Consider the following 62,516-nt stretch of genomic DNA (forward strand, 5'->3'; position numbering starts at 1 on the left):
TTATTTTCCTCTTTTCCTTTTTTTCTCCTTTTCTTTCTCCCCCCCCCTTAGTTTTTTTTCTTTTCTGTTCTTTCTTTTTTCTTTGTGTTGTTTTTCTTTCCTTTTTTCTTTACCCGATCGATCTTTTCTTTTCTTTTCCTTTTCTTTTCTTTTCTTGTTCTTTCTTTTTAATATTCTTTTTCTTCAGTTTCTTTTATTTTTCTTTCTCTTGAATTTCAAATAGCCGCATATTTCTTTTTTCAACAAGATAAGGCGAGGTTCTGTTGTTCAGGGAACACTCCACCTTGGCTATTTACGGGCCAGCTATAGCAGAGGCGGCGGGACGTATTTTCGTTTGGTGGGCAAAGCCAAAAAAAAGGGCATTTAGGCCTATATGTCAAAATTGGCGTTTTGGTGCAAACGGATATTTTTCACCATGATCATCTGCGTGAAGTAGTTGTGTGTTTTGTAATAATTAAGTTGAGCAAAGCCTTTTTGAAGTGATTTCTGGTTTAGGCATTATTTTTTCCCGCAAGCGAGCATATAGCGAGCGAGCGGTGTGGAAAGTTTTTAAATCTGAAGTTTTGAAACTCTTTTTGGTCAACTATGGCGCTAATTCCTAGCGAGATGTTGCGAGCTCGAATCACAAGCTCAATTTTTTGGACATTTCATTTGATGAGACACGAAAATTAAACATTCCACGCAGTTTTTGTTTTCATGAAAAAGCATATGGAAAACTAGCGGACAGAAGGTCCTCGCTGCACGCGCGCACCCTTATAACACGCAGAATTCCCTTGCATTATACCCTTTTTTCACAAACAAATGTGTATCAAGTACAAGCGTTGATTCAGATAGAATTTCCGCCCCCCTGAAATGAATGGTAACAACTTCTTCTATCAGATGACCATATTTTTTTTTACATTCAATTGGTGGGAAATATGGCACTTTATTACATTAAAATCACTAGAAACCATCCATAGTCAGGAATATGTATTGGGATAATGGGTTTGGGGGACATTTTTATAGTACTTACCCGGGTGGATTATATCCGTCGTCACATCGGTGGGTGGTGGTATCATGAATTTCCGCCTAGATTACAATAAAGAGCACATTGTAAGGCAAATATTCATGAAAGAACCATGGAGATTGGTTAATAAGGAAATAGGGCACTTTTATCATCAAATCAGAGGAGATTTTCTTTGTGATAGTGATGTCCGAAGAGCAAACCTACACTCGTGACGGGTCCATTATGTATACCAGGGGTGCATTCTAGCTTACCACTGCATAGCTAAGTCTGAAAATTAAGTTTTGCTTATTTCTTTCATTTTATAATGATGTTTAAATGTTCAAACAACGATAATTTATGAAAATTGACTCAAAATATTGCGAATCAACGCTGAAACATTATCTGTGTATACATTTTATCCCTCTGTAATGCTATTTCCCCCATAAAGCCGCAATGGAACATTCCGCACCACTAGTCATACGATGATCGCGAGGTCTGCAAACGTCGTCTGCTATTTTTTTACATGTCCGGTACACTGCATACAAGTTTTCGATATGTGTGTATCGAACTAAAGAATTGACGCGAGCGCGAAGCGCGAGCTGAAATTTTTGATATGCTGACCAGAAAAGGGATCTGATTGATCTGCATTTAGTGGCTGATATAGGATACGCATCTCACCAATCGATAATGCGAGCGCGAAGCTCGAGCTGAAAATTTGTGATATTCCATTTCAATTAATAGATCTATGTATAATAATATGAAAATTATGAAAAATGTATATGAAAACAATATTAATAAGCCTATAATGTTAAACCAGCTTATGACCCTGCATGCTTTGTGTCGTGATTTAATAAAAATTTCTCTTTCAACGATCTGTTAAACAGACAAAAGGAACAGATCTCCCTGGTTGAAAATGATAAAAATATTGGTGAATTAAGACTTGACGCAATATGCCTACATCAAAGAATAAAAGAAATGTGATATTGTACAGTTCTTATAAGAACCCGCGACGTCAACAGCGATATGCCATGTTAATCCCAGTTTAATATTTCTCGTTCAGGACGAATTATAAAATACTTAACTTCCCTTAATTGCTATGAAATTGTTATTTTAAATGAGTCGTATTACTTTTGTCATGTACCTATTTCTCACAATAAAACCAGAATTCAAATATTTAATGAATGAGCAGGTAATACCAAAGAAGACCTAAGATGGATTTTTTTAAATAACATGTTGAATTCATGATTAATATGATAAGATCGAGCCGCTCGTATGAATTTAAAAAGATAAAAGCCTTAAAAATCCGTTATCGTTGGACAGGTTTTCGCCAGATCGACCTCTATAATTTTTGCCATTATTACCCAATTTGAGGTATACCAACTTTGATCAAGTCACTATAGGCCTGAGCACTTTTTTTTAAGTTTAGGTAGTCAGTTTACTTGAATTTATATATCAAGTTAATTCAGTTGAGAAAAAATATAGGTCAAGTCCATTCCATAATTTTTTTTGTATTGAGTAGTTTTTATTGACAACTTCAATTCATATACAAAATAAAATATATATAACAAATAGAAGTTTGATGTCTTTACAAATTGATAAAGACCTTGACAACTTATAAATTTAATATAATTTTTTTCTTGAATGTTACAATAGCACACAATGTCAGACATCTTCTAATACATAATTATAAATAACATTGATAATAATAATATGCATTAAGAATAAACTTCTACAATAAATTCAACATATTGATTTTTTTCAGTGTCAAATAAAAACACAGAGAAGAGATTTTCCAAATACACAAAAATGAATCATTAATAAAACCTAACGAATTGAAGCCATCAGCATATTTTTTTTTAAACCCATCGCCTCGGCCTCTCACTCAAATAAAATCAATCTCAATAACAAACTCAGCCCTGGACCGTACCCCCCCCCCCCCCCGACCCTCCCTAAAACACCCCCATCCCCTATCCGGTGGAGAACTGGCTCTGGGCTCCAATAAATGGTCTAATATTTAAGTTTTCCCATTTAGAGAAATGGATTGTAAGAGTCCCCCTCTTTGTTGCTAAATTCTTTTCTTCTCTTTGATCCCCCTAATACTATTTTTTATTTCATTCAATGAAGGAGGTTTTTCAATTCTCGGTTTTTGTAAATAAGATATTTAACTAAAATCAAGACATGATTAATTAATTGATATTTACCGTTACTTTTCTCCTGCTTCCCGAAAAGAATTTCCTGCCAACTAAATTTATTTATTTTAAAATTTAAACTTCTGCACACAGATCCCAAAGTGATTTTGAAAATTCACAAGTATAAATCAAGAAAAATGATGATTTGAATCGATAGAGAAAAAAATCAAACAAGCATATCGCTGAAAATTTCATCAAAGTTGGATGTAAACTTGTTGTTGTTGATTTGGTTTTTAACGGCGCTTTCCTTCAAAAAAAAATATATGCGCCAAAAACTAAGAAAGATATGACATTTTGAAGTTTCCCTTGTTTTTCACAAAATAGTTATATGCTGAACTCAATGATATGCAAATGAGAGAGTCGATGATGTCCCTCACTCACTATTCTTTTGTTTTTATCGTTTTAATTATACAATACTTCAATTTTTTACAGATTTGGCAATTAATTATACACTTTTAATAATGGTAATTCTACATGTTCAGGGAGGAATTAAAATTTTATGTCATTGAGGAGAAAATTTGAATTTTTCATATTTCATAATTATAATGAAATACAAAAAGAAATAGTGAGTGGGTGACGTCATCAGTCTATCATTATTTTGTATGCCGACCATCAAGATGTGCATAACTGTTTTGTGAAATTAAACAAAACTTTAAAAAGTCCTAACTTTTCAGTATTTGACATCCAATTTTGATGAAATTTTCAGTGTTATGCTTGTTGGATATTAATTTCTCCTTTTATTCAAATCAACCTTTTTGTTGTGATAGACTTGTCCTTTAAGTAAATAATCATTGTACTTTTCTCTTTTTATTAATAGAAAGGGAAAGGGGATATTTTAGTACGAAAATACATTACTTGTCTGTCTATAATCTCTTTTCAGCTTAATCCTTTAAGCCAAATTACTATGAGCGGATCAGGGGAGACAAAGCGGTCGAGCATACCCCCTAATGCACAAAAATAAGAAGGAAAAAAAAGAGATAAGAGGATGATGCCGGGGTCTGAGATGATGAAAGGTGAATGAAACAAGTGGGGGATTGGTTGGAAAAAAAAAATATGAATAAAACTTTCAGGTCATATAAAACTGAAACTAAAAATCTGCTCAAGAGTATGCTGTACCGTGTTTACAAGTCAATATGAACAAAATTATTCTGCTCGGGATTCGAGTTTGCATTCTATTTTTTCAGCGAGTTATTCATCTTGTTCATGATTACAAAAATTGCAAATTACAAATATGATTCAGCTCACGCTACGAGCTCGCTTAGCGAGATACATACCTTCTTCATGAAATCCCAGAAACAATCATTGGAATGCCCCCTTTTCAGGCTATATTATAGGCATGGGTGTCGATCGGCATTCTTGGTTGGGGGGGATGATTGACACAAAAGTTCTTGTGGATGGGGATCTTTCAACATTACCCCCACTAAAATCACAAGTTAGGACATTTTGGAGTAATTGATATGCATGGTGTTCTTGAAAATTCCTTCATTGTTGTAGTGTACTGTACTTATATATTTTTTTTTTGAAAATTCAATTTGTGTTACAAGTAAGCCTATTCTAAACTCATACGAAAGAAAAAATGACACAAATTGTCTGGACCATGTGCATAGTGATCTGTTTATTGAGCATGATGTATACACAGGGGCGTCGATCCATTTTTCAGATGGGGGGGGGGGCAAAATCATGAATCAACGTTCCAAAGGCGCTCGATCATACAAAACGAACAAACTCACCCACACACCCCTACACCCCCCACCCTCACCAACAATGCGAGCGCGAAGCGCGAGCTGAAATTTTTTAGTATGACATGAAAACAGGAAAAATGTACCTGTGTAGGTTTGTTTGTAGTAACTCATGAGGAGCATAAATAGATGTATCTCACTAGAGAGCGAGCTAAAATTTCTTTATATTCTGACGTGAAAGCTTGATATTCTAAGCATTTTTGGTACCAATGATTAAGATGGGTATAATATACACAACAAAAAAAGTAAGTCCCCCCTAAATCAAATTGCTGTAACTTTTGAACCGAGTTATTTTGAGATATGATATTTCGTAGGTGGTTTTCTACACTCATTAAGCAACTCCCGGTGAAAATGAGATTGATCGGTTGAGTCATGCATGAGTAATTAAAGATTGAATTAAAAATGACAATTTTTGAAAGTCACAAGAGTCGTTTTTCAGATTGTGCAAATACAAAGTTGGGCAAAAGTTGTTTTAGGTGAATTTTATGGTGTTATGCTGTTTTACTATCCATCATTTAGCCACTCCACACACAATTTTGATATCGTATGTTCATGGTTGAGTGAGCACAATATCGCAGGGGCCGCGGAAGCGGGGTGGGGGCCCACTTTTTTCCAAAAGCATGTACAAAAGTGTAAAAATTACCATACGATTGTAATTTTTTGCATGGTCAGCCCCCACCCCCCACCTTTGGCTCAGCCCCTCCCCCACACTTTGAAAACCGTTCCGCGGCCCCTGTATTGTGACGTATCATCAAAGGGGTTTTTGGTAGTATCCTCTACAACTTGTTAGGTCATATTACAATTTGAAAATGTTGGTGGCTCCCCCGATTATAAGCCCCTCCCCAATTTTTTAATTCTGGACCCACCACTGATTTGTCCATAAATTAAACTGATCATGAGAAATTGTTAGGAACAGAATACATTTATGCAGTATAAAGAGTATTCATTCCTAAGTTTTCGAATGTGCTCGCTTAACCATGAAAATGTTAAAAGTTCGGAAAGTGTGTGGTGATAGAAATGATGGATGATAAAAACAACAGTAATTAAAGTCACATTTGAAACCGAATTTACCCCCAATATTCACCTTATTACCCTTTAAAATGAGTCTGTGACATTGAAAATACAAATTTTCCCACTTTTATGCGTGCTCACTCATCCGTAAATGAACAAATCGATTTCATTTTTGCACAGAATTCTGCCCATAGGTTGATAAACATTACTGCCAAGTGACATTGCTAAAGACAGCCTTGAAAAAAAGTTCCACCATATTGAATAAGGGGTTACTTATTTTTAAACATATGCACCCATAATGTACACAAGTCTATGAGAGAGGAAGTCAAACTTTTAACAAAAATGAATTAAGGGGTTTGTTTCATGGACGGTTTTTGTTACTTCTGCCAACAGTTATTTCATGAAACTTCGCACATGGCTTAAGAGTAACACTATTCAAAAGGTGCGCACACCAAAATAACAATTCGATACGGCACAGAGTGGGGCCAAGTCCTTGAACTTTCTTCTCATTTGCATAATTTTTTAATATTGTGTGCTTACTGATGCATTAAACATCGGGATTTTCATAGAAATCAAATCAAATGAACCATGCAAGGAGGTGTGTGACAGATATCCATAGTTACAAATTGCATTTTTTCCAATAACGTAAAAAAGAGCTCATCACATTCCACATGTTCATTTAAGCGTGAATGCTTAATTAAACGCCTTTGAATCATTGAAGCGTGTTAACTGGTCATGAACATAACGAAAAAGTTGATAAAAGATCAGTTTCAGTTACCAAAATGAAACAATACTTGCCTATGATATTTGAAAACCGTATTTTTTGTTTTCAATAAATGTTCATTGAACCGTGAAACGATTAATATTGTTGAAGATACTCTTCCCCAAAATAACTGTCATCATATTCTATCATTTTTATTGATGAAAATGTGTAAAAAAAATCAAATTATAGCAAATTTGGACTTGTGTTTATTCAACCGTGAAATTTAGCCAAAAAAATGTTTCGTCTTTTAGAAAGTACCTTTTACAAGCCTTCTGACTATTTTTCATGATGAGAATGTGGAATCAGTTCCAATAAAATGGAATCAAAGTCATGATTTTTGGCTTGTGACTTTTGAAAAGTGACATTTTTGCCTTCTGACGGTGCTCACTGAAGCATGACGTAAAATACATCCATAACATTTACTCAGAGGGTAGCTTATAAAATTACCTACACGCTCATGTAAAAATATATCAAAAACTCGTATTGGTTCGGAAATTATTGATGTTTGTTCAAGGGGGGACTTACTTTTTTTGTTGTGTATAGATGCGAGCGCAAAGCGCCAGCTGAAAATTTTGATATTTCGATCTGGAAAAAAAGACAGTTTAATGGACGCTTTTAATAAAGAACAAGATATATATCCAACAAAAAATTATTGCAAATCGAAGCGGGAGTTCTTTTGAGGTATAGAACTGAAAACGGGACACTCTATTCACCTATTTAATCATGAAAAGTATGGGGTTTTGGTACAGAAATGATGCGAGCGCGAAGCGCGAGCTGAAAAATTTTATATTCCAATCTGAAAAGCAGACATTTTGAGTACGATTTTAAATCAAAATCGAGTTGGAATCTCAATCTCGCTTGCTGCTGGTTTCAGTGTAGCATTACAATCTTATTTTTTAGTTGCACATGCGGAATTATTGGGAGGGGGCAAAACGATATGTTCCCCCAAAATATTTTCATTGGTGGGGTGATCGCCCCCCCCCCGGATCGACGCCTCTGTGTATACAACTTCTCTCTTAAATCTTACCCGACTGGCAATATCTTTTTTCTTAATGCATGATGATAACATGCAGATTCGGACCAATAATCTTATTAAGACTAGCACAAATGACAAACTGTGTGGCTTCTCGTGCGCCATCGGGCTTACCGTCATTCCATAGAGCTATTACTGTATGTAATAGCTGTATGGTCATTCCTTAGACGATTTATCTTGCCACCCTTTTACTCCCGTTTATTGTCCACCCTTTTGAATTACTCATTGATGTATTAAAATCAATTTATTCACCACTGGTGGGATGGAACACCCTATCCACAAAAGTTGTTTTTCGTTGGGGTCCTTTTATGTCATGTGTTAAAAATATCATATACAAAAACATTTCACTCTTTTTCATCTTGAACCTCCACCCATCTGTTTAATAGTCCTGAAAAAGAATGTTTTATTTAATAACAATATACACAAATTGCGAAGGAAACAAACTGATTGATGGCATAATCATCACTATAATCATCATGATCAAACTTTTCATTTTTTCATCATCATTATTATAATTTGTCTACCCTAAATTATTGGGGGGGATGATAATACAGGCCACCCCCCCCCCCACTTGAAATATTGGGGGGGATATATCCCCCCCATCCCCCCCGTGATCGACACCCATGAATTTATAGGTCCAATATCTTCAGCGCATTGCATTTACATTAATTGTTAAGTTATACGCATCCGAGTGTTAATGATTACAAATTGAGCTTAAATATCCCGTTTTAGGTCTAAATGACCCCCCCCCAAAAAAAAAGTTCTTCCAACTCGTATTACGATATACATTTTTTTGTTTTTAAGAATAAAGTTAAGATGCCTGGCCTGTACTTTTTTTTTAGTTAGGACTACACCCGCATTATAACAGCAAAAATCAGTTTTTATAGCAGTCACGATCTTGAAAAATTTGGATGAAAATATTTTCGGCCTCCATGTCCCTATTGGCGACAGCTGGATCCGCCATAAAGGCATGCCTAACTGACATTCATATTGCGGTGCGTGCACATTCGAAAATAAAACAGCGGGAATTAACATATTCCTAAAACGTCAATAGGCCTATTATCATGATTATAAGGGAGGGTAATGACCATTGAGACTTAGGCCTATTTTTATGCTGAGATTTTGTGTTTTTAGAGCACTTAATTTTGTTTCTCATGCCCCCCCCCTCCCCTTGGCAGTTGGGGGGTAAATACCTTTTTCTTCTTCCGCTTTTGGCGCAAGTGACTTCATCCCATTATATGCACTCTCTCGATCCAAAACAATATATACGTTTACAAAAACCTACTGCTTTCGACGTAATTTTCCTCTTACCCACGGCCAACGTTTCAATTTCTCACTCTTTCTCATTTTGACCCTCTTTCTCCCTCGCCTGTTAAGTTATACGCATCCGAGTGTTAATGATTACAAATTGAGCTTAAATATCCCGTTTTAGGTCTAAATGACCCCCCCCCAAAAAAAAAAAGTTCTTCCAACTCGTATTACGATATACATTTTTTTGTTTTTAAGAATAAAGTTAAGATGCCTGGCCTGTACTTTTTTTTTTAGTTAGGACTACACCCGCATTATAACAGCAAAAATCAGTTTTTATAGCAGTCACGATCTTGAAAAATTTGGATGAAAATATTTTCGGCCTCCATGTCCCTATTGGCGACAGCTGGATCCGCCATAAAGGCATGCCTAACTGACATTCATATTGCGGTGCGTGCACATTCGAAAATAAAACAGCGGGAATTAACATATTCCTAAAACGTCAATAGGCCTATTATCATGATTATAAGGGAGGGTAATGACCATTGAGACTTAGGCCTATTTTTATGCTGAGATTTTGTGTTTTTAGAGCACTTAATTTTGTTTCTCATGCCCCCCCCCCCTCCCCTTGGCAGTTGGGGGGTAAATACCTTTTTCTTCTTCCGCTTTTGGCGCAAGTGACTTCATCCCATTATATGCACTCTCTCGATCCAAAACAATATATACGTTTACAAAAACCTACTGCTTTCGACGTAATTTTCCTCTTACCCACGGCCAACGTTTCAATTTCTCACTCTTTCTCATTTTGACCCTCTTTCTCCCTCGCCTGTTAAGTTATACGCATCCGAGTGTTAATGATTACAAATTGAGCTTAAATATCCCGTTTTAGGTCTAAATGACCCCCCCCCCAAAAAAAAAAAAGTTCTTCCAACTCGTATTACGATATACATTTTTTTGTTTTTAAGAATAAAGTTAAGATGCCTGGCCTGTACTTTTTTTTTTAGTTAGGACTACACCCGCATTATAACAGCAAAAATCAGTTTTTATAGCAGTCACGATCTTGAAAAATTTGGATGAAAATATTTTCGGCCTCCATGTCCCTATTGGCGACAGCTGGATCCGCCATAAAGGCATGCCTAACTGACATTCATATTGCGGTGCGTGCACATTCGAAAATAAAACAGCGGGAATTAACATATTCCTAAAACGTCAATAGGCCTATTATCATGATTATAAGGGAGGGTAATGACCATTGAGACTTAGGCCTATTTTTATGCTGAGATTTTGTGTTTTTAGAGCACTTAATTTTGTTTCTCATGCCCCCCCCTCCCCTTGGCAGTTGGGGGGTAAATACCTTTTTCTTCTTCCGCTTTTGGCGCAAGTGACTTCATCCCATTATATGCACTCTCTCGATCCAAAACAATATATACGTTTACAAAAACCTACTGCTTTCGACGTAATTTTCCTCTTACCCACGGCCAACGTTTCAATTTCTCACTCTTTCTCATTTTGACCCTCTTTCTCCCTCGCCTTTCCTTTTTTTTTCTCATGTCGTTCATGAAACGGTAATTTTCGAGCTCAGTATAAAGTCATGGCCACGCCCATTGTCTTCGGAGATTCCAAATTTATTGGGGGAATCCCCTGTTTATTTTTAAAGTGCGCCATCTTTCTCGTGGTTGGAATGCGGAAATAACATTACATGGGCATTTGCTGCAGATTGCCTGTATTGTTTCCACCTTTTTGTATTGTTCTCATTGGCCGATACGTGTGCGCTTCGAGTTTCTTCCTTGGTTTCTTCCCATAATATCATGCGAACGTATAGCTGCTGAGTCTGAGCTGACATAGTATTCCAGTCATTGGCTTTCCACAGTGCAGATACTGACTGAGTAACTAAAATTAGAGTCAATACCAAAGAGCCCCAAGCTGTTGCGTGTTGCCTGTTGGTGAGAGTCTCTTCTTAGCAAACTTGGCTTACTGCAGAATACGGCCGCAGGTCTTGGACTTGGATTTTTTTGGAGTTTCTTTAATCGGAGTAAATTGAACTAATTTGATCACAACTATGCCGGAGGAGAAGATGATGACCAACGAATGGGCGATGTGGGCGAATGAGCATGCTTTCGTCAGTGCAGTTGGTAAGTAGAGTGTAACTTTTTTAGACCCAAATCTAGGCTATCTAGAATCTTCTTCCATTGAGTACAGTCCTCGATCTTTACAGAGTACCGGTATTACTATACAAATAATACAGTAGTTGTACTTTACTGAGGACGCAATCACAAAAACACATGACATTTGGTGCAGTTGAACAAAACTAAACTAAAGTACAAGTAAAGATTTAGCTGGTCACTTGTTCACTGCAAACACTGGCACCTGAACACACACTTAAAAAAAAAATCTTTAAAATATCACTTTTGTAACCAAAAATACTTATTTCCATACACAGTTGTGATTATTAGTCATAATCATGATATCGTTAGTTGGTCTTGGGCAGGGAATCATGTTTTATGTTGCATGCCAATGGCCCATTTCTCAACACCATCATAAACTTCTTGGCTAAATTGGAGATACATGTAGAGGTCGAGCGCTTTACTTGATTTGCTTGTACACTTTGCTTGTTACGCTTTGCCTTTTACAATTTGCCAGGCACTAAAATCTAGCTAGAGCACTTTACCAAGCAATCATCAAATTGGCCACAAATAAGCCTACTTATAAGTACTTGAGATATGAAAAAATGTATAGCAATGCCAAGGTAAAGAATTTCTAAAGAGCAGAGGTATAAAGGCCATTTTAATAACTCTTGATTCTGCCGACAATTGCTTGTGGTTGGTTGTCAGACTCGGCGTCAGATAAAAGCTACACACTGTCTGAATGGGTTTTATAATTTGATAAAAGTATACTGTTGATTTGACTATAAATTAATGGTCCTGCAGATTTTGTGGTGGCTGGGCAGTGGGCATAACAAAGTTTGCCCAATTTGTTAACCTGTAAACCAGTCATATAAATTGTCAAGGTTGGAACTCATATCTTATTAGTAGTACAATACATCACAAAATGGAATCTCAGCAACAGTTTGCTGTCTGTAGGATTCTTATTTTGACACTTGTTTTCCTTGTATAGTAAAGTCATTAACAGTTCCAGCTTTGGTATTTACTTCAGCTTTGTAAACATTCTTGCTTCTGTTGTCATCATTTCCATTTGACTTCTTCTCTTGTCTTTCTTTTCCTATTCAGATGTGTTCATTCTTCACATTCTCACATCTGATTCTTTTGTTCAACATTCTTATACATGTACAATCATCCCAACATTTTATTCATCTCCATCCACCATCTCTTATTGGTTATTGAATAGGACTCCTACACTTTTAATTGGCTCCTCCATTATTTTCATTTTCATTGGTTAAATATGATTTAACTTTTACGTAGGCAAAGTAGCCATCGTTATAAATCAGTGCATTACCATACTCCATTGAGTTCAGTGCTATTATGTTGTGTGGATTTCTTATCAAATCTGTAGTTCATTACATATTTGACAAGCTTGGACAAGCCAAGGCAAGCATTGGTAAATCTCATGCCCCTTTTCAACTGAAAAAAATATGAAAAGTATGATGGAGGTCGGAGGAGCTGCATGAAACACTGCTCATCAGTTGTTAATGATGGAACTAGCAGACATAAATCCTTTGCCATTGCAGTCATATATTTTATGCCATTGTGTTGCATATAGGCTCTTGATATCACATTTCTCTGATACAGTACCGGTATTCGAATTGCACACGAGCCAAATATTTTGGTACAGGCAAAAGCACATTATAGAACCGAACATTAATATTTTGTAATCTTATGACTCAATATTATCATGTGTGGCAGAGTGATGATTATAATCTGTTAAATATAAAGAGTATAATTGGAGTAACATGGCATCCAAAAACATTTCTCATGGTTTTTTTTTCCATTTCAGTAATGCTGATGGGTGGAATAGTTGGAGTGTTTGGATTTGATGGAGCAGCATTTGCCTACTACACTATGTATCCTTTCATCCTGATATGCGCATAAAGTTCTTCTTCTTTGTAATACACTGTAGCTGTGATGTAAAAAGTCAGAAATAGGTTATTACATTTAATTAGTTCACAGTTCCATGGTTTGCATCCTTGCTTATTTTCATCTAAACAACCTTTTAGATGCCAATCCTACACTTACAAAAAGGTATGTTTCAAAACATCATTTCTCCAGAGTCAGTTTTCTTCTGGGGGGATATAAACAAGACCACGGTTATAAATGCGTTTGATGTCATTTGTTACAGGCTTCCAGTTTGATGAAATTCCATGCGCAAAATGCCGCAAATAAAGTCGCATTGGTTCAATAGGGAGTTATCTCCCAACTTTTTGGTTCTGATAAAGGCCAACAATTGCATGTGATTATTGAATTAATACTTATTATTAATACTAAAACTTGTGCGGAGCGTGAGTTACTGTATGATGAGGAGACATTGCTGAGTCATTAGCACAAAGAAAACCATAACTGATGTATTACTATTTTCTTGTTACTTTAAATGTACTTTATTCTGTCTTTCATTTATCCTCACCATGATGGAAATTCTATGGCTATGCCACGTAGCCCCATGATATTACTAAAAGATTGGACATTGTTCGATATCAAAATAATAGTCGACCATAACAACACTTGGAACAAACATTTTGAAAATTTGCACCCAATTTGACCTAGCTTTCCTGCTCAACAGAAATTATGATGCGAAGCCAGCTGCAGATCGTAATTTGGCCTCAGCAAATATAAGCATAAACATCACTCCCAAGACCCTGTTTGTGAATGTGATTGTCCTGATGAAAAAAACGTTTGAAAACACCGATTCTGTTTTTGCAATGGAAGCATTAAAAGACCCTTAATCAGCAAATGGTTTTAATAGTTTTTTATGATAAAACAACATGAACACAAAGAAAAGAATTGTTTGTGGTTTTGCAAAAATCTATTCATGCTAAATCTTAAAGCTTTAATTAAGACTGTAACAAACTAAAGAACTTTTTTAATAAGATAAGTGGGAATAAATTGATTGAAATCACATTCACAAGGCAGTTTTCCAGTAGACATGATATGTTCCATAGCCTCAGTGTAGATAAATTCTATACTAAACTTTAATTCTAGTTTTGTAGAGAATTTGATTTGAAAGAGTAGCCTACTCCAGGTTGAAAGTACATCCATAGGTTAAAATTCACCAACTAAAACATTGAAAGTTTCATCAAAATCTGTTAACAATGAAGAAAGTAATTGAATGTAAAGTTAAGTAATATTTTGTGAAAACAATTATATTTACATCATCATGAATATTCATTAGGTTGGCTGATGATTGTCAACTTATTTTCACATCCCTACTTTCCCTTTTCGTACATTACATGAAATCATAATTTTATCATATTTTCATATTTGTGTATTATGCATGTATGTCTCCAATTTTGTAACAAAATAAATGCAGCAATGAATATTTCACACATTCAATACGGAATTCGAATGAATATAATTTCATATAATGTACATATAGGCCTACATGTAATACGAAAGAATAAGTGGGGATATGACACCATCAGCTTGCTCATTGCATATTCATTAAAACATGCAGAGAACTGTCTCAACCGATTAATGATAAAACTTGAAAATATCATGTTTTGTTATTCCTTGTCTGATTTTAACAAAATTTCCATTATTTTGTCTGTCTGATTTTACCTAAATCTGTTCCATTTAATTCCATAAATGTTATGATATTTCAGGCTTACACCCAGAATATGTATTTTTTTAGGGGAATCTTTTTTTTTATTCTCATAAATATGGGATCCAGTCAATCATTCCTTGAAATTAATGATATTTTGTTGTATTTTGGGGATGAAATTTCTGAATTTCCATCAAATGTGTTATAATCCGATATTGAAACCTTTTACAGTACATGTACAACTTCCTGGTAATTCTGTGATACTGAAACCTCTCACAGCAGAGAAGAAAAAAATAACATTTGGTAAAGATTCCACAAAGACAACTCATTTTGTTTTGTAAAAGTATAGCATTATTTCCTGGTTCTGTGATTACCAGAAATGCCTACTGGATACAGTGATACATTATACATGTATATACACCAATGCCCTGTCACTGCTGTCAGGAAATGATTGGGCTATTTTGATATTGGTCTGAGGAAATTAGAGCAGATAGAATTTACATTGTCCATTGGGTAAATGAATGTTTGCACGTATACATGATGGCAGAGATTCTGCACAATTATTATTAAAGCATGATTTTGTGTGTGTGTTTTCCAAATTATGAAATAAAAATAAAGAAAGATAAATTGATAAAAATGGGTATTCATTAATTGTGGCAAAATATTGATTTCGATGATAAATGGAGGTATCAAATTAGGAAATGAATGATGTACATATATCTGCAAAAAATGTCAAGTTTGTTTTGGGCTCCAGTAAATTGTACTATGTACACCTTTAATAATATCCTATTCCTGTGTCATTATAGGCCTTGAATTTTAATATTTTTAGGGAAGGTCTCTCCTCTACTTTTAAAACTACATGTAACTGCACATCCTACATGTATATTGAAGCATATAAAAAATAGAAAGTGGCAAATAATTTCCAAAGCCATCGAGGTCAGTGCAATGACATTTATGAGCATAATCTTTGATAGCTTGAGATTGATTTAAGCTTTATTACTGTAAAGATGCAATTCTTTAGGCAAATGCCTGTCGTCAGGCTCTGACAACCTCCCATTTCAGGCTTTATATTGTATTTTTTTAATATGAATTAAATGTGCCTTTAACCACTGTACAGCATGGGCTTGTAAACTCTAATCCACTCTAACAGACATTGTGATATATATATAACTTGTTTCAAATGTTAGGTGCAGGAAAATATTTCACACATTGGATGAATAAAACCATTCTAAAAAAGAAATATTTTTTCTAATGTTGTGAAAAAAATTGTAAAGTTTTTGCCTGCAGAATCTTCATTTGTAGGAGTGTGGTCACAATCGTTTGGTGATGTGTTTTTTTCTTCAAATTCTACTGATCCTTGACTAATTAACATCAGAGTTGCCAGTGTACTTGTTATCATTATTGAATACCCTAGAGGAATGAGGAGAAAGGGAAGTACAGTTGAAAGAAGGTAAATATGATTCTAGAAATAAAAATTCTTAATGTGATATTTTTACAAGATTTGTTCATTTCAGAGTCTCAGACAGGTCACAATAATGTACATTTCTTTTACAATAACCAAGAAGGAATATATTTGAAGATTACTCATAGTTTTCATTGAAAAAGAACAGAAAATCCATAACAGCTTGTTAAAGTGTTTTACTAATTAATATACATACAGGGTGTATACGTAGTTGTGAGTAAAATTTATCAACAAGTCTTCTCCAGTACCTTTCCTTCCCTTATCCTTTCTTCCCCACCTCCCTTCTCCCGTCTCCCTCCTGGCTTCCTCCTCCTGGCTTCCTCCTCCTTGCTCCCTCCTCTCGTCTCCCTCCTCTCGTCTCCCTCCTCCTTGCTCCCTCCTCCTTGCTCCCTCCTCCTTGCTCCATCCTCCTGGCTCCCTCCTTGCTACATCTCCACTTCCTTCCCATTCATTGTCCCCCCCCCCCTTTCCCCCATTTTCTTTCCTCCTGTGCATGTCCACATATTCTCTCCCCCCTCTCTCACCTATCTCTCCACCCCCTTGCCCCCTCACTCTCCCACTCCCTTACCCTCCCCTCTTTGCTCCCCTGGTCATCCCTTTCTGTCTTCTCTTCTTCCACTCCCTTCCCCTTCTCTCTCCACTCCTACCATTACCACTCTTCTCACTCTCTCTTATCTACTTTTGATCTTCTAGAAATGGCATGTAATTGTGTTTTGACTTGATGATACTCTGTACCTTGCACATGTAGAACTTTGTAGAAATAATCCAGATATAGTAACTAGTCAATTCAAGTTAAAGTGGAATTTCTGTGCAATGTGCTGGCAGAGTGACAGTGCATGCTTGATGAAGACTTGAAAAAGTTTATATCTTTTGAGGTTGTGTTTAACTCTACTTTCTATTCTGCATTATATTCCATAGATTTCAGACCATCTTTCATCCTGTTTTGCTAACCTTATCTCCAGTCACAACCAATTATTTCATCAGATTCATCCTATATCTCCTGTAAGTATAATGAAGATTCAGCTCAATATGAGTACTGAAAATTATTATTTTTTCTTAGAACTGCTTTTTAACTTGTAGAAATACATGAGATTCTTTTAGAACTGTACACAAGTTTGATGCATTCAATTTCAATCCATTATAAAATGTGATAGTTTAAACCTAGTGAAATTGAATACTTTTAGAAAGCCTGAAAGGTAATAAAGGGTTGACTCTGTATATACACATGATCTTATCTGGACATTGCTGTACAGTATTGTCATCTGGATATGGTGCTGCTAGTACATGATGTGGCTACATGAGTTTAACAGCTGGTTGGAATGAAATATTTAAAAAAAAATGTTTTTTTTTGGTGGGGCCAATAAGGCATCATTAGCAGAGGGTTTTAAGACTTTTGAAATTGCATATTTTCTACAACATGTATCCTCACAATTATAAAGTGTCCCTCTCTTCCAGAACAAAATAAATGAATCAATAATAGTTCAAAGGCATTAATTACATAGTCATTGTGTGGATACTAATAAGGTATTTTGTATATTTTTACAGGATGAGTGTTCCATGCATTTTCCAGTTCCCTACTCTCCTCGGAGGCATCTGTCTCTTTATTGCATCTCTCATCTACTTCAAGGCTGCTCTTGGTGGTGAGAGCTGGCAAGCAAGCAAGGCCAAAGTCCAGAGAGCTAAAACTCTTACTAACAGACCCCCAGAGAACCCTCCACCTCGCCCACCACCACAGGGAGCCCCCAATGAAGGCTTCACCGAGGTTCCTCTTGAACAGATCCCTGCACAGTAAAGGAGAGCAATGTCAAACTCGGCTACCTGTATTAAACCTCAAATTTGCTTTCTGATTCTTCTCATATGTCTCTCACCAAATGACTTGCACGTTAAAAGCTCTCGTCTTTAAGTATGATTTTTTTTTCTCCCTTTGCATTTAGTATGTAATATTTTATATATATTCCATTTTGTATTGGATGTACTGGGTGATATTTTTGTTCATTTATCATTATATAAGATTTACAAGTCTTAATTTATGTCAAATATTTCAATGAATTATTGTCGATTAATGAAATTATGTCATCATAAATTGCCCTGCTCTAAAAAAATCATTAAGTTTTACTTTTTAACTTCTTTTAATTAATTCTCTTTATACTATCTTAAAGAATTTATTAACAATGTTTATATTAATAGGATCCTAACCCTAATAGGACTGGGGGCCATCATGCTCCCCCTCAACAATTAGCGCGATCATTTCAGAACAGACAAGGATAGTGGCAAAATGTTGTGACTTTTTCTTTGAATCTCGCGCAACATACGAGTATAGCATTTGCAACACCTTACGACATTTTACGCGACAATGTCATGCCAAAAAATGGCCCATTTTTATACTTTGTAACAGGGATGCCACTTTTCCGTATTTATACGGAATTCCGGCTTTTTTCCTGCTATCTGTCTTATTTCCGTATTTCCGACTTTTCCTGTTTTCTGTGTATTAAAAAAAACGGAAAGTCCTCCTTTTTTCCCCCCCTATCTCTCCCGATTGCGATGCATGTCGATCGACCGAGTGGGAGATATTTCCCCGAGATAGTTGCTTTTATACAGTACATAATTTATAAACGCGCGCACTGCCTACTACGTTCATTGAGTTATGCTTTTATCAAGGCTTTCTGATTAGAATTATCGATATCCTGGCCAATCAATGCGAGCGACAAGTTCCGAACACATGCACATAGACAAGCGCAAAGTAGCGGCACGAATCGCGGTATTATAGCGACTGGTAAATACGTCTGTACAGATGATGACGTCATCCAAGATGGCAACTCACGATGACCAACGAAGGAATCGAGGATGACTAAGTTTTGATCATCATTTGAAAGGAATTAGCGGTAACTGCGGTCTAAGGTACGATGTTTCTGAATTTTATATATTTTCTCGTAAGTTTGGATGTAATTATTTTTTTATAATGTTACATTTTATGTACCAAAAACGATCCGAAAATCGGGTTTTCGCTGAATGTTAGATCTAACGTTACTGCTGCATGCTGATACGGAACCCAGGGAGCTCCGGCCCGGAAAGCGGGCCGGAGCTCCCTGGGTTAGCTGATAGGTTGTCTTTATGTACTGGCCAACAACTCTTCACTGACTTTAGTCTATGTATTGGTGAGTAGAGCCAACGCGGTTCAGCTGAACAACCAAAATACAGAGACTGAAGCTTTTGGTCTAGCGTTCTATGAGAAACACACAACTAACTACCGTCAGTTTTTCAAACCTAATTGACTTCAGTCATCGATCACAACAAGGTAAGAAGCCACTTGGTCCTCCCCCCTCCCCTAAATTTGAGGTGGGGGCGGACCCCCCCCCCTCCTAATTTTTTTTTTTTTTTTTTTTTTTTTTTTTTTTTACCTGTGACATGTGTCCATCCCAAAATTAAAGGTGGACCCCCCCTAAAAAAAAAAATTCTTGGACACTATCCCGGCCCGCGATAAGTTTCAGTATTTTTGGAGGACACCTAGTGGCATCCCTGTTGTAAAGTCTATGGGAGATGAAATTCATAAAAGGGTGATTATTCTTCATTCTTATTGGTCTTAACTAATTTAGGGCTAAATTTGTTTTTTAAATGGTCAGTAATACGTTTCATTGAAAAAAAGAAAGAAAAACATCAGATAAAAAAAACCAAAGAAATACATAAGGACAAATTTGGCTTTTGCAATTTTTCTTTGTGAAAATCTGTAAATCTACAAAGATAACATCTTGAAAAGGAGAGGAAATTCTTACATAATATTGGGTGTTGAATATGCAAATAATGTTTATCATGAATAAATTTGCATACAATAATTATTTTTGGAATTATACAAAAATTATTTTTAGAATTTTTGTGTACTGTCTTGTAATGTATGTTGAAAAGAATAGCAGCCGAGCTCAGTGGGGAAGGGGTGGGGTATCATGCCCCCCATGTTCTCAATACATCTCAAATAGCCCAGCGCTTTTAGGGTTAAACATGAATTTTAGGAAAGTCTTTTCAAACAGAAGAAAAGGTAAGAGGGTCGATAGGTACGCAGTAATGGGAAATAATGTACTTTTATTAAAATGTATAATTTTTACCACAAGGAAACAAAGATTGTGGAAAAAATTTGTAAAATGTACAAAGTAGATTTGATATTTTATAAAAGAAAATGATTGATAATCGTCTTATTGTTAATTCTCCTTATGTTGGAATATGCATAGTTTTGTGTGTATCCTCCTTAATTACTATAATAATAAAAAGACCATGTACTGATTATGCATCATCAACAGAACTGAGATTTTTCAAACAAAGAACCAAAGAGATACGTGTAATGTACATTCATGATACGAAGTTTACTATAAGTGCTTTCATTTTAAATATTTTTTTTATATTTTCAATATGAATTTGCTTTACATTCTGTTTTATTTGATGGCCGGTCCATTTGAGAGACAAATGCAATGATTCATTTCATCTTATGAAATATGAAATGCATGTACATTTTAATTGCTTTCATTATTTTAAAAAGTTCATTTGATATAATTGTGTTGCGAATAAACTTCACTGTTCTAACAATTGACAAAATGGTGTAATGATGATCAAGCATCTCTAGTGTCATATTGATCAGGTACAATTTATTTTTTTATATAAAAAAGATCACATACAGTATTAAGAGTATGTTTATTAAAAAGAATAAAGGAAATCACATAACATCATTGAATAAATTGCATAATAGTATATTAAAGAAGTAATAAGATTCATGCCATGGAAATAAACCTAATGGGTTTTTCAATATAATTCTGGGGAAAGGTGTGTAAAATAATGCAACAAAGTAAAATTGTTCACTAACAAGTAATGTGTGAAATTGTCAAAGACTTGGGAGAAACTAGGAAATTGGAAATTACATGCAATCATTATGCTATGTGACAGCAGACTCATTTACAAGAAAATAAACTTTCTAGGTAAATAGTAATAAATAGTTTATTAAGAAGAAGAAAAAACAATTTGTTTATTCACTTTTAATCTGAATAACATGTTTTTAGTTACTTCTGAATTATAATGTTAGGCTGTTAGCACAATGCGATGCGAGAGGAAAAATGTACATGAGACAAATTCAAAGTTTTCTCTTTCTAACATAAGAAGATAAAAAAAAATACCGGTATGTAAATATTCCATCTGTAAAGACTAATACAGCATAATTAAGATTGATGCAGGGAAAAAAAGTATGTTAGATTAATTTTGTGTAAATGGTCTTAAATTTCAATATGATTCAAATCTTTTTGAAAATGTTATGGTTATATATTTTTCATTGTCTTTAGAAGAAAATAATCAAGTTATAGTGTTCACACTGGACATGGTTTATTCAATTACGTAAGCCTACACTTAACTATTTTTACAGAATGAAAATGAAATACTTCATTTACATATGTTTTTAAATAATTGCACTCCCGTAATCTTGTACAAGTGGCATTATTCAGTCAGATGATATTAATTTACCAACTACTAGAGCCAGTTTTTTTTTAAGATTGATTGCCTATGATATAGAAATAAAAATTTTTACACCTGAATTTTATTTTGTGTGTTGTAGTATGAATTTATTAGTGGTTTAGGGTAAATGGAAAAAGATTTGGTATATGCGGAAGGTGGGGATTGAAAATAAAAGGAAAGAGGAAGAAAAAGAGATGAGATAGAGAAAACGTAGGACAGAGAGAGACAGGCAGACAGAGAGGGGAGAGATAAAGAGAAATTGAGAGATGGGCAATCACAGAGGAAGAGAGAGTATTGATTTCATGGAAACAAGCAGATCATTGTATGAGTTTAAAAGAAAGGGAATTCCTGGGGAATACCAGGCAAAATGAGACCATTAAGTCTCTTTTATACCTTAAAGGATGCAACAAGGATTTCAGTCCGTGGTGATACAGGGGTATCAAATTGATATTTTTGTAGCATTGTCGAAGTGAATATGGATTTAACTGGGTATTTACATGGAAATGTACAGAAAAGTGCAGTTTCTACAGTGGTAGACATGGTAGCACTAGGGATCTGCTTGAAAAGCTGCAGGGAGCCGACACAGATTTTACTGCGTCCTCACACGGACCTTCACGGTGGCTTACGGTCTCTACTGGTATATCTCTAAAGCATTGGCCAAGATTGAAGTTTCTTTCCTTTTTGCAACCTCTGAACATACATTTACATGGTCATGAACAAAGACTATTGTTCATGTACCCAAACAATGGAAAAAATTCGACCCCAGATAGAGCCGGCATTAACAAAGACCTCCCGGTTCTTACAAGGAGCCTCCCAGATGCATTCGGTAGCTAAAAGGATGTACAAGGTGGCTCTGAGGATGAATACGGATCCGGAATGAAAATTGAACATGTTCAATTTTTCTCCCGGATATGCTGGCACATCAAGGAAGGCGCCCGTTGAGTAGCCAGTATGAACAAGGTTATCCCGGACGGTAGACAGATGACCGCGCATTGACAATCTGGAATGATCCGTGTTGCATCCAAGGTGTAAAGGGGGCTTTATAGACTTTGGTGTCCTGTATACTAGTTCCATGCATTATGTTTTTGTCTCACCTGCATAGCAGAGTGAGACTATAGGCGCCGCTTTTCCGACGGCGGCGGCGACGGCGGCGTCAACACCAAATCTTAACCTGAGGTTAAGTTTTTGAAATGACAGCATAACTTAGAAAGTATATGGACCTAGTTCATGAAACTTGGCCATAAGGTTGATCAAGTATTACTGAACATCCTGCCTGAGTTTCATGTCACATGACCAAGGTCAAAGGTCATTTAGGGTCAATGAACTTAGACCATGTTGGGGGAATCAACATCAAAATCTTAACCTAAGGTTAAGTTTTTGAAATGTCATCATAACTTAGAAAATATATGGACCTAGTTCATGAAACTTATACATAAGGTTAATCAAGTATCACTGAACATCCTGCATGAGTTTCACATCACATGACCAAGGTCAAAGGTCATTTAGGGTCAATGAACTTTGGCCGAATTGGGGGTATCTGTTGAATTACCATCATAACTTTGAAAGTTTATGGATCTGATTCATGAAACTTGGACATAATAGTAATCAAGTATTACTGAACATCCTGTGCAAGTTTAAGGTCACATGATCAAGGTCAAAGGTCATTTAGGGTCAATGAACTTTGGCCAAATTGGGGTATTTGTTGAATTACAGCCATAAATTTGAAAGTGTGTTGGTCTAGTTCATAAAACTTGGACATAATAGTAATCAAGTATCACTGAACATCCTGTGCGAGTTTCAGGTCACATGATCAAGGTCAAAGGTCATGTAAGGTCAAAGAACTTTGGCCACGTTGGGGGTATTTGTTGAATTGCCATCATATCTCTATAAGTGTATTGGTCTAGTTCATAAAACGTGGAAATAAGAGTAACCAAGTATCACTGAACATCTTGTGCGAGTTATAGTAGTTTTCAAAATCAGCACTGCTGCTATATTGAATCGCGTGATGCAGGTGAGACGGCCAGAGGCATTCCACTTGTTTATGTTAATAGTGGATTTTATGAAACAATTCCCAGAAGCTTATCTAAGTAACATTTTCACCCATCAATCAACTTCCAATTTGTTTGAACTTACAAATCTGCTTGTTACATTATCTACTTTCAGAACTTGTCATTTGGATTGTATTCTCCTCTATTTCCAACCTACATGTAGATCTTCAAACAAACTTGAGTATTATTTCATCAAATATTATTAAGAACAGCAAACAACAAACAGTAAAAAACAATTCATTTTAGTAAAACACAATATTTATTCATCATTGTTAAGCATGCAGTAAAAATAATTATATTTGAATGATGCATAATACATTACATAAGTAGAGTCTCTATGCGTAGTTAAAATTAAACAATTTGTAAAAAATTGAAGAAAAAAATGAAGACTATGGTTCCCAGGCATTGGTCTGAATTTAAGGCTTGGCAAATTGTTTTATATTACTGATATTCTTTACATTCTTTGATCTGGGTTCTGTGACACAAAGGTTAGAGATTAATTGTATGCTTGATTTTCATGATTGATTATACATTGCAGTCAATGTAATCAATCGTAGGATAATGTTCTACGATCATTGCTTAGCTTTGTGTTACAGGCCCCAGGGCTCACTTTCATAAAACTTTAATATTAAAAGAAAATATGAAGGTTCCATGATAATTAAGCTCTCAGCCATTCAATTGGTGCCATTTTAGTAGCTTATATTAGCCGGTAACTTGCACAGATAATTAATAAGCTTTATGAAAATGGACTTGTTAATATCCCTGATGCAATATTATTATACAGATAATGACAATGCAAAATCAGATTTGAAATCAATAAAATTCATTATATAAAGAACTGATTAATTTACAGAAAAATCATTTGTAAACAAAATATGTAGAAGATGAATATTAAAATCAAATGAAAAAATATTCATAAAGAATAACACATATATTAGATAGCAGAGACAACTGCAGTGAATACAAGCTTTAGCATATGAAATTTAGCACAAAATATAAGAAAACACCTGATTAACAATAAAATAAATAACTTATATTGAAGTTAAATGTAAATTTGATGAAGCATGAATTGATACAAAGTTGTAAATTGGTTTCTTTTGGTTCATTAATGAAAAGACTGCAGCTAATGAAACAATTTTTTCAATCACATGGAAGCATATAATTAATTGGTGATCGCACACAATAATTAATAAAAAATCAAGTCTAATTCTAACTCTATAGCCCCACTGTTTGTGCCATGTCATCCAAGAGTTTTATCTTAAGCAAAATACATGATAGAGGGATGCAATCTCTCCTTCAAATTAGCATCTCTGTTTTTGCTTACAATGAACAAACACTTGGATAAAACACAAGAGAACAATGTATAGTTAATTTCCTTTCTCAATAATTCCATTTGCACATGAGTAGCTATTAAAGAGATTATCCAGGCTGAAAGTAATATGGTTTGAACAGATAAAGAAAAATCAGACAAACAAAACACTGAAAATTTGATCGAAATCAGACAAGGAATAACAAAGTTATAACATTTTAAATATTTGCATTATTCTGGTAAAACAATTGTAGGCATGCTTCATGAATAGTAAATGAGCAAACTGATGATATTATATCCCCACTTGTTCTTTTGTATATTACTACTAGTATATGAAACTAGGTTTACTCATTTTTTTTTCCTCCAAGAATTAAAAAAAAATGTATTGACAGCTGATTTAGTGCATTAGATATTCACTGCTTCCACTTATTTCATTATATGGGAGACATACCATTCACGCATGTATAAAATAATGAAACAATCATGATTTCATGTAATAACATGAAAAGTTTTCACAAAATATTGATAAACTTTAAAATTCAATAACTTTGTTATTTGCTATCAGATTTTGATGAAATTTTCAGTATTTTGCTCCGTGAATTTTACTCTATTTATTCAGATACAAATATTTTCAGCCCAGAGTACCCCTTTCAGTATAAATTTAAATCATATCTATCCCCTGCTGTAGCACCAAAACATATGAATGATGAACATTTTGAGATCCTTGGGTTACATGGAACTAAGCCATAATCACCTCAACAAGATCCATAGCTTGCTCCTAAACGACTGATTATTGAATGTCTGAGAAACTTTTAAGTGGTACAAATATTATTTTGATGTGGTTGGTATATTATGTACTATGTGGAAGGACAGTAATTGACATTTGCCTCTCTCTACCGGTATATGGGATTTGGAAATCAGGTGCAATGGAATGCTGCATTATTTTATTAAAGTTGTGGTGAAGTAGTATTGGTATGACACATAACCACATGCAAAAGAGATGCTTGACACATAGAAAGTCAGAACGTAATATGAAAGAAATCTTTGCATTGGCAATAAATGATATTTTCTATGAAATATAATGCAGATTGATTTACATATTTCACATAATAAAATGATATTTACTATATACACAATTTAAGAGTTGATACTTTACTTGTTAATATGCAAGCCCGATCCATCCACATTAAATCTCATATTTAGAAAAAATGAAAGACATTTTACAAAAAATACTAAAAATATGAGTCATCTACAAATATACATACATAATTCAATTCCCTACCTATGATACACATACAACATACTGTCATATAAAATATAAATTCTGAAGTGATTTATCTAAGACCACTAATAATACCCTTATACCACACACATTACTCATTTTGAATAAAAATAATTATACAAAATAATTGAATATAATTGAATTGTGACCAATATACTACACAATATCATAACATCTGGTCTTTGTGGTATAGTTGAATGTCTGAATATATATTTTTATAATGTGAAAATGATGGTAGTAATAACTTTTAGTCATACAATATTTTAATATGGCTTTAACATATTTTCCAATTCCTGCAAATTTAAAACTGAAAAAAAAAATAACAATAGGTTATTGAGACCTTGATTATCAAATACACAATAACTACATACTTTATCTTTTTCCCTTCGTTTTCCATAAGTATCTAAGCCTTTTTAAGTAGGCATAATGTACTTAACATTTTCATTGCTCCATTTAACAAAGACGGTCAATATTTTTACCAAGATATCATGACTGACTGAGAAGAACTTTTAAACAAGCCATTTATGCCAAATATTCAAGCAAACTATCCAAGAACTCAAAATTGTCAAAGGCAGCATTTATTGCCAAGTGGAGCTCTCGAGTTAATATCATTACTAAATGTGAACAGACAATCTATGAATGTGATAGTTTCTGACAAAGTCATTAAATTCAAGTTCAATCTTTTTTTTATTCAGGAGTTTTTCCCCTCATCTTTGACAAAATCTTAAAAAGAATTTTGGAAATAAAAAATTGGAAGGAGACCAATTAAAAAAATGTATAAAAACATATTTAATTGAATCTTTGAGGTATTTGCTTTCTGTATTTATTCAAAAACAATGTGCACATTTTCTCAAAAATTAACTTAACTGTTCTTTTTTCTTCATCAAATCATGGAACACTATTCACACACTAACAGCAAGCAAAAATGTGGTACTTCTACAGTGCGTATCAATAAAAAGTTCATGCTTTGAAAAAGTCCTGGGAATTGAAATATACACAACATGGTGATAATGTTTTCACATATATTCTTGGGTTTAAGTCTCATAAAATTCAATAAATTGAATTGAATCTCTCAAATGAAAGTAAAATTTTTGACAGAGTATTACACTTTAGTGACCATTTTTTCAAAGCTCGCAGAAATTGGCTTGTGCAGATAAGCTCATTTTCACGCTGTGTCAAAGAAAAAAGGCGATAACAAACTGACCGTCTGGTAAATTTCTCATACATTTCTATTGCATTTTTAGCCAATTGAAAAAAAAAACAGATAAATTCAAATATTTGGTAACCACTTTGCCAACCAAATTAACATTCTAACCCTAGGTAAGCACAACTTTTACCTTTTTATGTGCCACCTGGATCTGAGGACACAAATGAATGTAAACAAAAGTTTATTTCAGATATCTCCAGCATTTTTTCACTACGTTTATATCATTTAAAGTGGGTTTACATTTCATATTTAATTTGATACTTGTTCCTCCACACTTTTCCCAAGCTGACAATGATAAACAGAAGGAAAATCAAGCCTAAGCCATTTCATATGAATCACTGCTCCGTGTAAAGCAGATGTCATCACGATGGCCTCAGTGTGTGGGGAGGGAGGGGGGTGAAATTGCCCTCAATGAAGTGTTTTGGGCAAGGAAACACGCTAAAAAGGTAAATCAGTTTTCCTAAATAGAATTTCAGTTTTTTTTTGTGATTGACATATACTTTTATTCATATCTATTTAAAAGTTCTGCGCAAATCATTTTCCATAAACTTTTCAAGAAGTAGGCGGTGCTCACTCAAGCGGAAAGATTTTTCAATTTATATCGTCATTTGCTCTAAAGATATCTGTACCAATGTGTAAATGTGGAAAAGCTTCAGGATATTACTAATATATAAGTTTACAGGATTATTTCTAAGTGTAAACATTTTATTTAAACATACTGTATAAAGGCACATCAAAAATATGAAAGATACATCATTTGATCAAGGAAATGTAAATCGATCTAAGGCTTTAACATAAAGTAAACAATTTTGGAAAGCAAAAAACTTTCTAGAAATAAAACAAAAAATCAGAAGTAAATGAGAGCAAATCAGCTGAAGCCCAGTGTAGGTCTGTGTCTTGCAGGTTATGGACTCTTGCCCAAGTGGTAGAAGGAAATGTAAACTTGAACACAAATTCATTTGAATATTTCACAACCAGTGAATGATTGGAATGCTTTCATAGGCTACATGTATATGCCTGGTCAGCATAGAATCTTCTTTTTTCTGATAAATGGAAATCGGAAAAAGCAGTTAATAATGAAAGTCAGAGATAGTTAAGAAATCCCACCCTCTAAAGCTGTCACACAATTTTTTTATGCGCACATTTGACAGTTTGTTGTTCTCAGGAATAATGCTGCAAGTAAAAAAGAAAATGCTCAACAGATATTATACAGTATCCCCTCCACAACATCAAAATATATTTAGTTTATTTACATAAAAACTATACAATATGTCTACATCATGAGTACTAAAAATGCCTATAGAAAACAGCATGCACTACATGGATTATATGCATTTTTCATTATAATTAGCATATACTTAATCCTTCAATACTATTCATAATGTCAGCCTCTCTGATTTCTTCCATTAAATTCTTATCATTTAATTACTGTTATTTTCACCTTCCCCATATTACTTATAACTATAAGAACGATAATACAAATGATGAATACATAACTTGGCAAAGGTAATTAATCATCACATTGTAAGTCCAACAGAACTTGAAATTAACAAAATTGTAACATTCCAACTGAAAGACAGACCAATTATTGTGCTCTAAATAACATTGATATTAAAATTACACTAACATGGTCTTGTACAGCACTCCTAGCCCACTGTGACTTATCCTTTTTCACATAATCAGTGATATTTGCATAAATGCCTTGATGGCATACAAAACACAACAGGTGAAAAAACTTTCCTTGTGGAACTCCAATCTCTCTCTTACATGATTCACATCTGAGACCATACCTCTGCTAATCTTCAGTCGCTCTGCTTCTGGTCAACTTCCGTGGTTACATATCACCAATCCAATTCAAACTAGAAGCATGGTATTTGCCATAACAGTATGAATTAATCTCGACCAAGACTTCATCAATCTTCCAAAGTCATCACCTCAAGATGATTATTTTCCCTTAAGTTTCCTCAATACCCATGTTGGGGCGCTGATGCAGAGACAGATGACATGGTGGAAGCAATTGATGCCCTTCGAGGCTTTGGATGGATCTTTGCTGATTTCATGTAGGAGACAAGCTGGTCTGGAATCTCAGCCAGGACTTCCTTGGCAAGTTGAGCCTGGCTCATTACAATGTTGTCCGAGTTCTCAAAGTCACGGAAGGGAACAAACTGCAAAGATGTTAGGAGAAAATGAGACAGTGAACAAGAAAGAGAATGAGGTAGCAAAGAAAGAAATTATTCATGTTTTTTTTCATAGCTTGAACAATAATCTGTTTCACAGAGCAGATCATCTCAACATCACAAACAAGTATCATATGATAATTTTTTGTTTAAATTTTTGGCTTCATGATAGTGAACTATTTATTGTGTGAAAACATAATGTTGAAAAATGGATTCATGGTGAAAACAGGTGATTAAAGTCTACCATACATTTCTCTTAATATCATTTCATGGCTCTATTTCACAAAGAGGCTGTGATTGATTCGAACAATGGAAAACCACTATCACTACAAATCACCATCAGTATCGAACATGCTCCCTCCCTTTGTAAACAACATCAGCAGGGTTGTTACTTCTGTGGTTGGCACTGGTCAGACCCTTCAACCACTCAAAATTTCCATCCTGTTCTATCAACCTGCAATATCATACCTACCCGCCTGGCACTAAATCTCCCTCTGACAAAAAAATGACATGAAAATTACATTTTTAATAATGAAGCCCTGAAAACCAAATAGTTTTGGTCCCCCTGATTCACAGTGGCAAGGCATAGGTCACCAAATTTCCAGCACTGAAATTTCCCTGGTGACAACCTTGAACAAAAAGTCATGTTAACTGATCCAATCAATGATGCATGCAAGAACCCATCATCTAACTACAGCCCTATCCAATGACATGCATATTAACGATTATGAATTATGGTGCTATTTGCTTTCCAAAGTTAGGTAATCAATTAAACTTTTTATAATGAAAGTCCCTGGAATGGTCAGTGGGCTGATATTAGTGTTATTGACCCACCTGTACAATATCCCTTGCGGCTTGTCTTCCTTGGAATGATAATCTTACATCATCACCATCCAACTCCTCCATTTCTAGTAAAAGGCAAAACAATGAGGATAAATAAGAGGAATATATCAAATGAAATCTAGGAATAATCTTTTCCAAGGTGCACTTTTAACATTACCCTGGCTGCTTCAAGCACTCATTGGCCCGTATTCTGAAGTCAGGTTTAACTTAGACCATGTTCTAACTTTGTGCTAAAATAATGGGAAGCCAAACATTTCTAAAAATTGTTTACAGTGAATGCTTCTCATGTTTACTGTGCTCTTTACTAATTTTTTAATGGTGAAGACAACTGTCATACTTATCCTTCCAAGGCAGTTAATAATGTTTTGGGAGTCAAATGAGCTGATGCATTGAACCTCTACTGTTAGATATTTATGCAACAACTGGCTTTCCATAGTTAAACCACAACTTAAAACCAGAGTTTAATTTAAAACCGACTTCAGAATACAGGCCATTATGTTTAAGGAATAAATCCTGTCAGGTATCCATTCACCTCACCTGGGTTGACTGCATCATAATGTGGGTATATATGTCTTACTGGAGAAAAAAATCCATGGCTAGATTCAAACCCACAACCCTCTGAGTGAAAGACCACACAGAACCACTAGACCAAGATGTGCCCAAGTCCCTTAACCCTTACTTCTCTTTTTTCTTATCCATGAATATTCTATATTCATCTTGCACTTGTATATACATGTATCAAGCTAAGCCTACCTTTGAACCAAGCATGCTTTGAGCTCTGGCCAGTTTAACTTATGTATTACAAAAATCATGATATCATTTTTTACACTGTTTCAAAAATTCAGAAACAGTGAATTCACAAACACAGATGGATGAAATGAAGGAAATGAAATAAAATAAATGCACTTGAAACTTGTGACTCGATAATTCTATCTTGTAACCCACCAAAATTACTTGCGTTAACACAAACTTGATTTTCATATCACAGCAGGGTAGGAGAGGGAGTAAAAACTCCCTGATCAACAGAGGACAAAAAATATTATTGGTTAGTAAATACCTGATCATAGATATTCCAAAGTACAAGTAAAATAACATTAACTTGTTGCCCCTTTTTTTCAATTTTATTGACACAGCAAGCATCAAACACTTTCCGAAAAATGAATATATTTGTTTCAATCAGTTGGGACAATCAACTCAGTGTTAAAGTGAAAAGCACAGAGTGTAATAATCGCTTGATTAACCTGAGGATTATTTTACAAAATAAATGAAAGCTTTTCAAGAGAAGCTTAACCAATAAAAGCAAAAATTACATGATTTCAGATTACCCCTGCCCCCTAAAAGAGTACAGGACAATCAATAATAAAAACCAGATATAAAACAGCTGATGTAGAAACTCACTTGAAAAGTCCTCTTTTCCGACTCCAACAATGATAATAGACAAGGGTAGTGTAGCAGCCTATGGAATGATATTCAGAAAAGAAAATGGTATTAGAAATATGAGAAAAGACTTATGTCAGCGAGATTGAATTATTCATATTGTCGACGAAACTATTCAGATGTCATTAATAAACCATTACCAGTGTTTTGAGAGGTGATCATTTTTAGACGTCAAAACCTCAAATGACATTAAGAAACTAAAAAAAAATACCCCCTCCCCTGTATACACACAGACTGTTGAATGTTGCCGTCAAGTAATGATTTATACCGTAATACATTAATTTTATTATTTTTCCACTCATATTTCAGTGAATAAAAAAAATCAAATTCGAATTGAGGCATTAAACTGATATGAGTCTAAGATATTTGTTGTCAAAGATATCCTAATAGCCAATTACTAATACTTTAAACCTTCTGCAATACTCATTTGTCACAATCAAACAATTGAATAAAAATTCCTTAAAAGAGTAAAAATATAAGAAAATAAGGTGAGGTATAAGAGGTTAAAGAAGTGAGGAAAGAAAGAGGTTGTGATGACTATGAGGGAGGAAGCTGAGAAGAGGTTGAGTGAGTTGATCAAGAACCCAAACAAGGTGTATAAGACAGTAAAGGCAATAACAAATGATGGAAGAGATGTTGAAGGGGGAAGATGTGTGAGAGGAAGTGACAGAAAGTTGAATTTTAGTGAAAGATATAGAGGCAGAGCCTGGAAAGAGCATATGGAGAGAATGAGTGGGATCAGGGGGTGTTTCATCAACGTCTTTGTCCGACAAACTGTCAGATCTGATAACTTTTCATGGCTTTGATTGGCAGAGAAGCACTGTTATCATGGTAACTGTCGGATAAAATGGGACTTGTCAGATAAAACGTCCGACAAGCCCTTTCATGAAACGTCCCCAGAAGTCAGAGGCTGACGCGGTGGAAAGGCCAGTTGAGATAGTCAGTCCGGAAGAGGTGATGAAGGCAATGGGAGAAATGAAAACAGGAAAGGCTGTTGGACCCTCAGAAGTGAGTATGGAGAGGATTATTGCGAGTGGAGAGAGGGATTAGGAATGAGGAAGAGAGGTATACCAGAGGCAATGGTTAGGGCAGTGATATGTTTGTACATGTACAAAGGAGAATTAGAAGATTGTCTTACGTTGACAATAGCTTGTTTTGTTTTCTCCATATCTGTGATGATACCATCAGTAATGACGAGAAGAATGAAGTATTCTGAGCCATCTCTTTTAGCAGCAGCAAATCTATGAAATGGAAAAAAGAAGAAAATCATCTAGTGAGTAGTGAGTGAGGGACATTAACAACTCTCTATATGCATATCACTGAGTTATAAGCAAAACTTTAAAATGTCATAACTTTCTTATGTTACATCTGATTTTGATTAAATTTTCAGAGTTATGCTTCTTTGATATTTCTCTATTGATTTTAACCAACTTTTTTTTAGGGGGGTGGACATGACCTTTAAATATCCAATCAATTTTAATATTATGCATGAAAACTCACAACCCTGCCTCAGCCACGTCATCCAAAGTCTAACATTACCAAACAGGACCAATTTTCGCCAAATACTTAATTGTTACTATAGCAACACCTTTTTTTACATACACAAAATACATGTCTTGCACATCTTTATCTCAAAATCAATGTGTGTGTCAAAAACTGAGGAAGTAGAATGAACAGCAAGATTTTTACTTAATTTTTGGCATATTATGTCGTTGCCATGGCAAGGCAAAAATCTAACATGTGCGAAAAATGTGTCTTGCACACCTTCCTCCCAAGATTAATCTGCGTTCCAAATTTCATGATTAAAATTGAAATAGTTTGATGTGCAAGATTTGCAACGGACCTTCTGACTGACCGAATGCCCGCATAAAAGCAAATGTATTGATACGAAATGGGCTATGACAATTCCATTACATCACACAGGCATGTTTCCAACTGGTTGGCCCCAGTTGGTCTTCATAATATATTCAAATTTACAGGGTATGCAAAAATTTAAACTTTAAATGTAGCCTATACATAAAATTTAAATATATAAAAGCAAAGGTTTTTTTTTGACAACCTGAAAGTTTGTCAGAGGCTTGTCTGACATAGCAACACATAATAAATGCAAACTAGATTCTAGCACAAGATATTTTTAAGGTTTGCATGGTGGCATAAACAATCACTGAAGTGGATAGAGGTAGAATAGAAATGGAGAGGTGAGAAAGTGGAGGTTAGAAAGTAGAGTGTCTTTCGGAAATGAGTGTGGTCTTAAAGAGGCAGGGTGAGAGGCTTGAGTAGGAGGCTGGTTAAGTTGGAAGGATGAGAGAAGAATGAGTAGATGAGACAAGGCTGGCTTGAGTTGGCTTGTGGAGTTGTACGGCAGGAGCGGGAGAGAAGACTCATCGTTTCAGGCAGGTTAATTTGACCGTCTGATTAACAGGTTGACTGTCAGCAGATTGACATATATTATTTGTTGCTATGTCAGACAAGCCTCTAACAAGCTTTCAGGTTGTCAAAATCAACCTTTGTTTTAAATATATTCAAATTTGATGCATTCTTTTAAATTTTAAAGGTTTGCATAAATTTGAATATATCATGAAAACTGACTTGGGTTCACAGAAGTGCAATCAAAATTGGTTGGAAACATGCTTGTGTGATGTGATGGATCTACCATAGCCCATTCAGTATCAATACATTTGAATGAACGAAGAATGCTGTGTTTTGTATGATTTTCTTTTAATCTGAGGGTGGTTCCAAACTTTTGTCTGTACAGTACTTTTGCAACAGAAGTCATCAAAATTTGTGAATTTACAAAAATTATCTCAGTAATTTTCTGTTCATATGATAGAATCATGTCATGTGAAAAAATCACATCACTATGCATAATGATTTCCTCATTTACCTTGCAACATGATTGATGATTGGTGCAAAGTTGGTAGGACCATAGAGTTGAACCGTATGTAATGCTTTCTGGTACGCATCTATTACTCCCTCAATCCCAGCACAATATGGGTTGTCCTGACTGCCATTCTAAAACAAGAAATTAAAAAAGTGTACATTTTAACAATTAAAACATACAATGCTATGCTGCACTCAACACGGATGAGGTAATCAGGCAACTAGCAGGATTCATTCCTTGATATGCTTTTGTGTTGTATAATGGCTGCCATGCTAAAGACAGGGTAATAACATCAAATTCCATTGGAAGTGCATAAAGACATCATAATGTAATATGTGCTATACAAGAACTGTGTATTATTATAATTATGAAGAATATTGATCTTATCCAATAATACAATTCTCCACCAATGTGTCAAATGTGTATTGCTGGACTCCCCAGGGAGTGGAGAGTACTACCCTCTACAGTGACAAGCCAGCATCTGATTACTGGGCTAGAAATATATCTGTACTCAAAATAAGACATTCTCCAAAACAAATAAACCCATCTGCAGACCAAAATTTTGCATCATTTCCCAGAAGGTTCAACTTCGAACAACACTCAAGAGACAATTGCCTTAAACAATTCAAGTTATCAATACACATTTTTAGGCTATTAAAAAACCATAGATTTGTCTTATGCAAAATGAAAAACGAAATAAACCATAAATATGAGGTTCTACAAATTGAATTACTGGTAGTTGGAAAAAATAAAATCAAACACAATACATAAATTATTTTGACAAAGGAAAAAGTTGTGACAAGGTCAGAACTCTGGATGATTGCAAGAAAAAAAAAGAATAAAATGGTTAATGAAGGCCCTGCCACATACCCCCATTCAATTATGGATCCATCAATTATCATTTATATCACATAGTTCCGAACTGAGGAAAGTTCAATTTTGTACTTAGATGCAACTGAAGAACAATTTCTAAAAATCCAATCATCTGTTTTAAGATAGTATACAAATGATGCATGGGTTAGAGTGGGTCAGTAGGAACTGTGTGCACAAGGTAACTTTGGCATGGTTTAACCCACGAGGCGCAGCCGAGTGGGTTTAGACCATAATGCCAAAGTTACCGCGTGCACACAGTTCCACTGACCCACGAAAGAAACCCATGCATTATCTGTTTTATAGAATGGAAAAATTTTATTGAATAAACCACAAAAATTAATGATTTACCGGATGCATGATAATTTCATGCGTCCAGTAAATTCAATTTACTGGACGCATGAAAATATTTACTGGACGCATGATTTTTTTTACTGGACGCATGATTTTTTACCGGATGCATGAAAATTCCAAAATGTAATGCAGACCCTTTGATAACCCTGGAAAACATAAATATGTATGCCTAACTTGATAATATGTTGGCACAAAGGCATCATTATACCCAAAATGCCAGATACAGCTTTGCATTGACTAGATCTATGAGGCAGCCATAGCTGTGTGTGTATGCCCGGGCCGCTCCGGTGGCCAGTGCCTATACGGCTGCCTGGGCCCGCACTGGAGATTTGGCTGTGCACAGCCAGCCCAGGGCAGTGCCAGTAGATCTATAAACGTTAGATCGTATGTCTGGACTTCTCAACTAACGAGTATACAGGCAGTTTTTAATCCCTATGACAATTACGGTAACGTATTTTTACTTACAGATCATTTTGCATCCTTTATTTGATTCATTCTGCCTTGATCGAAAATTCAAAATTTTGACGTAAACAAGCGTAACAGTACATGCGCGATGACATCACAATGACCTTTTCGGACGATAGCTTGTTTACAGTGGATATCGTTTTGATTATCGGGATATCGTTCATGCAGCCCAGTAAAAATTCTTGCATTGCTCTCAACCAATCAGATTGCAGGGATTTTCCCATCCATTCTATAAAACAAATAAACCCATCTGCAGACCAAAATTTTGCATCATTTCCCAGAAGGTTCAACTTCGAACAACACTCAAGAGACAATTGCCTTAAACAATTCAAGTTATCAATACACATTTTTAGGCTATTAAAAAACCATAGATTTGTCTTATGCAAAATGAAAAACGAAATAAACCATAAATATGAGGTTCTACAAATTGAATTACTGGTAGTTGGAAAAAATAAAATCAAACACAATACATAAATTATTTTGACAAAGGAAAAAGTTGTGACAAGGTCAGAACTCTGGATGATTGCAAGAAAAAAAAAGAATAAAATGGTTAATGAAGGCCCTGCCACATACCCCCATTCAATTATGGATCCATCAATTATCATTTATATCACATAATTCCGAACTGAGGAAAGTTCAATTTTGTACTTAGATGCAACTGAAGAACAATTTCTAAAAATCCAATCATCTGTTTTAAGATAGTTTCTTTAGATGGCCAATGTGACAAGGCCTGTAAGAATAGATAAAATTAAAAATAAATGAGGCAGTTTCAATTCAAACAATCAAGAGGAAGGAACGGAAAAGTTGGGAATTCAACATGGCTTTAAAAAATGATAAAGGCGGCATAAAAGGCATTCCAAGGAGATGAACATAAAAAGAGAAGACAAATGAACCAGAAAAAAGTACAGCAGATGAACAAAATAGCAAGTACATGTAGTATCGCAGAAACTATGAATCAACTTACCAGGAAGAATTCATGGGATACAACACCAGCAGGAGGCAATCTAGCCCCAAAACCCAAGGCAGGGAAGAGTTTATCAGCATCATAATCTTGTATGACTGTCCCTACTGCTCGCAATGCTCTCAGGTAATGATTTGGTTGATAAGGGTTCATGTAATGCAAGGAGTTAGGTGTCCGAGGGTCCCCTACAAGAATCAATGATTGTGCAAACAAAATGCAGGTATAGTGAGGTGTTCAACTACAAACAAAATCTAAAACACCATGCGGAATCTCATGTAATGAACAAATGAGTTGGTTACTAATCAACTGTTAAATATGAACGACTGAGAAAATTATACATTTCACAAGATTGATTATCTAGACAAAGAAGACTCCAACTTCCTGATAATTCATAGATTTTTTATTCCATATTCAAATATTTTTTTCTCTCCAGATAGCATAATGAATTTAGGATGGACATATATGCAACTATTGCGCTATGATATTATTTTTCATGTTTCATATCTTTAACATCACTGGATTGGCTTGTAATATGATATTGGCTGTTATTTTGCTTTTCTCTAAGTATGTTATTTTTCTTTATGGACTGACTTAAGATGATGACGAGCAAGTTAACCTTCACTGCAATACACAACAATAGCTGTAACTTCACCAAGGGTGAAGACAAACCTGATCCTGTGAAAGATGCAAACTTAAAAAACATTGCATGGGACTACAGCTGAACAAAAGCAGCATGAATGGATGCATTTTGCACGTTATCTTACCATTAGAGGCGGTGAAGTCAATGGCAACAGTGAAGTTTAGCTGGCATCCTCCTTGAATGTAATCAAGGAAGGTGAATTGAGGCTCAATTTTGGCCGCTGTTAGGAAGATCAGACCTGAGTTCTTGTAGTTTTTCTTCTTCTTCTGCTTCTTAGGATGAATGAGCTGCAGTGGAAATATGACATAAATTAAAGTTATTCATAAACATCACTGTCACAGCAAGATCACCTAGGTCAATTTTCAACTACAGTAATGATAACATAGTGGCAGAAAGATATATTTTTTTTCGGGAGTATCTTTCAAAACGTACTACCTAAATTTGCAACATTGGATAAGCTTGAACACTGAGATGAATGGGGATTTCCAAAGCTCCTTTTTTAATTACTGGGGCTCTTTTTGAGAGTATTTCGGGGGCTAATTTGCCCCCAGCCCCTGTGTAATTTTGTCCCTGTAACTTAAGTGTCTGTCAAATTTGACTTCCAAAGGGATCGATGTTATCACCCCTTGTTGTAAGTAAGTGCTGACCAAGAATGAATGAATAATGACGACAATAATGATGACAATAATAACAACAGGAATTGATACATGCATAGTGCCATCTAATTATAATCTCTTCTGAGGTGCACTCTTATTATTCAACCCGTATCAGTTTGAGCTGAAATCTCCAGTGCTCAGCGCATTCAAGGAATTGATCCTTCTGGGTACCCATTCACCTCACCTGGGTGGAGTGCAGCACAATGTGGGTAAATTTCTTGCTTAAAGAAAACATACCATGGCTGGGATTCGACCCATGTCACTCTGATTGAAAGACTAGTATCAGAACCATGAGACCATGATGGTATATCTAACATGTCTGTGGGAGGAAAAAAAACCCACAACATAAAAATGAATATTTTTTTCAAAACACAGAAATTGAACTTACATGGTATACATTAGAATGGCCTGGTCCCCTTGATAGTTCTCTTACAGTGGTCTCAAAGACTCCAATGAGATCATGTCTGAAAAGGCAGAAATAAAGGGTAAAATATATGTAAAAACAATCTTGTGCAATTTATCTTCTCTTCTGAAAAATTTATGTTCTCAGATGCCACAAATATCAAATGAGGGATAATTTTTACCTGTTATTCCTTTAAATTTCAGCTCTCTTTGAATACATTTTTATTCATTGGCTTCTATTGAGATTCACAATCTTATTCATGTAACCAGTTGGCACATTAAATATAAATATACTAAAATTTCTGCAGAACTTATTCATTAATACATTACCAAACAAAGAATTGGTGCATATACATGTATGGCAGTAAAATGATAACAGATTATCTCCCTATCAATGCACTCTGCCTCAAGCCTTCATACTGTAGTTAGAATGTCAATTACAAATGTTTCTTCCCATAAACTTGACTTTTCATTTGCATAGGGTATATTCACCACTGGACAAAAAACATGTTTGATTACATGCATATATTGTACATCATAGACTGTCAGTATGTAGTATTTAGTAAACAAATAAATAACAAAGCCATTTATAAGCTAAAAATATGTGGCAGAGAGAGTGTCTAACTCAATTTGCACAAGACTGATGAAAAACATATTTAAAGGTCAAGTCCACCCCAACAAAAAGTTAAATTGAGTAAAAAGAGAAATATCCAACTAGTATAATGCTGAAAATTTCATCAAAATTGGATGTAAAATAAGAAATTTATGACATTTTAAAGTTTCGCTTAATTTCACAAAACATTAATATGCACATCCTGGTCGATATGCAAATGAGGGGACTGATGACATCACTCACTCATTATTTATTTTGTAGTTCATTATATGAAATATCAAAATCTTCTCCTAATTGTCATGAGAAATAAAGATTTATTCCTCCCTGAACATGTGGAACTACCATTGCTTTAGATTTTTTTGGTTTAGTCAAATTGGTCACTATTGTCAAATCTGTAAAAAATTAAATAGTGTATAATTAAAAAGATAAAAAACAAAAGAAATAGTGATGGACATCATCAACTCTCTTATTTGCATATCACTGAGTTGTGCATATAACTGTTTTGTGAAAAATAAGCGAAACTTTCAAATGTCATAACTTTATTTTATATCCGATTTCAATGAAATATTTGTTTTTTCTCTTTTGATTCAAATCAACGTTTTGTTTGGTGGACTTGTCCTTTAATAATATAATACACTGTGAACCAACTGATTGATTTCAAGAATTGATGAAAGTTATGATAGTGGCCTTACCCTCCATCTCTGTCCCAGTCATAGCATTCCACCTTGAGTGTTCTATCATAGTCACCGTTACAAAAAGATCTTAGCATGACACTGAATGGCTTCCATACCGGGTCTAACGTCTTCTTAATCACTTCAGTCTTGTGACAGACAGTGAATCTAATCAACAAAAGATTAAAAGCGAAATTGTGTCTAAAGATAATGATAAATAACAGAATAAGCTTTATCATTTTTCATCATTTCATTCACATCATCGTCATCATCATCATCATCGTCGTCGTCATTATCCTCATCATCAGCATCACTAACACCCTCCATCACACTACTACCATCCACCACCTCCACTACTACCAGTCTACCACCACCATCATCTTTATCATAAAAAACAACTGATCATCAGCATCAGTGCAAACTGTAAAACAATGTAGGGTATAGTTTACTTTAAGCCTGTAATAGCTTCCAAACCATCTCATGAACGTGATTCAATGTTATTAACTTAAAGATAAACTTACGTTCCATCCTCATTTGAGCGATAGAATAGAAGAAATGGATCAGACTTTCCAAACACATCTTTCTTGTCTAGATGTTCTCCTTTGAAATGAAGAGTCATCAGGTCCTTTAAAAAACCAATCAAATATATGTAGGCCATAATTTACAAATTCGAAAAACAATAACAAAATAAAAAACAAACACAGAGTCTTTGGGTGTTTAACAAAGGTAAATTCCAGTTGAGGTAACAATTTCAAAAGAGAGTTTGTAGAGAATCCATAAATATGTATATAAATACCCTATATGAATACAAAATATGTGCCAAAGGATTCTTGAAGAAATGTTGTAATTGCTGAATAATAAGCAAAATAAGCATGGCATTTCATTAAATTGTAACAAACAAAAAATATATTATAGCTATGTATGGACCAGAAGGTGTGTAACGCGACACCATGATGGAAACAGAAATATGTGTGAAACAATTGACTATGCATTGGTTATTTCAATCTAGAGGTATATACGAAATCCAGAAAATACAAACATATAAAGAGATAATGACATCAATATTCATACAAATAAACTTTTTTTTTGCTTTTATGTTTAAAATGAAAATAAACATTACAATCATAGGTAAAAAATATTATCAATACAATTCAAGATAATATCACATTTGTAACTTTTGGCAATGGTTTCAGGAAGTACTCAATGTTGAACTTATTTTTCTTCATTAAAGAAATAAATTTTGTTATTGCAAAAAAAAACATTTTAAAGGATGGTTGTTTTTCTAAGGAAGAAAAACACATACCAAATAATGAATTTTTGCCTACTTTGGTACCTCTTGGAAGTTATAGTTTGAAAAACTTCGAATAGTGGTTGACCCATTGATATTATTGTGGTAAGCAAAATTACTAATATAAGAAATTTTGTCTCAAACACACACACACATCAACTGCAAATGCAGATAGGTAGATAACCACATGAAAGGCAATCACACTACACATTAAGTGTTATCGTTAACCATGACAGACACAAGAAATTTGAGAACTTTCAATTTTGTGAACTTCAAAGCTCGATGGCCAAAAATCAAGAAATGAACACATATGTTACTCTTTGCATATTTGGAATATTTCAGCAGTAGAGTAATTCTGTGCAAAATATGTGAAAATGACATGGATTTCATTCGAACTGTGGAACACCCTTAACCCTAATAAGAATGGGTTAAAGTTAAAGTCTCGTGCAAAATTGCGACCCGAATATGCGTTTCCGGAATTACACAACATTTTGGAAGTGCACGCAGACCCAATAACGTGAATTTGTGTACAAATCCAATGCAATTAGTGTTTTTCGCCAAATTTCATGAATGTATTATTATTCTCCTTTAACTGACTAAGCTCAATTAATTTCATCTTATTTATGGTCAAAATAGAGTCCCCCAAAATTTTTCCATTGAAAAAAACAATGAAAAACAAAAAGTTGAAAAACAGAGAAATACATAAGAAATTTAGAATACAATAAGATACATAAGAAAATAATTGTGATGTATTGAATTTTTAAAGTATATTTGAATCCTATTAGAGTCTGTGAAAAAAAATACCATTCTAGGGGCCTTATTTAGTTAATTAGAGGAAACTTTTAATTTCATGCATTAATTAGCATGATTAATTACAAATGAGATTTTACAAAGAATTAGATCATTACAATTGTGTAGATTATGCCATGGGCAAGGTGTTTGCCAATTTTCGTCACAATCACGCGACTGACGGCTAAGATCAGATGGGGGATCAGCACCCCCCCCCCCCCTCTACTTAGGCATCGAAATAGCGAGTTCTTTTTAGGGTTAAGCCATTTGATGCCCGCTTAGATTTTGATTTGACTTGGATCATTAAAATAAGACTTGAGGTCTTAAAGTGAGTTTTTTTATTGGATTTAGAATACAATGTCAATGCTATATTAGAAATGACTTCCCCTTCCCTACCCCCACATTGCAAAACAAATCTACATGTACATGTCTATGAATATGTCAAAATAGACAACTTTTTTTCTTTAACAGAAAAATTCTTCTGTGTTTCATCTAATGTAAAGAATGAAATGGGAAGCAATATCAAATGTCTTCATGACAGAATTTATTCATAAATAATAGCTTATCAAGTTGTCTTTCATTGTTTGCTTTATAATAACAAGTTGGCATTTAGCATGGTTGCTTATTATGCAAACACACAATTGTGTACTTTTTATACTAAGTAAACAAAGACAATGTGTGTATCTTTGAATTGATCATAGGTAGAGCTCTACATTATGCTTAGAGATATAAAAGCCCACAGGATTGTGGTTGAAGTGGAAATAGGCATTACATGGATAAGTAGTGGTGTAATAGTACATTGTTAATGCCACAAGCATCTTTAAAGGGAAAGTTCACCCTGACGAAAAGTTTGTTGTAAAAAATAGCAGAAAAATAATAAAAAATATTGAAATGGGTGTGAAATGCTTTGTATCTTGATATACCGAAGGTACACTAAAAAACGATTTTAAATTTTCGAGAAAATGACATTTCATTGATTTTTTGCCATACGATATGTGTAGAAAAGCTGCTTGCATATGATGTCACAAATTAAATAATTAAAATTCTAATAAATTTTTTATTCTTTGATGGATATTTCTCAAACCTTCAACCATATCTTTCTATCATTTTTTTCTGCTATTTTAACAATAAACATTTTTGTCAGGGTGATCTTTCCCTTTAATGACATTTCATACAATGCTTGAAATTCACCACACAGGTTAATGTCCGCATTCGAACTATAAAATACAAGCATAAATTGAACAACAAAATCATTATGGGACTATATCTTTTAAAAACCTGGAAATATACTGGCGATATGAATAATGAATGCTATTTTTTTATTATTGCAAATGTATTATAGTTTTTTTTATTAATAAAATGAAACCCTTTCTCCATCTCATCAATATCATTACGTAAAATCTTGTTTAAGATTTCATCAATTTTAAAGCTGCAAATAATTTATAAATTACAAGTTTCTTACCCTACATTGACTCATCTCCTCTCCTCGAACAATGATCTTCCCACAATCTTTCCTTGGTCCTCTACCATAGCAAAATAAGGAAGAAATTCAACAAAAATATAACAAAGAATTGCTCAATAGAAACACTGTATCGTCAATTTCAGAGAAGAAGATCAGTCGATAAAGATAATGACTCATATTCTTCTCCAGAATTAATCTTTTTTCAGATATTTTTGTCGTTTAAATCAAAAGAGTGATTACCCCATTTTTTGTCGTTGCTAAATTCAAGGTCCCATATTGCCAACTTGTGTTTTGAATTGAACTCTGGTCTAAACTTTGTGCGTTGAATATGGATAGCCCACTAAGACGGAATCTCTAAACAGTACAGCTCATTGGACACTCAAATCATTCATTATTATCAGAAATCTAAACTAAACTTGTATTCTTCACAATTAATGCATTAGGAAACATAAGAAACAAACAATCATAAACAAACTTAATTTTCAGCTTCCCATAATATTTAACACAGATTTCAACCATGTTCTAAATTAAACAAGACTTCAGAATATGGGTCAAGGAGTTTTGATCAAAGTGAATCCTCATCAAGGCATCATCATATTTTTGTTTGTTATTTATTCTTTTTTTTTTTTGGGGGGGGGCTGTTAGCATTTATTCTGATTGCTACGGAACCTGGAAGTTATATAGAACATAACATTTTTTACAATTCTTGCCAGCACATCTGAATCAAATTTGAGGGGCCCACAAAGTATAAGCCCTTGCTCTTTAGAGGGCCCCTCCATTTTCACAAAATAAAAATCTACATTTTAGTGTATACTTCATTTGCCATTGATTGTATTTAATATAATGCTATTTAGTTATTTTAAGTTTAATGATGATACATATCTTTTTATTGCATTGACTTAATTTCTTTGATCGAACTGTATTTTTCTGATTTGTATTTTGTTGGAAATAAAATAAATGAAATGAAGATGAATAAAATGAAAATGAGTTTAACTTACTTGAGAGGTCTGGTAAGTCTTCCACCACTTCCCATTATCTCTCCCATAGTACACTCCATCTTTCCTAAAAAGTCCTGTCAGAATCAGGATTCATTCAGATTTTGTAAGTTATTCTAAAATTCAAGTCAAAATTGCCCTTTATAGAACATTAAAAAGACCTGGGGTGGTATTCTGAAAATTGTCTTAACTTTTCTTGTAACTCAGCAAGATAACAGCTCGCTAAAATTATCTTAAATCAGTATTCTGAAAATTGTCTTATCTCTGTAAAGACGTCCCCTATTTTATCTCTGACACGCCTAATATTTATCATCAACCAATCATTAAACTGTTTATGTATCGGTCAACCTTTAGAAGCGTCCCTTCTAAAAAATGATTAAGCGCATTGTTGACATGCAGCGTAATTTCCTTTGCGCCGACGCTTATGCTTGTACACTACTGTGCTAAAATACATGAGGCTTTTCTCAGAGTCATATTTTTTCTGAAAAGATTATCGAATGGCAATTTTCAATAGCTGGAAAGACTACCAATTCGTCGTTATAACAATAGCTCTATGGTTATAACGTTTTTGGAATGTCTCCTTTTGTAAAACATGATGTTCTTGCGGGATGCAGCAAGAAATAATTATTGTTGACCGAGAAATATCGCATTTAACATTAAGCTACAATAGCCCCCTACCTCTTGTAAAATTTCTTGTATTTTGCAAGGAAGTTAACAGAATGCAAAGATAAGAGAATTTTCAGAATACCTTTTATCTCTCGATATGTAATCCTGCGCACAGAGATAAATGCGCCGTTTTTAAATTTACGCATCATTGTATCTCTGACGTCATAAGTGCTTAGTGAAAGTTACGAGAAAATCTACAAGAGTTTTCAGAATACGGATTTCATTGTAACTCTTTAAGATACAAGAATATTTCTCTTAAGACAATTTACATAATACGGCCCCTGTACTTTTGTTTATAATGTTACAAAATAACGATGGCCAAATTAGCACTTTTTAATGACTGTGTGATAATGCTACAACAAACATGTCATTGGCGGTCATCCAAACAATCATATCATGATACAACAGTGTGAAACCCATTTTCATCAAACCTTCACCAATATTTTAATCAAATTATTTGCTTTTATCAAAGCAAAATTGTGAACTTCCCATTCAAGCAACAAACAAAAGTAAGTAGATAAAATAACATAATGATAATTCCTCGTGAATACTATGTGATAACAATTTTTTCTTTTTTAATCTAACTTTTCTCTGATAGAAGACTTGAATGGAGTACAATGATTTACTTTCTCATTTTACAGTGTTATAAAATTCTGTGTAACTGAATACTTACATGTTTCTTTAGATCATGGCTCTTAGAGTCAACATCGTACCTGCAAAGAAATTTACCAGAGAAATAGAAAATAAAAAAATGAGAAAGAGAGATATCAAAAATTACATGATGAATTATTTTTCAATGAGTTCTTTTATGCTATCTGGGCCAATTGCATAAAAGTTACTATTACAGTACATTGTAAAAACTTTTGCCTGGCTACTGAGCCCTATTAGAAGTATAATTACCATTGGATAGCAATTATAATATCTATTATGCAATGGGTTACTGATATGTAACAGATAGAGAGGGGGGGGGGGGTGAGAGGAAGAGAGGGGACCCATTTCCTGAAGGATCTAATATGATCCATGCCTACAGTTGAGGTTTCAGTCTTGATATCGACAGAGCATGGTATAGTATCTACATACAGAATAATTTCTTCCCCTGGAAAAGGACAGTTCATTTGTGAGCATAGGAATGCTTGGATGCATACAATGATGATCAATGAATACACACACACAAAGCATCAAAACATGGATTATTCTCTAAATGTATTATTCTCTCTTGGGACTTTAATATAGATAGCATGAAATGAGGAAGTACAGTGTATTTCTAAAGAAATATTAACATCAAATATTTTTTTTGCATAGGAAAAATACCCTTCTCTTTTGATTGCTCTCTTAAAAAATTAATTTTAACCACAGGACCAGATGCTTTAAAAATAGGTTTATTAACAAAGTTAAAGTGGCTTTCCATCGTTGAGCTCAGTCTTTAACTATACAATGCTCTATTATACATTAGCATCATTCTTTAGAACTATATGCCTACTCGCTTTCTTTGCATTTGTTTACTGCATACCTATGGCGAAATGATCTATTCTCATTTTTACAGGTATGTCAACATTATAATCCACTCAATCCACTCTTCACGTACATGTATACTCCATTAACATGAAGGAAAGCAACAATAAAATTTACTCACAATTCAAACTTCAGGTGTTGAACCTCTTCAAAGAAATAATCCATGGTGAACTTCTTGACAAAGTCAGGGTTTAGAGTATTCATGATCACTTCTGAACGGCCATACTAAGCAGTTAAAAACAGGTGAAAGTGATAACATTTAAGAGAGCTCAATATAAGGTGATACTGCATATCATTTCAAATTTGGATATTTGTTTTATCAAGATCAAACATTTAGAATAAGGTTTATAATTGGTTAGATATGTTCTCCTTGCTAAATTGTAAAATTGTGTAACATCTGAAGTATATAAGACATCAATCCTAAATGCATTTTGGGGTAAAAAATCTTGTAGTCCCTAAATTCCAACTGTGAGCACTGATGTGCAACTTGTAGTGTATTATTTTGGACCTCATCTGTGATATAACAATGAATTTGCTCTTTGAGTTATACACGCCTATAATATTATTAAAAAATACTAAAAACAAATAATTATGATAAAAATCCCAATGTGCGCCATATTTTGGAATGACCATGTATGATAAAAAAATTGGTTATCAAATGATACTTACCTCTCGATATTCGTTTGATCCAAGAGCTTTCATGAAGAGGACACATACTGTTGAAATACAAATGTCATAGATTGGTTAACATTTCATTATGCAAATGAAAAGAAAAGCATGGTGAATTATTGATATAATATGTACATAAATATGAAGAAAGGCAAATACACACACAAAAAGCAAGTACATGGTCAAGATTGAGGTTTTTCCCATCACAAGTTTTCAAAATGACAGGAAATGTTTAATTAAGAACACTTGCAAATGAATGACCAATTAGAGTGATTTGTTCATCAAATGAAGAATAATGTTGTACATGTACGTGGAGCATTGTGGCCCAGTGGATTAGTCTCCGGACTTTGAAACAGAGGGTCGTGGGTTCGAATCCCAGCCATGGCGTAATTTCCTTTGGCAAAAAATTTATCCACATTGGGCTGCACTCAACCCAGGTGAGGTGAATGGGTACCTGGCAGGAATTTATTCCTTGAAATGCGTGTGCGCTGTAATCTTAGTAATTACGGCTGCTAAGCTACAGCTGGGGTAATAATATCCAAGTCCTTTGGAAGCGCATAGAGACATTATTCATAATTGTGATATGCGCTACATGTATACAAGAACTTTGTATTATTATTATTATTATGTATATAGCTATAGCCTATATGAACTTGAGCCAAACATTAAACTTTTTGTTCAGGGTTCAGAAAAGATCTCATAACAATGATAGCTTGAGTGCTTTCTTTTTACAGCTTAGTGTTGGCTTGGTTTGTTTACTACTAAGCTATGCTTTCTACATTCATATTTCTATTGTTCTCAGAAATTATTTTTATAACCGAGACAGTGGAACAATAATGGAATTATAATGGAATAAGCATGAAATTTAAATGAGGTTAAATGGACATGGTTGATGGTTATTTTTTTTTCATTTTTCGAAAGGGTGACAAATGGGTGGGCAGTGATATAGATACACCTAAAACACTCGTTCTTCGCTGAGTACCAACTTTCAAACCATCAGGTGTTGCTGGTGAATTACGTGTTTTCATTGTAAATTGCAAGAATGGACAGAAATGGTATAAAGCCACTCAAGCTAGTGTAATATTTTTGTATAGATTCATTAATAATATGGATTATATCAGACTATTTATTCTACTATTCATTTCTTTAAAATGAATTGTGATACATGTATTTTCATGTACTGAATCTTTGAGAAAAATAAATCTGTATGTGAGATAGGAGTTCTGTACTCTCTCTCCCTCTACCATTCTACAACCTCCCATTTAAAAAATAGTACCAAAAAACATTATTTTAGGACAAAATATTTTGGCTTGAGATGCTTTGATTATATTATTCACCAATTTTGATGAATGTAAATGTAGTTTTTATAAAAAAATCTCTAATGCAACATATTTTACAATACAATTTTTCATTTCATTTGATGATGAATTAAAATTTTTGAAATAAACAGTATTTTCCAAATATATATCCCAGCATTAAATGGAATTCACCTTGCAATTAAAAATGCAACAAATGCAATGACATGTACATTCTAATATTGTGTTAAAATATTCAAGAAAAGAGGAACAAGTTTAAGAGATACACATGACAAAACTTTGCAATATTTGTCATCATGCTAAAAAAGAGACATGTAAGAGCAGGATGCAAATTAGTTTGAAATAATTACTTGACAAAATGAAAGAAAGCAAATGAAAGGCAATGTTAATATTTTAGCAAAAAGAAATAAAAAATAGATGATCAGAAATATATGTAATTGGAAAGTATGAAGAAATAGAGATGCACTTTCAGAAAAAACCTGAAAAAATAACCAGTGTCAGTTTAGATCACAAACCAATAATGGAGATTTCACTAACATTTTGTAATCATGGATAAGAAATTATCACGGAAAGGCACTGTAATTCATCAAATTATAATGTACAACTGCCTGTTTCAGATATTACTCTGATAATTGTCAATTAAAAGGGAAATATATTTCTTGATACCATTATTTGCTAATTCATTTTATATATTATTGAAAAAAATGTTAACTAACTCATTTATTTTTTATTTCATTGTTTTTCAGTAAATTTTTTAATACATCTTGTTGCTTTTCTTTTTGGGGGTGGGGGCAAAGAAGATTTTGAACCTTAACAGCTATTGATATAGTTTCTAATATGAAGCGATCCAATAATAACCCAAACAACTAACATGTAAATCCCATATGTCTTTTGGATAATCTTCATTCAATAAAACCATGCATTATCAGGCAGCAGAGAATACCAATAATTCACTTTTCATTCATCATTCACCCAAATACCTATTTTCATGACAATAGAATAAAAATTGTACACACCACATGAAAGATCAGGATCTACATAAACATGTGTAGAAAAAAGGTATAAGAAAGTTGACGAATTATGCTGGATAAGGATTCATGCTGCTTCATTTAAAAATAGTTTTGAATACAGGGCTATATACTTGCTGGATGATTGTTCCTTACTATTTAGGCATAGGCTTACTACTATGATAAATTCCTGTGAACAATGAGTGAATTATTCATTTCTCATGGGGCCTATATCTAAGTTACCAATATGTTCATGTTAAGCTGAATATAAAAATTGTGATGTAACTGCTGCTTTTTTTTTAATTCAACATTTATAATTTACTACTTAAGACTCATTTATTCATTGAAAATACTATTACCAGAAGGTGCCAGGAACAGTGAATGAAAACCTATGAAATGATAAAGTGTACAATTCCCCCAAATACTTTTTCTATGTCTCCTTGTCAAATGAACTAAATAGTAGACACATGATTGCATATTACAATCAAGATGTCAAGTATATTTACTCAAGAAAAAAGCAAACTATACAAAGTCCAGTTATGCCTAACAAAATCACAACCAAATGTACTGTTCTATTCATTATAATAACCAGTATATTACTCAAAGTAATTTCATGAGAATTCTTTCATTAAATGAGCACTATTTGTTTCGTTTGGAGTAAAAGTACCAACAAATTAATTATAATATTTAAATAAGAAGAAGGTTTGTTTAACATCAAAATCATATTTTTGGGCTTTTTGAAGGGGGGGGGGTTAAAATATTTCCATTCCATATTTTATTACGGGACAAATTTAGTAGAAATACATTAAACACACAAAGAGGACAATACTGATTTTCACTTGTCAATATTGGACCAATGATCTCATTCATTTCAATTTTCTAATTCATTTTCCCAAGACACCCCCTACGAAAAAAAAAAAAACTTGCAACTCATTAAAATTAACTTTCAAAATATGTACACATCACATAGAGATTAAAGCTATCAAATGCAAGCATTAATGCATGCAAAAGTTATTAATGATATAAATGTTAGTAAGTCCTTGCTAATTTCTTAAAAACCATGCCACTGAATCCAAACATATTTACAAAATAGTGTATAAAAAACGGTATAATCATCTGAAATTTATCAATCCATTTTAAAGTAATTTCCCAATGCTATTCATTTAAATTTTCATTCTGCTAGCATGTATTGTATGCCACCTTGAAATACCAACTGGTTATAGATTTATTGTAGATTCAGTAATAGTGCTCTTTTGACAAAAATATTGGTTTGCTGCAATTTTATAAAAATTTCACATGGCATACTCCATAATTACATGTACATGTGTATTTTCCTTACGTGGGTCACTTTTGGAAAAAATGTCCATATCCAGGATTTTTCTGAAAGACAACAACAAATATGAAAAAGAAAGGGAAAAATAAGATAGATGTATGAATAATGATGATGAATCCCAATAATCATTGCAGAAGTCTCTTGTGGTATCTGAAACACAGGAGTAGGACAGGTTAAAGAGAGATGGAAGATTATCATGATTGCTGATTCACTAGTTTCAATTCGGTTTCTTTCACTAAAAAAGTCACGAAACAGTTTGTCTGATATCATTCAAGAATGCAAAAAGCATTATTGGAAAACGATAATAGAAAGTAACATTTTTTTTATAACACTAAAGAAAATAATAAAATATCTCCAATATGGAAATCTAAATCAGTTGTTTTAAAAGGAAAATTAATTATGGTATTGTGGTTTAAGCAAAGGAATTACAGAGCAACTAAATGTTCTTGTCATTAAATGTGCAACCTGAGGGGAGAAAAATGTGAACATGATTTATTAATGATGATAGTGAATCAGCCATCATGTTAATGGTTTAAAGAGATTAATGCAATGTGAACTGTCAGACACGTTTATTAATCACAGCCTATTTCCAGACTTAAGAATCTATCAATCACTTCTTCAAAAAAAAATTGTTCAGGTATCATCATGTTCTTTGATATAGCAAATAACAATATTTCAACAAATTCCATTAAATTAAATTTCATGTATGATTCAACATTTTCAAATCAATATAAATTAAAGTCACATTTAGGTGACATAACGGAACATTAAGAATGAGCAAGACAAATCAAAGGAAGTGGAAATACATTCCTTAGTAAAAAAAATAGGCTGTGATGTTCCACAGAGAATGCTTCTTACCAGGATCAGATTGGGTGATTACATCAAGGTCAAGTATTTTCCTGTCACAAACAAATGAATCAAGGTTCTCACAAATCAACTATGTAATGTTTCTGTCACACCATAAAAGCCGACTCCAAATCAACCAATGGTATGTCATTGGATAAAGCATTGATTGATTTGGTGTCAGTTTCACAGGTATGACTGTTATCATAACTCTGTCACACTTTGTGAACAAGAACGACCCTGTTCTTATCTACATCCTTAAGCTGGTTTAATTGAAACCAGTTTAGTGGAAACTAGTTTAACATGTAATGGAAACACTTGAAGCGGTCTTGGAAGCGATCTAAAGGGGTCTTCCAATAGAGTTTGAAAAAACACCTCCCGATGAGGTTTTCAAGATCGCTTTGCTTAGGAAGCAATCTACGCACATGTTGGGCGCAATATTCGGGGTACACTGTGAGTAGAATGTCCACGCTGCGGTTTTCAAATTTTGCGCAAAACATTTTAGCATACTGAGAGCGTTCCAGTAGCAACAAGACCGCTTTACGTGAAGTGGTTCTGAAAACCACCTCAGGAGATGGTGATGAGGATGCTAGCAAAGTTATTTTCTAAACTGGTTTCATAAACTTGTTTAAAAAGCAGTTCAAGAAAGTATACAGAGAAGAGGGTTAAAGGGGCAAGAAGACAAACTATCCCATATTTTTGACTAGCTTGAGAAACTCGTTTAATCTTGTGTGCTTTTGAGCAATTAGCTATCTCAGCATGTGAAGAGTTCATACTGTTATATTCAATGGCACAACCTATCAAGTCCAGAATGCAATATAAGCATTTTTTTTCATCATTTTATATATTTTTCATTCATCTTTTTTTTCAGGGGGAGGGGGAAGGGGTAAGACTAAGAGGCTTGAAAATCATCATTGATAAGACTATTATAATAATTTACAACTTAGCTGAAAGGACCAAGGGTGATAATGTGTGTTACATACAGTACCACAATAAGAAAGTAAGAGTGTAAGGCTTTGTTCAAAATAATCATCTTTCTCTTGATTTATTTCAAAATGGTTAATACTTGTCTACCATCCTCATAACAAAAGTGGAGCCGATGTAGATCAGCGGAAAAACTGAAGGTATGAGACTGAAACTACTTCTCTCGTGAATGCATCGCAGAAATGAATGCATTGAAAACAATTTGTAATTTCTTGTTTGATTTTAATCAAACTATTACTGCAGATGGACTACGTGAAATTACATGCAAAGTATAGAACAGACCAAGTATACCCGTATACCCAGATGTTTTATATTCAGACTGGTCATTTGTCAGAAAAAGATGCCATTATCTAGGAATATTGCAAAGACGGTTGGTATGTCATAAATTATTTGAAAATATCAATAACGTTATAATGATGATATTCAGAGTACAATCATTCTAGTGCTATTTTATCTGTATCTTGAAATCCAGAGAGAGAATGTTTTCATCTTGAGTCTCAAAATACAAACCAAATAGTGTTCCATATTAATTATCATCCTTGTATACTTCTATACTAGTGTAAGGCAAAAACAAATCTTGTATTTACCTCGCAGAAACTGTCAACTCGACCTTTGTGGCAGGAATACTCTGTTCTGGGTCCATCATCATGAAATTAGCGTCTCCCACGTTAGCCATGTCCCGATTCGTGTGTCCCGTTGTTGATACACAGTCAAATTAAGATACTCTTGGCTTAGACTGCAGAGAGGGTAGAGTCCCGTTGTTGATACACAGTCAAATTAAGATACTCTTGGCTTAGACTGCAGAGAGGGTAGAATCAGCAGCTCAGTCCTACCTTCTTACTAAATATCTGTCATTAGAAAGAAAATGGAAACGAAAATGGAAACAATTCAATAAAAGTATGGTAGTGGATCGTATTACCGAACACTTTTCATAAATTCAGTCATATCAAACACATTATCCTCAAAATATTCACCAAATTTTCACCATAAATACACAAATACATACAGAATATAAATTTGTAAAAAAATTTGACAAATTGTTTTTCTTTTTTATGATATCAGTTTTCAATCAGACCCCTCTCTGCATGTGAAATATTTTGGTCACTTGAAAAAGGTATCATATTACCGAATGTGTGTTTTCTATGGAAAAAGTTGAGAAAACAACAAAATCACTGGTGAGCTGCTAATTTATTTTTAACCATATTTTATTGTATTGAGAATATAAAGACTTTGAAAATGTATTTTTGACCATTTTTTATCATCTTTCTATTCAAGTTTCCTTTAGAAGGATTATGCAAAATTTTGAGCCTCTGAAATTATTTTCTGATGCGTATGATCTATGATGCGCACGTTCGGTAATACAAGGCCAGTCGGTAATACAATCGCTCACTATACACATACGTACACTCAACTGACTTGAACATGGTAGATTTTCAGTTACAAACCTGAATCTGATAACTCAGAAAATTAATACTCTACCTTTGGCTTTGGTTTAAAAAGGCTTCATACAAAGATCAGTACAGGAGTAGCTACCAAGTTGAAATGCCAATCCACTGAACTAGCCTCACATCCAAATGCATCCTGATCCTGCATGCAACGTGCAATATTGTTGATTTCCATACATGACTCATTTGCTATTTATAACTCCGATAAATCTTCCATTCCAAATTTTCTGCCTGACTCCTGCCCTGGATTGATTGGAATCATGGGATATTTATTGAACGTTTCCCTCGGATGTAAGATCAGACATCTTAAATCATACTGCAATATCAAAATCTGAATGTCTTACCTCTAAAAACCACTCAGCTCAAGTTTCAAAACTGTCGTAAAAACGCCAACAACGCACAGAGACAGGGATCCTTTATTCTAAGTCCCATTCGTTCACTTCCACGTTGGGGTAGTCAGAGCAAAGCGACACCGCCGGGCCGAGTCGTCGACAAACTTCGACAAATTGTTAATATGACGACAGTCCTGGTTTCAAAACATATTTTACACCTTGTAGAAAACATTGACAGCTATCAATTTTGCAAATGGAACATATGCAGCGGTGGATCTACTACCAAATTGATTATCAATATTTGGCAGCCTTTCCTCACCTTTTTTGGCTTGGGTCATTCACGGTAAACATTAAATTACGACACGCTCCACGATTAAAAAAACATACATTAACAAGTATTTTATCAGTAAATAACATCCATTTAAAAATGCTTCAATGTTAACTTGATACATCACATTTAAATAGTTTGATTTTAATGTTTTAAAAAAAACTGCCTGACACTTTTGTGGGAAGGGGGTTAAAATAAACAACTATGATAATAAATTTACTTTCAAATATGTATAAATAACAAGCTTCTCATACACGTACACAAAAAAGGGTGTGGCTGGATTTCAATCACAGAGTTAACTCAACGAGTTAAATTTTTAACCCATCAAAACTAGTAGTTACTATTATTGGGTCAGGCCTAAGCTGTCAGACAGAAAAGGGCAGACGGTATTATGCATCAAAATACATTTTTCTAACATTTGAATCCCAATTCAAGGCGGTGCAGTTTTTTTATTTCAGTATATATAGGGGGGGGGGGGGGGGTCTATAAGCGGGGGTGCTTCAGATTTTCCCAGGGGATGCTGCGTATATTATATTCCATAGGCAGCACCCCCTGGAATTCAGGTACTATGGATAATGATCAACATTTTGTGTTGACCCCCCCCCCTTTCTTTTTTTTTTGCTTGTCAAATTACCAAAACGGCCTTCATTTTGGAGGGGAAACTTTTTTCTGGTCTTTCTATCATGCAACAATAAAAGGATTTGTGTAATATGGTTACACGACTCAGATGTCTCTTCCTTTTTCAGTTTTACTTCTTAATTCGATTTCTCATCTCTCTCTCTCTCTCTCTCTCTCATTCTCTCTCTCTTCTCTACTTCCGTGTTTCTTTCACCCATTTGAGACAGTGAAGAATGGTCTTCATGCATGGGGTCTCCAATGTACATCGTGCACTGGGGCGGATCCAGGGGGGGGGGGGGGCGAGGGGCCCGCCCTCCCCCTATTGGCGGAGCAAAAAAGGGGAGAAAAAAAGAAGGGGAAATATATAAGAGGAAGACGAGTAAATAAAATAAGATGAGGGGAAGACTTTAAAAATAATTTTTTTAATCTTTCATGTCACTAAATAAAAATTTTGCTCGCGCTCGCATTGCCTTTAAGCAGGCGCGTAGCCAGGGGGGGGGGGGCGGTGGGGGCGGTCGCCCCCCCCCAAACGTCCCCAAAAAGAAAAAAAAAGAAGGGAAAAAGAGAGGAGAAAAGGAAAAGGGAAGGGAGGAAAGGGAAGAAAGGTAGCTTTGTGTTTTTTTTTTCTTTTTATAATTTTTTTTCTCAAAAGAGAATTAAACTCCTTCACTCTTGCTCTAAATATGAATATTGCTTCCGCGCTGCGCGCGGTTAAATGACAATATTGAAGTTCTCCTTTGTTCCCCCACCCTTTCTCTAACCCTGTTTTTCCACCTCAGCTATATGTGTTTCTTGCCAGTTAAAGTTCAAATGTATACATTAGGGCATGGAATTAGAGTAAAGTTATACCGAAATATATGAAGTTATCTTTTTTTGATTGATCGCGCAACTTCTGGCCGGGTCGGTTCCGGGCGGGTAAAATCTTTATATCAATTTCTGCCGTCACCTCCATAAAGTCAACTTCTCCCGCTTTTCAGCTCATTACTAAACAACCATAATTTTGGGGCAAACAGTTTCCTGATTTAAAAAGAGGAAGGTATAACATTCGTGTCGTATATACTAAATAAAAAAGTACAATATTTTTTTATCAAATTCTATTAAACTTCATGTTATTTCCCTGCACATTCATCTCCTGTCATGTTTTGCGCCCTCAGTTTGAAATTTTGAATGACACCTAAGTTTCTTTATATTTCAAAATGAAGCGCTTCAGGATTAGTCAAAGAAATTAGGCATCCTTTTTTATATAATTTCAATAAATCACAGAAGTTTCAACTTTTTGAGCATTATTTTCTTTGTAATGAAGTTCAATAATCTTAGAAAATCAATTGAATTAGAGCCGATGGGGTATTAGAGATAGGCCTATCTGCATTTGATGAAACGTCCGCCCTTTGAAATTTCAGAGTTTCATTGCTCTGCGCGGGGAGGAATATCTTCCACCTGGTATATACACTTCTTCTCCTCTGTTTTGCGAGTTAAAGATATGCACTGTCGCTAAATTGTTTGTAATCAAATCTGATCTTTCCAAGGGAAGTATTCAATATATTTTTGAGAATACTCGTTTCTCGGGACCCTTTTCATGGTAAAAAAAATGATAAAACGCTTTAGCTTCCGCGCTTTGCGCGGGGTTATTATTATTTTAATTTCCTCCATTACCTTTTTTGTGCGTATACAATCACTTTTGAAAGCAAGGTTCATGAAAACAAGGTTCAAAATCACAATATAGTCAACTGAATTGGAGCTGATATAGGTACTAGAGACAAGAGAGACGGCTCCTTTTCATTTTAATTTATGAAACACCAAAAGCTCCGCGCTTCGCGCGGGAGGGGGAAACTCCCCCTCCCTGCACCCACCCCCTAGGGAGCGCGCTTCGCGCGCTCTGTAAGTGTTGGCACGCTTCGCGTGCATTTACCGCCCCCTCCAAAATGAAATCCTGGCTACGCGGTTGCCTTTAAGGTGAATTACATATCTTGCCCAGTATGGAGCTTAAAATATCATATTTTGAAGTCAATATACAAAACATATTTCAGCTCGGAAACTGAACTTTCATTATTTTTTTGATTTACAAATTGATTTAAAAAAAATGCTCTGTAATTTTTTTTTTTTTTATGGTCTGAATATTACCATATTCTGCTCGCACTGCGCGCTCGATCGCAAGATTTGATTTGTCAGGTACCTATTATTGTCCTATATTCCATAAATTTCTCAAAATATCCCTATTCAGGTCAGATTTTTAAAACGTATCACCTAGCGCTGCACGCCCTCATTTTGATTCGTGAGTTATGTATATTAATCATTTAACAAACTACCCATTTCATGACAGTTTATCAAAAATTTCGGCTCGCGATTTGCGCTCGCATTGATTGTTGAAAATATATATCATGCATCTTATTTATAATTACAAAAGTGCTTTAAACGCCCAGTTTTCAGGCCTCAATATTAGCAGATTTCTTGCTCTAATTAGGCTTATTCGCTTAAAAATAAGATATTTATTTTTTTCAGAATGGAGTATCGACAAGTTTCATCTCGCGCTAAGGAAGAGAAGTAAGAAGATAGTCATCATTTTCATATGATGACATTATGTTTTTAGAATGTCCCGGTCCTATGTCACTGAACTCAAAGTAATAATAGTAAAACATGTCAGCTCTTTTTAACTGTGATCCATATCCACCGCATAATTCTCCTACAAAGTGCTTGAAAAACAGAGCTTAAATTAACCCTTTTTCAGATCGATCGAAATATCAAATATTTTAAGCTCGCGCTTCGCGCTCGCTTTATTGATTTCCATGATGAAAAAGGTATTTAGAACGCCCAGATTCTAGGTCGAAATTTGAAACACGTGTGCGCATGTTTATTCAGATACGCAGCTTGTTCTCATTATCCAGTTTCAGATCACAGTCAAAAAATTTCTGCTCGCGCTTTGCGCTCGCATTATTTATGAAGGGAGATTTCCAATTATTCACCCTTTCCATGATTTACAAAACATGAATAGAGTGGCCCATATTTAGGTGTAAATCTCGAATTTTTCAGAGTTATGCTTGTTTGATTTTTCTCTATTGATTCAAGTCAACATTTTTCTGGGGTGGACTTGACCTTTAAAGGGGAAGTTCACCCTGACAACAAGTTTAGTGTAAAATAGCAGAAAAATAATAAAAAAATATTGTTGAAGTTTTCAGGAAATCCATCAAAAATTAAAAAAGTTATTCAAAGTTATATCTTTGATTTGTGACGTCATATGCGAGCAGCTTCCCATGTATGGTGAACTAAAAAAACATAAACGAAATATCATTTCTCAGAAAAATGAAAATGAGTTTAAAACAATATATCAACAGGCAAATGATTTCACACCAGTTCCTGAAAGCATAAACTTTTTAGCATCATGAACCATAAAAAAATGAAATTTATGCATTCTATATGACGTAACAAACGGGGCAGCTGCTCGAATATGACGTAGCAAATATAAAAAAATGAAACTCAACTAATTTTTTTAATCATGTTAATAATAATTTTATATTTAGTGAATTTGTTTCCAACATATGTACTTTTTTCAAAGCTTTCCAAAACTAAGATCACTTCATTATTATCATGATTATACCGTAATTGTTTTTGTAATTTCTTGAGTCTTGACTCTTTTGTAACATTTCTTTTTTGTTGATTTTATGTATATTTTTATGCTCTTTTGTAAAACATTTGTCAATTCAGCTTAACAAGCTGCGATCATATGTTTCAATAAATCTTGAATCTTGAATAATTGACAGATTTTTCTCAAACCTTTACCAATATTTATAATAATTTTTTTTATATTTTACAACAAACATTTCGTCAGCAAATAGTAATTCATTTATACATCTTTTCTCAGAGAAAGCATGAATATATTGGAAGAGAAAGAAAACGGAAAAAAGGAAATACAGAAATAAAGCAATAAAGAAAGACAAGTGGAAAGAGAGAAAGGAAGAAAGACGGGAAGGAAAGAGGGAACGAACGAAAATACTGCTGATAAACATCAGTGGCGAATTATAATTTAAATGTTTTCTCATATTCCTTTTTAAAATGCTCTTACCAAAACAATTTAGCAACAGTTTTCACGATTCAAATCTACTAGATTTGTACAATAAAAGTATAGGGCCTCAAACTTCATAAGAATACACTAGTCTATAGCCAAAAAGAAATAAAAAATGCACCTCGATAGGGGCAACTTTAAATACACTCCCACCGTTTGACATTGATCTGCACCAGTCGCTTACACGTGATGACAAAACATAGGGCCAAATTTGATCCTATTTTTCTTAGCATGCATGTGTGAAAGGGAGGGAGAAAGAAAGTTAGGGGGTGGAACAGCAAGCAGTTGGGCTCGATCTAATTGTCAATATTATTGAATAACTACTAACGATTTTGTGCCATCTCCATGACGATGACAGTCGAATCTGGATTGCTAGATTAAAACACACACACACTCAAATATAATAACCATTCCTCTTCATTATTATTTTTTTTTCTTTCATAAAGATTTGCCAATCTTAAGCGAAAAGAAAATCAACTGAATACTAGAGAACAATTACATTGTGAATTAAGTTTACATTGAGTCTTATGGTAAATTAAAGGGAAAGCCCCATTCTATTACCTCCCGAACATTTTTCACATTTTTTGAAATAACGTGAGAAAATAGGTTTGGCGGAGTGAATAAAGAAGCATGGGCGTCACTTAGTCTGCAGACACAGACCTTGGGTGTTCACAATTCGTATACATAATGCAGAGTCTGAAGTAGTGAGACAAACAGAGCCTTTCGCGTCTAGTCTTGACTCTAGACCTGTTGTTGGTTAAAGTGTCAAATATGATGAGTCTGTGATTGCAGACTAAGCGTCACTCCGAATTTGAGCTAAGGCGACACAATGCTTTGTCGCCTTTCCAGCTACTTTAAAAATTATACCTCATTATACTGTTACGATCCACCCCACTCCCCCTCTCTCTAATTGTGCTCTTTCACGCGGTTCAATTTCATTGGTGACCGTTTCATTTATTGTATATACCTATCAGCATTATGCAAGCATCAATATTTCATCAATAATTTTTATTATTTATGGGGAACTTACTACCATTTAGAGTTCTTTGCAAACTTCCAAGAAGAAAATGAAATGACAAGATTTGTTATACGGTACACTCCTAAAATTATGCAATTAAATTTAGATACAATATCAGAAGGCTAATAGATATAACTTTTTCAAAATACAAATGAATAGATTCTATTCATTCAAGAGTTTATCTTTTTAACAAGAAACTTTCCATGTTTAGATAGAAATTTCATAAGTGTCCTTTTGATATTTTTATAAATTTTTCAGGACCAAAAAAAAAGGCAAGACAAAAGGAAATAGAAAGGCCCTTTATTTTCTGAATATTATGTGAAAATCAATAACAAACATGGATTTTTGTAATGAAAAGGTCGACATTTTTGCTTGCTCGCTCGCAAGTTTCGAAAATTGATTTTACACGATACGCCATATCGAGCCCCCTCAAAGATTTTGGCTCATTACGCCACTGAGATATCTATTTGAATTTCAGTAGATTGAGTTAGACTGTACCATCGCCAGTTGGTATTTGAGACCATCTTTTTGTGTGACCGTTATATCTAAAATTAATAGTACTCTCATATCAAAATAATATACGATGATGATGATGATGATGATGGGTTCTTGTATAGCGCCGGTATCCGCCTCAGCTGGGCGCTCATGGCGCTTGCTCAAAAATAGGAAATATCTCACAAATTTCAATATACGACACAAAAAGACAAATATCGATAAGATTCAAGTGACCTTTCACTGCCAATATTTATTTTGATTCGTAATATACATCCATGGAACATTAAATAACAATGAATCAACGGTGGTTCACAAAACACAAACTACAAGCAAGGTGGCAAGGCACAATTAAAACGATATTTCAGTCATAAAATATCAATTTCAAATCATCAATATAGATAATCAAACAATGACCAAATATTACTTAATTTTCATTTTCAGCAAATTTTGCTATCAACTAAGATATATACATATTCACCGATATGTGCATATGGTATCGCACATTTACCGGTTGCATAATTTATAGAATCATATTATATGTATACATGTACATATTTGTGCACCTTCAAAAATTAAGGATGAAATATGAAATTGCATCAAGCGTTACTTCAAATGAAAGCATTAATGATGTAAAAAGATGTAAAAAGAAGAAAAGTAGAAATGATATAATGATAATATCCATGATAGCCAGTCATAGCGACAGACTAACAATTGCAAAATCATGAAAAAAATATATTCTCCCTAAATCTAAGGTTTCAAGATGATTTCATATTTCCCAATGCATATTTTCCCCTAACAAAATTATTTCTTTGATAATAACCATCAAAACAAGAACCCCTAACTTGGAAATCACCATATTTAAAATAAGAACAGCATAAAACCTTGGCACCAATAGGCCTAATCACTTTCCGGGGAATCAT

The 62,516-nt window shown here is 34.3% G+C and overlaps 2 protein-coding genes across 4 annotated transcripts; one reads left to right on the plus strand and one right to left on the minus strand.

The window, feature by feature from the left end:
- The first annotated feature begins 10,631 nt into the window (after window positions 1-10,631).
- LOC129253742 (cytochrome b-245 light chain-like) lies at window positions 10,632-21,703 on the plus strand. The gene is made up of 5 exons (XM_054892167.2): window positions 10,632-11,100; window positions 12,920-12,986; window positions 16,053-16,127; window positions 17,058-17,141; window positions 17,685-21,703. Exons 1-5 carry the CDS (start codon window positions 11,028-11,030, stop codon window positions 17,929-17,931), a joined length of 546 nt encoding a protein of 181 aa, XP_054748142.1. The 5' UTR covers window positions 10,632-11,027; the 3' UTR covers window positions 17,932-21,703.
- Window positions 21,704-27,720: 6,017 nt separating this feature from the next.
- On the minus strand, window positions 27,721-55,432 carry LOC129253741 (copine-8-like). 3 transcript variants are annotated; one of them, XM_054892165.2, is made up of 18 exons: window positions 55,093-55,432; window positions 53,891-54,151; window positions 51,483-51,523; window positions 47,821-47,867; window positions 47,273-47,376; window positions 46,313-46,352; window positions 44,977-45,050; window positions 43,979-44,039; window positions 40,961-41,064; window positions 40,461-40,607; window positions 39,142-39,217; window positions 38,222-38,384; window positions 37,461-37,642; window positions 34,811-34,938; window positions 33,065-33,167; window positions 31,888-31,945; window positions 30,481-30,554; window positions 27,721-29,634 (listed from the first exon to the last, which is right to left on the minus strand). In XM_054892165.2, exons 2-18 carry the CDS (start codon window positions 53,977-53,979, stop codon window positions 29,434-29,436), a joined length of 1,692 nt encoding a protein of 563 aa, XP_054748140.2. In that variant the 5' UTR covers window positions 53,980-54,151; window positions 55,093-55,432; the 3' UTR covers window positions 27,721-29,433. The 3 variants fall into 3 exon arrangements, with proteins under 3 accessions (XP_054748140.2, XP_054748141.2, XP_063951572.1); XM_054892166.2 differs by lacking the exon at window positions 51,483-51,523 and adding an exon at window positions 52,335-52,375; XM_064095502.1 differs by lacking the exon at window positions 51,483-51,523 and adding an exon at window positions 52,335-52,375 and having other exon boundaries at window positions 54,783-55,432.
- Between the last annotated feature and the right edge of the window lie 7,084 nt (window positions 55,433-62,516).

This window comes from Lytechinus pictus, chromosome 2 (assembly GCF_037042905.1).
Source record: "Lytechinus pictus isolate F3 Inbred chromosome 2, Lp3.0, whole genome shotgun sequence".
NCBI classification, from domain to species: Eukaryota; Metazoa; Echinodermata; class Echinoidea; order Temnopleuroida; family Toxopneustidae; genus Lytechinus; species Lytechinus pictus.

Coding starts and splice junctions, on each gene's coding strand:
- LOC129253742 (XM_054892167.2), top strand. CDS start 11,028: ATGCCGGAGGAGAAGATGATGACCAACGAATGGGCGATGTGGGCGAAT. Junction 11,101..12,919: donor TGCTTTCGTCAGTGCAGTTG/GTAAGTAGAGTG, acceptor TTTCCATTTCAG/TAATGCTGATGGGTGGAATA. Junction 16,128..17,057: donor GGAAGTACAGTTGAAAGAAG/GTAAATATGATT, acceptor TATATTCCATAG/ATTTCAGACCATCTTTCATC.
- LOC129253741 (XM_054892165.2), bottom strand. CDS start 53,979: ATGGCTAACGTGGGAGACGCTAATTTCATGATGATGGACCCAGAACAG. Junction 47,377..47,820: donor GATCAAACGAATATCGAGAG/GTAAGTATCATT, acceptor TTAACTGCTTAG/TATGGCCGTTCAGAAGTGAT. Junction 30,555..31,887: donor CGGAAAAGAGGACTTTTCAA/GTGAGTTTCTAC, acceptor GCCTTTTACTAG/AAATGGAGGAGTTGGATGGT.